Consider the following 71,051-nt stretch of genomic DNA (forward strand, 5'->3'; position numbering starts at 1 on the left):
TATAGTGGATGATATATCCTGCATGCTGAAGGTTCCTCGCAGATCCCTGCATGTGGTAAGTGTGTGTGTGTGTGTGTGTGTGTGTGTGTGTGTGTGCGTGTATGAGAGACTGTGTGTTGTGTGATTGCATGGTGGAAAACACACTAATGCTTTCTTATTATTAAATAAAGTCCCACACATGAAATCTGTTTAGTGGACTATTTTAAGCATTTTCTTCAGAAATAACGGTTTCAACAGAAGTTGCATTAAAGTTGAATCCAAACTTGTCAGAAGCGATACTGAAGCATGAATTCATTTATGTTTGTGCTTTTATTTTTTTCGTCCCCAGTTGGCCACGTCCAAGGGATTAATCTCAGGTGATCTGCGTTATTTGGAGGAGGACGGCACGAGGATCGACTGCCGCTCCAGCTCTGCTGTGAGTTACTTTCAACTAACTTACTGAAGCAGCCTTCATGTTACGACACCCAGAAACAATGCATCAACTTATGACTTCAGGATATTTGTTTCCTCGGAGCTCTACGGGGGGGGGCCTTGTGTTTTCAGACCAAACCAACGAAACAAGGCTTATGACAGAAAAGACATCTTTTACTAGTTATGGCTCTATTTCATTTTAGGCTGTTGCAGTTTCATCCAACATTCGTGGGATTAGAAGTATCCTTTGTTACTAGATACCTCTGAGAATGTGAATGTGTTTATATCGGACGCTACGTGTTTTTAATCCTTAATCACGTACAGATATCGTATCATCTGCTAAATTTGTCATGATAGTCGAGAAGGACGCAACGTTTCAGAGACTACTGGACGACGACTTCTGCACTAAGCTGTCTCCTTGCATCATAATCACAGTGTGTTTTAACTTTTTTAATACTAAGAATTCCTCAACAACATAAAAACGGGCAGAGTTAGTGTTGTGTGTTTGTTTGTGGCTCAGGGTAAAGGCGTGCCAGATGTGAACAGCAGGTTGATGGTGAGAAAGCTCTGGGATGCGCTGCACGTCCCAATCTTCGCCCTGGTGGACGCCGACCCTCACGGTACTCATCATCCAGTTTTACCTCTCTCTCACACACACACACACACTCCACATATTTCCGTACATTTAACAGCACTGCTTGACTCGTCTTTTCATCTCCCCACACACACACACACACACCCACGCAGTTAGGTTGCATGTCCCGCTAAGCCGGCAGATGTTAGCACCTGTCCCGCTACGTCATGGTGCCTTAGCCTGACTGTTATTTCCGTTGGCGTGATCTCCGTTCCTGGCAGGATGGCTCCGTTTCCATCCGTCTCCATACCTCTGACACTCTTCCCATCGCATGGCGAGACACATATGTAATGGTTTTACTTTGTTCTCAGCTCTGGTACACATCTCGGAGGATAATTGCTCTGGTATGTCAGTGATTGCAGCGTGTCTGTCTCTCCCTCTTGATTTTTTTCCCAGGGATTGAGATCATGTGCATCTACAAGTACGGATCACTTGTGAGTCGTGCCATGCAACTTATTCCTGTACTGTATATTATCCGACGTGGCCTGTTCAGTGTCTCTCTGTTAGCAATATGTAATTATGCCCCTCTTTAAAGTAAGAAAACGGACCAATCATCCATTTGAGAATATTTAAACTGACGTTGAACAAAGTGAAAATGTTTGAGTGATTGTGTGTCTGTGTTTGTTGATCTCTGTGATGTTTTTGTGTAATCACCCTTGTGTCTCATTAACTTCATTGTGAACACGTGTTTAACCACATTATTGGGTACGGTGCTGATTAGTGTGTTTATTTGAGGAATTGTGTATGAGCATTGTGTGTGTGTGTGTGTGACTGGGCGTGTGTGTTTGTGTGTGTGTTTTTCCACAGGCCATGTCGTTTGAGGCCCACAGTCTGACCGTCCCCAGCGTTATGTGGCTAGGCCTCCTCCCCTCTGACCTCCAGAGGTTTGGACTCAACATTCGCTACTTCCTACTTCCTCCTCCTGCCTCTAATTGGGATTATATTCTGGGGACATTTTGATTGTTTGTTTTGGTTTCTGTTGCTGTCGCCCTCACTTTTTTTTTTTGCTTCTAGGAACTGCATCTGAGAGCATATTGAGTTTTAAGTATACATCCGCTTGAACAAATTTAGCCTTTTTCACATACATTTAATTGTAGTGTGTACTTTTTTCCCCCTCTTAACGTATACATAAACTCCTCAATGGGAGCCTGTTGTGTGTGTGTGTGTGTGTGTGTGTGTGTGTGTGTGTGTGTGTGTGTGTGTGTGTGTGTGTACTATAAGGACAGCATCCATCGATAGAACTTCCCGCTGGCTGCTGCTGTGATTTGTCTTTTAAGGAGATGAGTTTTGTGTGATCCACAGGTTGCGGGTTCCTGAGGAAGCCCTGATCCCCCTCACCAGGACGGATGAAAGCAAACTCAGCAGCCTCCTGAAGAGGCCGTACTTACCCAGCCAACCGGACTGGCAGAGAGAGGTGAGAGATGGCAAAGTGCTTTCAGGTAGAGAGAAGGAAATAAAAAATGTATGAGCTAAATGAGCGTGATATATGAAATGCATCACTTCAAGGAAGCTGGTCGTAAGGCTGATAATGTTTGGAGTGTTTTCCTATAAGGACATTATTTGAGTGTTAATGAATAAGTTATGTTTGTCTATGTTTTTTTAATTCATGTGAATTACACTGCTCGAAATAAAACTAAAGGGAACACTGCCCTCACGCTCCACTCACCTATGGGACGTTGTGCATCAGTGGATCCGAGGCGCTGATCCAGGTCTGGGAGGAGATCCCCCCCCCCAGGACGCCATCCGCCGACTCACCAGGAGTAGCCCAGTTCAAACAGGCACCTGTGGGGGGCAAACACACGACTGAGTCACTTTATGAGTTGCTGGGATGGAATTAAAATTGGATCAGTCTGTGATTTCTATTGTTTTTACTTGCAGTTTTCAATCAAGCCATCAATGGGTCGATTTTTTTCCCCTTTAACTGTTATGTAATTTTATTCTCAACAAATTTCTTCAGTAAAGATTTGCTTTGTTTATCGAGATTTGGTGCGATTTAAGCATCCCCTTTATTCTGATCAGTGTAGTTAAATGGCTGTAATGGGTCGTACCAATATCTCACCGGCCTCCTACACTCCTATCAGCCCTCACAGTCTGAAGCATCTGGTTCCTTTTTCAGAAAGTACAGTTGTAACATCTTTGCTCATGTGACACTTGGCACAGGAATGTGTGCGAGGACGTTTTGGCTTCCACACCTGATGATTTCTGCTCGTTTGAACGGCTCCTTTACAACCGGTTTGTTGTCGTTGCAGATGGAGCTGATGCAGCAGAGTAAGGTCAAGGCCGAAATACAGTCGCTCGCAGCTATAGCGCCGGATTTCCTCACCGGCATCTACCTGCCCAGTAAGCTGCAGTACGGGGGCTGGGTGTGAACACGATGCTGCCACCTAGTGGAGCGACAGGTGAACTGCTAAAAGCTGGTTGCAAAACTAGTATGACCTGGTCAGATGGAATTTAAATGTGAAGTTTGCTTATGTATTAGTTAGTAAATGAGTTTCAGGAATGTCTCATCCTATCATTAAAATCCTGTGATCCCATCAACAATTCAGAGCTTTTGGTCTTTTTTTAAATTCTTGTTGGCCTCGTTTATTTCCAAGATGTTTTCGGCCCTGCTGCTTGTAAAGCCACCAAACACATTGCGAGGATCGGTTTCATTCATGGACTCAATTATTCTGCAGTTTGTTTCAGCCTCGTGTGTGTGATTTTACAGCTGCTGTGGATGCAGACGAGAATGATTTAGTTTTGGATTTATTAATTTTTTCACACAACATAAAAATCTTATGCAGCTGTTGGTGATTAAATGAGAGGAAAGAGTGATATTGTGAGATTTTATAATAATGGGGCAAATTGTGAGACAAAAAAACAAAATGTTTTTGTAAACAGAAGGGTCCTCCTGTGTTGAACGAAGCAGTTTTTTAACCATTCCAGGTGTTTAATCAGTGTAGCTGGATTTTAAAGGCAGCTTTATTTTATATTGTGCTTCCTCTTTATGCACTTATTTATTCACTAGAACTTGTATTCACTAGTACTTGCAAGTGTAGATCTACATGGTTAACATTGGTGCTGACGAAAATATTTCAGAAACTTGTTTGCAAGATCAAAAACTGTTAAGAATTTGGAGAAATACTAGATTTTAAAAAACTGCAGATTACCAGTGTGGAAAGAAATTTCCAGATGACTTTCATCTAAACACTGAATATGTACTTTACACTGAATGTAATACAAGAATTAACACGATGTACAATCACTTGAATTTCACCTAAATAACATCGAGGTCCAGCAAACATAAATGTATGAAAAGGAAACTCACGGTTGTTTCTGCTGCAGGTCAAACGTCAAACAGTCACACCTGAGCTCCAGCTGCTCTGATCAAACCAGGCCACGCCCACTTCCGGCTCATCATCAGAAAGCCCCGCCTCCAGACACCTGCCCTTCACAAGTTATATTATTATATTATTGATGCATATAAGCAGCACTTTAATTAGTTAGTTCAACTGCTTCGTGCATGTTTAGGTACTTTAATCTATAGCAACACATTGAGTAAATGTACCCAGTTATTAAACTACCCTTCCCAGCATGCCGCAGTGTGCACGTGTTCACTGTTGCCATGTAAACAGCATATTTAGGGCTAAAACAAACAAACAAACACAGTTTGCATGTGTTCTGTCAGGAATAGACGATCTTTGGCTGCATTACGTGACCGCTGGTGGGCGTGGCTTCGTGCTTGTGCAACATACTCACCGCTACGTCATCGCATATGATCATCTGTCCAGCCGGAGTTTCCTCAACGTGGAAGAAGACTCACCTTTGGGGGAAAACAGGAGGAACACAAGAGGCAACGTTTGAATAATCAAGGATAAAGCAGGTGGGTTATAATATTATTATTATTATTATTATTATATCTTTATGAGAGGGGGGTTTACAAGCCATGGTCCAGGCTCAGGACCAGATTCTGGCATCATTGACTTGATAAGCTTTTATTGATCAAAATAAACCTCAATCTTTTACATTGAATGTATTTCTGCAGGTATTTGTCATTTAAAGGCCTCTAAAGATGTAATTAAAAAATAACTATGCTGTGTTAATATTTATATCTCCTTAAATAGCAGCTAGATTACATAGCACATGTGGGGGGGGGGGGGGGGGGGGGTCATTCTCTCAGTGTTCATACATGGTTTCATCTGAGCAGCCAGATGGCTCTTCTTGTCCCTCTGGTCCTTGAGAGGCCTTCCCTTCCCCACTTGTCAAGGACAGCTGACTGCAGAGAATGAAGGGAAAAAAAGACAAGAAAATAGTCCTCGGAGCTTTAAATGTAACATTCCTTCCCAGCCTCACTGGTCAGACACATCGGTGTGTCTTCAAGTCATGTTTCGCAAGACCTTTTTCATCTGTTACGTCAAGGTGGACTGGGATGTGCTCAGGTAACAAAACAATGGGAACAAAGATCCGCTTTGGTAGAAAATATTCTGAAATGTAACCTGAATAGAACTGTATTTTTCAATGCTTTTAATCCAACGGCTCTTGATATCCGTCTTTTTTTAAATTGTTTAATAGTGTTCAGGGTTACATTCTGATATTTGATATGGAATAAACTGTCCTTGAAAACTAAATTTTTTTTAATGCTTCTGCTCTTTTAGGTCGAGAGTTTCTCACATGGACGCCGTGATCCGCCGCTGCCCTTTCCTCGCCGGCGTGCCCGGCGTCGTTCTACAGCTGGCTGCGAGGTCGTCGCTGGTGAGCTACGCCCGACGGTGCCCCGTGATGACAGGCCTGGCCTCCCGACCTCTGACCTCGTCAGCCTCCGCGTCCAAAGGCACTCCGACGAACGACAGTCAGTCAATTAAAGGTCAATTTAATGCAAACAAGACTGTATGTTTTATCTTCAGATTAATGGATTTATTCTTCTTTAGATCATGAAGTGGAGTTGCCCCGAGGTCACGTCACGCCCCCTGCTGGCCGGGCATTCGGCTCCAGGTGCCCCTTCCTGGCTGCAGAGATGGTGCAGGAGGACACCGGTGTGGTGAGAGCGGCCGGTGTGGAGCTGCAGGAGGACGTCCAGGAAATACACTCGGCACGCACAGGTGAGCAAAGCGCCCGGCCTCACCTGTAATCTGGTTCTACACGGGAAGGAAGTCAGAGAGGAGGAGTAAAAGAAAAGAAACATAAATCAGATTCAGAAATCCAATACATGGAGGAGCAGACAGAAGCCCGACTTTACATCATATGTCATAAATAAAAAATAGAAAAATGGATGCTTTAATACATTAACAGGACAATTCTATAAGTTACCTACAATATTCCATAGATTCTTTTGTTGGATCAATAATCACACTCTATATTGGTCAAATATTGTTTTCTTGTACCTTTTTTTAAATTGTAAAATGCTACGGCTTAGTTTGATCTCCTAATTTAAACCATTTAAACCACAAACACAACCTTTTTAATGTAGTTTTAACATCAATGTACCTCTAATGCCTGGTAACCTGGTAAATGGTTATTTTCTTTAACTCTGCGTTCATTTCTTTGAGTTAATGTACTATTAACGCAAAATTTAAATAAAAGATGGAACTATCAATACACCGTAACTGACAGCAGGTTAAACAGTTAATTATTAATATCTCTACTGCAATGGTACTGGAATGGTATTATTAAGTAGCAGTACTCTGTATCGGCAAGTACTGATATTTAAATATTTGTACTCAGTCTGATAAAAAGTGGTATCATTAATCTTATTAGCTACCTTGTGATTAATCTGATTAAACATTTTACTCTAAACATAAATTAGTTTCAAAAAATGTCCAAAATCTTCAATAAATGTGAATTTTAAAACACTGATATGGAGATCATTAATAGTAGGTTTTCTTTAACAGGGAAAAAAGATGCAGATTCATCAGTTGTGGGTCTAATCGAGGCCGAGACACCAAAACAACCGTTTAAACCTCCCAAAGTGTCCCACCTTCTAAAGGACCATCTCCCCGAGGGTAAGACAATCTACTTAATGAATCCTCATCGTTAGATATCGTTTCTCATCCTCTACTTTTCCCTCCGCCAGTCGTCACCTTCCAGTACGACGAGTATTTGGAGAAGATGATCGCGAGTAAGAGGGCGGATCACACGTACCGGGTGTTTAAGACGGTGAACCGGTGCGCCGCCTCCTTCCCGATGGCGGACGACTACTCCGAGTCTCTCCGGGCGAAGAGGGGCGTGTCCGTGTGGTGCAGCAACGACTACCTCGGCATGAGCCGCCATCCCAGAGTCATCCATGCCATCACGTGAGTCTCGACCCCACGACCCCGATCAATCACACGGTTTCTACCGCCAAGTCATTTCTCTCACTTGATTAGATTTATTTTTGTTACTTATTTATTTAATTCATCTTTTCTTTAGCAGAGTGTACTTTATTTCTGTACTTGCAACCGGACTGTGTCTTAGTTTGGAACATTTAATATGTTTTATGTAATTAGCTTCTATTTTTTATTTTTTATTTAATGCGGAGACAATGTTAAAAAATACTTGTATTTTATTATTAAGTTATATTACTTGAAATCCTAACATACCGATAGCTATGAATATATGAAATGCTCCGACATAAAACATTTTTTTTAAATCATCTGGGATTGTAAAAACCCCGTCCAATCAGAAAAGTCGGGCCTGAGAATATAATCGGACGGCCTGCCCGTCTGTCAATACTTACTTCCTGGCTTTGAACAGAGGTCTGAACGAAGGGGGCGGGACTTTGTCAGTTCGGTGATGCGTTCAAAGACCTACTTGACCTTTAAGATAATAAACTTTTATTTGTATTTTTCCTTCCAGAGAGACTTTACGGAAGCACGGCGCCGGCGCCGGAGGCACAAGGAATATTTCTGGCACGAGTAAATTCCACGTGGAGCTGGAGGAGGAGCTAGCCGACCTGCACGACAAGGACGCCGCGCTGCTGTTCACTTCCTGCTTCGTAGCCAACGACTCCACGTTGTTTACTCTGGCAAAAATACTCCCAGGTACAAGGAAGTATCAAAGATTGGACATGTTCTTTACCTATTCATTGTAGAGAATGCAACATGTTGTATTTTTCCCCCTCTAGGTTGTGAAATCTACTCTGACGCAGGGAACCACGCCTCGATGATCCAGGGCATCAGGAACAGCGGCGTTAGGAAGTCTGTCTTCCGTCACAACGACGTCAGCCACCTGAGAGAGCTGCTGGAGAGGTCGGAGCCCTCCACTCCAAAGATCGTCGCCTTCGAGACGGTGCATTCAATGGACGGTAAGAGGCCGTGCATGAGAGCGCCATTTGTGCTTTAATGGGAGAAGATTTTAATTGCTGGGAAATGTGGACAAAAGCGCAAAAAAATTGAGTAATATTTCTAAAAATTAAGAATAAATCACATGTTTACAAAGCATGCATCACATCCCTACCTTTGATATGAAAAGAAACGATTAAATATCTTAATCAGATTAATTAGGTGGTAGCTGTGGATTAATCACCATTTATATACCTGAAAAAAAATCTATTTCTCTAGTATATTGTTGTGGGAACAGAAATATAAATGACAAAGTGTATATCAGGGGACCAACACATTTATTTATTGGCAACAGGTTCCAGTTAAAGAAAAGTTAAGTCTGGTTCTCTGACCGAGGTCACGTTAAAGTGGTCAGGAAAGACACCAGGATATCATTTTTACCCACAAATCATAGCAGGTTTTCCGGGGGAAGCCCGGAGGAAATACATTTTTTTTTAAAAGGTAAAGAAAGACGACATATTGGGACTGATATATTATTTTTTTTGCGGCCGAACTGAAGGTTGGATCGACTCAAATCTCAACCATGTTTTCCCACAAACACAGGGACAAAAATAATGCGTTAATTCCACAAATCAATCGTTTGATTGATCGCTTTAAAGCATTAATTGTAATCTGATTTGTATCTGTGCCTTCTGCAGGCGCCGTGTGCCCGCTAGAGGAGATGTGCGACGTTGCCCACCAGTTCGGTGCCATCACCTTTGTGGACGAAGTCCACGCCGTGGGCCTGTACGGGCCCCGAGGTGGGGGGATCGGGGACCGAGACCGAGTCCTGCACAAGATGGACATCATCTCTGGAACCCTTGGTAAGTATTCGACCCCCACCCATCACACGACCCCCATCACCAGCTACTTACCTGCCTCTCTGACTGGGGTTTCCCAGGCAAGGCGTTTGGCTGCGTGGGCGGCTACATCGCCAGCACCGCCGCCCTGGTGGACACGGTGCGCTCCTACGCCGCGGGCTTCATCTTCACCACCTCCCTGCCCCCCATGCTGCTGGCGGGGGCGAAGGAGTCCGTCCGGGTCCTGAAAGGCGAGGAAGGCCGGGCGCTCCGCAGGAAACACCAGAGGAGCGTCAAGCTGCTGCGTCAGATGCTGATGGACTCGGGGCTTCCGGTGGTCCACTGCCCGAGCCACATCATTCCAGTCCGGGTACGGAAACCAATCATCCATTAATCACCCATCAATCACCCATCAAGCATCCATCAATCACACATCAATCATCCATTAATCACCCATCAATCACCCATCAATCACCCATCAATCACCCATCAATCACCCATCAATCATCCACCAATCACCCACCAATCACCCATCAATCACCCATCAATCACCCATCAATCATCCATCAATCACCCATCAATCACCCATCAATCATCCATCAATCATCCATCAATCACCCATCAATCACCCATCAATCATCCATCAATCACCCATCAATCACCCATCAAACATCCATCAATCACCTATCAATCACCCATCAATCACCCATCAATCACCTATCAATCACCCATCACTCATCCATCAATCACCCATCAATCACCCATCAATCACCCATCAATCATCCATCAATCAGTCTAATTTCTGACACTTTGAGGCGTGATCTGACATGTGACCTATCTGGCAGGTGGCAAACGCAGAGAAGAACACGGAGATCTGTGACATCATGATGTCTCGCTACAACGTCTACGTCCAGGCCATCAACTACCCAACGGTGGCGAAAGGGGAGGAGCTTCTCCGCATCGCACCCACGCCGCACCACACCCCCCAGATGATGCTCTACTTTGTTGGTACGATCCACTATGGAATTATGAAGCCTGTCTCATGAATTCAAAAGCGTTTTTGTGCCGGGTTTAGCAGTTTTAACGATATAAATAAAAATTGCCTTATGAATGTAAAATGTAAAAAACATTACTACACTCGTCTGCTCCGCCTCCACAGACCAGCTGGTGAAGACGTGGAAGGAGGTCGGCATGGAGCTGAGGCCGCACTCGTCAGCGGAGTGCAATTTCTGCCGGCAGCCTCTTCACTTTGAGCTGATGAGCGAGAGGGAGAAGTCCTACTTCACAGGCCTCAGTCACATGATATCGACCGTAGCTTGAAATCATGTAAAACAAATAAATCTTACGCTATTTATTGTATTTACATGAAATATATCACTGTGTATAAATAAATGTGTGGGTAAAGTATTCATTTACATCAAAAAGTCAAGCATTCAAACGCTTCCATAATTTGAGGTAAACTTTACAACTAAGTTTAACGACCGAAAGAAATCCTGATTTATGGTTTATTTGATTCAAAATGGATCAAAATGTAATAAATGATCATCTTGCTGGATAGAAGAAGACTTGAAACTAGAGTTGAGACTCTAATAAATGAGATAATGAAGCAAGACATCCATGCAATTGGTCCCTTTTGCAACCAGAGGCGTCGCCCCCTGGTGGCCAGGAGCGATAATACAAGTTTAAGGCACTTCAGCTTTAACTTTACTTCTCAGAACCAGAGGTTGCCACCTTATGAAAAGTCAGATCAGTGAGTATGTATATGTGTATATATATATATATATATATATATATATATATATATATATGTATATGTATATATATATGTATATATATATAAATATATATATAATATATATATATCTATTTTGCACACCTGGATTTGGGGATTTTCTACCATTCTTCTCTGCTGATCCTCTCGAGCTCCGTCAGGTTGGATGGGGACATTTTCTCTCCGGAGGTGTTGGATCGGGTTTAAGTCAGGGATCCTGCTGGCTCACTCGAGGACTTTCAGCGTCCCTCCTGCGTTGTCATGGCTGCGTGCCTCGGGTCATTCTCCTGGAAGTCCTGTGCCTCGACACAATCCCGTCTCTGAGCTCTGCAGGCTCCTTCCACCTCACGGCTTGGCATACCTGACACAGACAGGTGTGTGTTTGCCTTTCCAAATCCAATCAGTTGAATTTACCACAGCTGGACTTCAACCAAGGTGGAGAATCCTCTAAAAGATGATCAAGAGAAACGGGAGGCACCTGAGCCACATTTCAAGTGTCATAGCAAAGGCTCTGAGTACTGACGTCCTTTTATAAAACACATTTGTCATTACGGTGTTTTAACTGATGAGGCGGGAAACGGAATTTAAACAATTAAATCACAAGGCTGCAACATAAAGTGGAAGAAGGGCTATAGCTCTCATATTAGTTATCGCGTAAATAATAATACATTTTATTTAAGGGCGCCTTTCTGAACACTCAAGGTCACCTTACAGTTTAAAACAGGCAAAATAAAAATATTAAACGTTATAAAATGTGCCATTGCTTCCTTTTCAAATGTCAAATGTCAGATTTAAAGGGATGGAGAAGCGTGTGTGTTCAGTGTAGACCGGTGTAGGATACATAGAATTTACTCTCACTACAAAAGTAAATAGTTATGATTGTAATATTGTTCATAAACAACGTGGGAGGTATGTTATATAAACGCCACAATAACTATTTGTATAATATTTTCATTGGTTAAGCAAAAAAAGGCAGATCATAGTAGTGGTTTATGTATCATCAGCTTTGGTCATCCATTCATGAAAATGCACATCGTGGCATTCCTGGTTTTCACCACAGGGGGGCGTGCTGCGTCCCTGTTCGCTGCTGTGACGCCTCCTTCCTCTGCAGATGACTCATAGCTTCGGTGCTCACCACTAGATGGTATCAACAGAGAACAGGATATTGTGTTTCTGTGTAGATCATCTCGGTGGTGATGAAAACGCAGTTCAGCATGTATGATTTATCTGCCATCAATGGATCAATGGATGCTCACTTGTTTCCTTCTTCCTCCAAACAAGATGGAATCAATGTTTTTATTGACATTTTATCTCCTGTGGCCTCTATGCTCATCATTTTTAATACAATTAGTTAAATAATCATTTTTGAAAAAGCTTCTTACACCCACTTCTTGTTTGAACTGGCTTTTGTCTAGTGTTTTTAAAATCTTTATATATATATATATATATATATATATATATATATATATATATATATATATATATATATATATAATTTCCAGCGGTATTCATTTCTTTACTTGCTTGTTTGGGTCTTTTTTTTAACAATTTTATCACATGCAGCACTTTGTGACTTTGTCTGTAAAAAGGTGCTATATTATATTATAATATATACTATATTATTAATATATTATTATCTGCACATGACGGTGTGAAAAACCTGGGATCCTGTAAATCATAGAGCAGATAAAAACCCAAAGTGTTCCTCGTCTCTCCGAGTGAGTGAGCGGCTACGATCACGTTTTATTTGGAGCGTGTTACGTAACCCAAAGTGTTTTGGTGGAAGTGGAGCAGTCAGGTGACGAATCCATCCTCCAGTAGACGTGCTGTGTTGATGTAGTTGATCTCAAGAAGTATTCAGTTAATCTTAGAAAATAATGCCACGAAGGTGTCGTTGACAGGGAAACACTCCTCGCTGTATTGTTTGACCTCGTTGGGGTTTCCTCTCATCCATCACTGTCGTTCCAGCAGACGCTCAGTTCCTTATTGCAGAGAAAAGTCGGAGAGCAGGTCCGGTGCCTCCTCCAGACTTCATGGGTGAGAGTTCAACTGGAACAGCAATCATGTCGGGTATGAGGAACCACGAGCTGTGTGTGTGTGTGTGTGTGTGTGTGTGTGTGTGTGTGTTGGTTTTCAGGCCCCTATGGTTTCTGGATGTTAGAGGCCGGTGCTGAAATGGTTGTGTGGTGATGATATGGTGCCTGTAATTGTGTTTGATCAGATCACGGTTGAGGGGATGTGTGTGTGTGTGTGTGTGTGTGTGTGTGTGTGTGTGTGTGAGTAGGTTTTTAGCTCCATTCCTCATAATCCCGATGCCCTGCACATCTGTGTCTCCCTCCCCAGCGCTCACGTGTGCAGACAGATGAGCTGCACGGTTGGATTCCCACCGCATCGGTACTCGAAGGAAAGACAGCAACATGCAAATGTGGATATATCTATATCTATATCTATATCTATATATACACATTATATCTATCTATCTATCTATATATATCTATATATATCTATCTATATATATATATATAGATAGATATGTAACGTGGGAAATAAAGAAAAAGGCTTCCTCGTAACGTGAGAATTGAGGAAGTGAGACATTTTTAAAAGGGTGTGACGAATCTCAAAATGAGTATTAACAGGATGAACGATGACAACATACTCACATGTTCCAGAGACGTTCGTCACCAAGTCAAAGTCGTCCATGGATTCAGCAGAATGTGTTGCTGCGGGCTGAATGGACAATAAATTCACATTTCAGTGTAATTATCGCCATAGATGTTGTAATATGGGAAGCCTGAGGAGCCTGCCTACCTACCTGCCTACCAACCTACCCATCTACCTATCTTACTACCCACCTATCTATCTACTTACCTACCCATCTACCCATCTAACTACCTACCTACCTATCTACTTACCTACCCATCTACCTATCTAACTACCTACCTACCTATCTACTTACCTACCCATCTACCTATCTAACTACCTACCTACCTACCTACCCATCTACCTATCTAACTACCTACCTATCTATCTTCCTACCTACCCATCTACCTATCTAACTACCTACCTATCTACTTACCTACCCATCTACCCATCTAACTACCTACCTACCTATCTACTTACCTACCCATCTACATATCTAACTACCTACCTACCTACCTACCTACCCATCTACCTATCTAACTACCTACCTATCTATCTTCCTACCTACCCATCTACCTATCTAACTACCTACCTATCTACTTACCTACCCATCTAACTACCTACCTACCTATCTACTTACCTACCCATCTACCTATCTAACTACCTACCTACCTACCTACCCATCTACCTATCTAACTACCTACCTATCTATCTTCCTACCTACCCATCTACCTATCTAACTACCTACCTATCTACTTACCTACCCATCTACCCATCTAACTACCTACCTACCTATCTACTTACCTACCCATCTACCTATCTAACTACCTACCTACCTACCTACCCATCTACCTATCTAACTACCTACCTATCTACTTACCTACCCATCTACCTATCTAACTACCTACCTATCTATCTACTTACCTACCCATCTACCTATCTAACTACCTACCTACCCATCTACCTATCTAACTACCTATCTATCTATCTATCTATCTATCTATCTATCTATCTATCTATCTATCTACCTATCTATCTATCTATCTATCTATCTATCTATCTATCTATCTATCTATCTACCTACCTACCTACCTACCTACCTACCTACCTACCTATCTATCTGTTTCTATGTTTCTAAAGGGTGCCACAAAGGTCAGGTGTTTAATATTAAGTGAGATTATGTGTAATAAGAATACAATATATCTGTGTTGACATTGTTAGGAAAATGATAAATTAATAAAAGTGTCACAATGTCATTACAAGGTCATTTTGTAGCCTTGAACAGAACCAAGTTAGTCCAAATGGAGATAAAAAATAAATAAATAACAATGATATTTAGCGACTGTTTGTGATAACAGCACCCTTAAAAGTGAGTATACACGTGTTATAACACTTTGATAAACATAGTAGTGATGTAATTGCGATTGTCCAAACGTTTGTCTACGATACAAACTTTGTGATATCTCTGCTATGACTTTAAATCATAAGGAAGTAAACTCCTCCCTCTCGAGTTGCTCGACTGTCAACTTGAAAAAAGGAAAGAAACTCCCGTGCATTGGAATGGCACGACGAGAACGCGCGTGGACGCGGTAGTAAAGTTTGAAGTTGCTGAAAGAGAGGTCGGCATCTACGTGTAGAATGGGGTCTCCGGTGTCAGACCCGGACCAGACCAGACTCACGGACCGATGGAAATAGAGAAGAGGAAAAAAAAAAAAAAAAAAAAAGGGGAAATCTCTTCTCTCAAGCAGAAGCGCCATGAACTGGCGGAGCGACATTTAAACGCTTCTTCTTCTTCTTCTTCTTCTTTATGGAATGTAGTTTTTATCGTCGCGCGCGCTGGTTTGTGGAACCATGTAGAACGTTCGCGTGTGGCGCGTGCTAAGTATTCGACATGTCTGATGTTGTGACGCCGAGCAAGAGCGTGGAATGGCTGCAGCTCGCGCTCGAGTCCGGCGGCGAAGTCGGCGGCGGCGGCGGCGGCGCGTCGCTGCTGCTGCTCGACTGCCGCTCGCACGAGTTCTACGAGTCGTCCCACGTCGAGACCGCCATAAACCTGGCGATACCGGGTCTGATGCTGCGCCGGTTCAAGAAGGGCAACATACCGATCCGCACCATCATCCCCAACCACGAGGACAAGGAGAAGTTCGTGCGGCGCTGCAAGACGGACACGGTGCTGCTGTACGACGAGAGCACCGGCGCGGACTGGCAGGACGACGGCGGCGCCCCGGCGTCCGTGCTCGGGCTGCTCCTCCAGAAGCTGTGGGAGGACGGCTGTAAGGCGTATTATCTGGAAGGTAAAGTGTTGTTTTTACCTGTGGAAGAAACGCCCCCCTAAAAAACACACGTTAAAGTTAAGTATAGCTAACGTATTACGTCACTATCGTTTTTAAACTTTATAACCAGTTTAAATGATAACACGTAAAGAAGACGTTTTAGTTTCCTCTCCATTTTACTAAGCTTTTTAAACAGAGACAGTGACGTTCACTGTCGTTACTAACACGTCCTCACGTTACAGAGGCGTTTACGTTACTACCGTGTTTTTTTTTCTAGGCTGTTAGGGGAAAAAGTTTTGTGTCACTGAGATTCTCAATTAAAATTCCAAAATGGCTGCGCCATGTTTTGCTCTAGCAGGAGCAGGCATGCATTTCATGAATGGCTTTTTTTTTTTTTAAGGCTCTTAGGGCTTTCCCTCTATACACAACTCTTTTTTATTTTTTATTTTTTATGTTTAAATTGTTTTTATTTAACAACAACAAAGAGCAAACATATATAATGTATACATAAAATACAATACAATAAAAAACTAATATAAATAATACATAAACACATACTACACATATATGTTGTTTCTTTACCTATTGTGTTACTGTGTTGTCACTGTGTGTAATGCTGCTGCTACACTTTAATTTCCCAGCTTGGGATCAATAATGTATATCTATCTATTTCCCTTTTGAATATGAAGAATATTAAAAAGTGAACATAAAAAAAGACTTTGCTAACTTGTGTGTTTTGTCCAGGTGGATTCGTGAAGTTCCACACCGAGTACCCGGAGCACTGCGAGACCCTCCTGGACAGCTCCTGCCCCAGCTCCTCCCCTCCGCTGTCCGTCCTCGGCCTCGGAAACCTCCGCATAAGCTCCGACGGCTCCGACGACGGCGGCGGCGAGTCGGACCGGGAGCCCAGCAGCGCCACGGAGTCCGAGGAGAGCCCCGTCCCGGGAAACCAGCCCGCCTTCCCCGTCCAGATCCTGCCCTACCTGTACCTGGGCTGTGCCAAAGACTCCACCAACCTGGACGTGCTGGGCCAGTACAACATCAAGTACATCCTGAACGTCACGCCCAATCTCCCCAACATGTTTGAGCACGACGGCCACTTCAGGTACAAACAGATCCCCATTTCGGACCACTGGAGCCAGAACCTGTCCCAGTTCTTCCCAGAGGCCATATCGTTTATAGGTGAGTAGGTCGGTCCGACGTTAAGAAACCCTCTCACACTTTCCAGAAAATAACATTTTGTTTGTGTGCGTAAATGATTTTAAGTGTTTCTTTTTCGTCACGGTGTAATAAGTCAATGTGGGCTGGGCGCCTTTTTGGTATGTGACACTTAAACCGTATCATTAATTGGGTAATTGTGATTTAATTATGTTTTATAACAAAGTAACAATCAGTATGTCGTTGTCAATAATTGTTTGGTAAACTGGACTTGTGGGAGTTTTTGTTTTAACGCCGCCAGACACAATAAACGTTTCCCTCCTAACCACATATAGTCAGTCATCACCTGTCTGATACACAACACATCAATCATAAAACTTAACGTATATATATTCCTGTTCTTTCCTTTTTGGTGGCGTTACATTTATGTTGCAATTTCACTTTCAATTCGAAACCTGAAAGCAAAACTTTTTGTTTTTGTTGTATCATTACCAAAGTTTCCAAATAGTTTTTAAGCAGAATGAGGAAGGAAATCTTTCTCTCTGTGGTTGTGTTTGAATGCAGATGAGCTGTGGCGGCGTTATTTTATCATTCCTAACACAAACATACCTTATTCCGTCTCTCCAGACGAGGCTCGGTCGAAGCAGTGCGGCATCCTGGTCCACTGCCTGGCCGGCATCAGCCGCTCGGTCACCGTCACCGTGGCGTACCTGATGCAGAGGCTCAACCTGTCGCTCAACGACGCCTACGACTTCGTCAAGAGGAAGAAGTCCAACATTTCCCCCAACTTCAACTTCATGGGTCAGCTCCTGGACTTTGAGAGGACGCTGGGGCTGCAGAGTCCCTGCGATAACCGCTCCACCAGCGAGGAGCAGCTCTTCTTCACCACGCCGACCAATCACAACGTCTTCCAGCTGGACACGCTGGAGTCCACATGAGCGGGGGATCGGGGGAGGAAGTGGAGGTTTTTCTCCCGAGGCCGTCGGATGCCTAACGAGTCGGTCACAGTATTTCTGCACCAAAAGGAAGTACGTTGATCTGGGAACAGAGAACTACGATCCATTAGATCCATTAGATCCAGCCTGCCTTAATCTCTAACACGAGGACGACCTCGCCGTCCACAAACACACGGCATTAATCGATGGTCACGTACGACCACGATAGCAGGACATTTCATAACTTTTTTATTAAATCTAGGATTTGTTATTCACCAGCTGTAAAGCGGATGTTAATGTATTTTTTTTATTTGTATCAGTTTTCTATTGCCTTGATGGTCTAAAAAAAAAAGGAGTTGGCCAATCAGAATGTTTTCTGGGGACCAAACCCGAGAGGTTTTAATGGTACTCATAATAACTGAAGGGGGGAAATAAGCTACTTCAATGAATCCGGCCTTGAAATGTTGTCCAGTTTGCAGCTCTTATTCTCTTGTGCTTTCACTAAGAATCCCTTCACTAATGTCTGGGAAACACCACGGTGTTGAATCAGTTCTTTAAATACAAAATCAACCTTTTTGTGTTCAAATATCAAAGTTAAAACACAGTATTTTCCAGAAACGCCCCCTCCGTACATTCTATTGCTTTTAACTGCATTAATTGCATTGTATTTTGTTCGACCAAGGACCTTTATTTTGTAAACCTGTAGGTCACATTTCCTGTTGTTGTTGTTGAGGCCTTGAGGGAACCTTAACGTGTAAGTTTCTACCAATTTGAGGTATAATGTATAAGACCATTGAAAGGAACCAACATGTAAAGGAATGGTTCACCTTATTTTTTTACTCCTTCGGTCTGCAGCTACTCCTAAACCAGTGAGTTTCTACGTGTGAGAATGAAAGGAAATGACAAAAAAATGTGTTCTTACCTCACAGAGAGACATTTTTCAGGGATTTTTTTATATACAAGTCATCTGTATCCCCCCCCCCCCTTTAAAGTGCATCCGAGGGCTGTTTTAGTTCAGCGTGTTTGTAAAGATGTACATATAAAAATGTGGTTGTTATTGGGGGGGAAGGGATTCTTAAAATCATGAAGGATGCGAACGTGACCCTATTTTTGACCCTTTTGTAAAGTATATGTAAAGCTAAATGTCCCAAGACATTCTGTACAACTTTATACAACAAATATATTGTATATTTTTACTTGAATTTGCTCCGTTTGAAGTTATTTTGGAGATGTGGTCGAGGTGTGGTCAGATGTCCGTTCTGATTTCCTGCCTCCTCGCTGACACAAAGACAACGTGACAGATCTTTCACGACCACAGCGCCGACACGCCTCGGCCCGCCAGTCACTCAAAACGCCGCTAACAGGAAGAGGGCGCGGCGATATACTTCCAGCAGCCGCGACTCGGGGAGTCATCACATTAATAACAGCGTTACGCAAGCCTGTGATTAATAGTGTCACTGTAAAGAGTTCACCAGGTATATGATAGGAAGTAATGAGTGTTTATCTGTATTAATGTGATGGAATATAGTGAGACATAATATAGTATAATATGAAGTTAGTACAAATACTTTGTTACTATATTCAAGCAGAATTTCCAGGTATCTTTAAAACAAATATCTGTACTTTCTACTCACAGTTTTCAAAACGCGCTCCTTAAGTTTTAATGCATTTGAGGGGAATTATATTTTATTAATATGACGCAAAATTCAGTTAGCCTGTATTAATGTCCTTCATAGAGATACTTTTACTTCATTCTTTGAGTACATTCTGAACACAAGTATCTACTTAATACTTTTGGTACCTCAATTTGTGACATTATAATATAGTTTAGTATATGAGATCAAATCTGTAGTAATATGGTATAACAGTGTAGAAGGACAATATAACCGTATGGTATAAGTACAGCAATATGAGTGTAACTGTAAGATATGACTATAATATGTAGCAACAGAATTGAATGTATTTTTCATAACCAAGCAAAACAACACTGAGGTTTTGTTGCCAGTGGCAGGAGTCAGTTATTATTCATAACTTATGTTTGCCTTATCACCCAGTGATTAAACTGCACAACGTTCCTTTTCAGTTACTGGAAGAAATAGGTGTTTCCCCTCCATGTGTCAGATTTAAGCTTTATGGGTTCTGGAGCTGTTTTCTACCTCGCCGGGGAGATTTATTCATATGTTCTTCAGCAGACGACGGAAAGATGATGCAGTGAATTCCCTCTCCGGAGAAACGATATCATATGAACGACAGCCAAAGCCTCTCCGAGTCAGGGAATAAAAAAATAAATGTTCTGTAGCTGTTCACGGTCCAACAACTGTCACTCTTAAACATGGCGGCTCTAAAACTTCCACAGCAGTGACATGAAGAGACTTGCAACACCTTCGCAGGCTGGGATAATAAAAAGCTTGTTGATTGATGGGGTTTTTTCCAGCATGACTGAACCCGGCAGGGCCGCATACCTGCAGGGCAGAAAAAAGAGGCCTGTGATTAGGTCTGCATGGGAAGACACCCACGCTAAGGCCGAGGCGGCGGGTGTACAGCTGCACGCCAGCCTGGGGGGAGGGGGGGGGGGGGGGGGTAGATGGAATGAGAACCATCAATCAAACAGGGCTAATCAGTAACTGGCACAGTGGATCCGCATTGATGGTTCTAGAGTAACCAGGAGTGATTTATACACCATAACACTGAGTTTCCACACAGATCATGTGTGGGATTCCCTCACAGCTGCTTTTTTGGCTCCAACTGAGTCTCACCTGAGACCTTTTTTTTTGTATATTACGGTAATTATAAACCATTTTGTGTCCTGCTGCTAACTTCAAAGCAACATGTGCGGTCTCAAAAAAAAAAAAAAATCTGTAGGAATCTCACGCCTGTGGAAATTATTGTAATTAAAATGTCCACGTAGAGCAAACAAAAAAAATGATTTTTTTTTTAGGTTGTTGTTTTCACAATATGTTTTCTGTGACGGGAGTTTATTTCTGTCCTGTTGTGATCACACATGAAGGGGAAGGCTGATGCTTACTCAGCATCGCCGGGGAAGCAGATGTGCATGAGACTGTGTATTTATACGTGTGTGTGTGTGTGTGTGTGTGTGTGTGTGTGTGTGTGTGTGTGCTGGTTCACACCTGCTGTCCTCATGAGAACATAGTTAGCATAACTGCATGACTGACGATCATTTCATTTCATTTCTGCTTCTGCTTCTGAAACGACTGGAATAGTTAATTTATTCACCTCAGTAGAACAAATGAGTGGTTTTTTTTAGCATTTCTGTATAATAATACTGACTTTTATGTGTTTGGCCCCCGTGTGGTTAAAAAAAAAGCCACTCTCATCTAAATGAATGGCTGAAATGCCGCCTTTACTGCAGGGATTATTATTTATTTTTTATTTTTTTCACTGTTTGTTTACAGCAGATGTTCGGGGCCAAAAGGAAGAATAATCCTAATCTCTGACATCATGTTGCTGAAGAGGAGATGACATCATGGATGCTGGGGGGGGGGGGGGGGTTACATAATTAAAGGGATACTTCCCCGGTGGAAACATGAATCTGTATTGAACGTGGGTCATATAAGTAGTCGAAATGAAAAATAAATTTAGAATTTGGTGCCTTCTTGACCGAGAAAAAAGGTAAGACGGTGACTTTTTTTGCCGTGTGTGGGTGGAAAACAACAACTCCCACAATGCACTGGTCTGTAACAGGTCTGTAGTCTCAGTGGGTCCCACCACTGGTCTGTAACAGCTCTGTTTATACAGATTAAACCTGTTATCTGTCTATAAACAGGCCTCACAATCCTGACTACAACTCTTGAGAGAAATAAATCTTTCACCGACGGGGAAAGGAACAAAAAACAAAGTGTGAGTTCTGGCGAAGGAGGATTCTGGGTCATGTGTGGAGCCGCGAGTCCACGTGGACCACCGGTGGCGGAGCGAGGCAGCCATCTGTCGACACCAGAAGTCGCCTGGTTTTCGTGGGCCAACTTCACCATCCGGCGACGTACAGTAGCCGAGGAGGAGGAGGATGTGTGGTTTGATCTTGTGGTGAAACATAAAGGGAACATTCCTCAAGCAAAGGTCGTCGGTTTGTCACGTGTTCTTGTTTGGGAACTTTGGATGGGGGGGGGCATGCTGGGAACCGTCTGGTATTCTGTTCACACGAGGCCATATGTTTGCTTACGGTACAGAAATTTGCAGAAAAAAAAGATTGTGTCTGTGCTTCGACCAACATGAGCCACCAAGGTAATGATGTCATAGTGACATCACAGGGATTTCCAGTCTGTCACTTTAAAATCAACATTTGAGATCGTTTTGTCCAGCTCAACATCCCATCATGGTGGCTATAATCCATATTATTTAATACTAATTATTGAAAGGGCGTCCCACAGGGAATCATCTCGGAGTTTCGGATAATTTGCTTTAATGCACAACTTTTTATTTAGTTATTTGACTTGATTTAACCAGGAAGTCCCATTGAGATGAAACATCTCTCAGGAGCAGCCATACAAAATAAACTATACAACACATGATATTCAAATGAACAATACTTTTCATTTGATTTATATGGAGTATTTGGACATTGAAGCTTTGCTACTTTATCTCGTTTTACAATCTAAATACTTCTGTCTCTCACGCACACACACACACACACACACACACACACACACACACACACACACGCACACACGCACACACACGATACAAGTTGTTTGCAAAGTGGTAAAAATAGATAAACCCTCCAGTGGTACATTAAAAAACCCCAAACAATCGGCGTTATTCATTTGAATGAATGAATAAAGTTATTGTGGAATTGGAGGGTTTCTGCGTCTCGTCGTCTGTTGGGCCTTTATGGACCCAGAAACAGGACTCTAGTGTTCTCGGGAACCAGAAGTGGGAAGCAGCGTCACCGTACAATATTCCGTCTGTTTCCAGTTTGATTATTTTGCAGTCCTTCCCCTCTCTCTCTCTCTCTCTGTCTGTCTGTCTGTCTCTCTCTCTCGTTCCACTTCCTCATTGTGTGTTTACGTCGACAAAAGCAACCTACCATGTTGCTCGGCACACAAAAAGGCAATGCTCTAATTTCTAAAATCTGCTTTTTTCTGCATTTATTTAGTATAAAATGATGAAATCCATGGTTTCTTTTTTGTTGTTGTTGCTCATTTATATAGCAGTGTAAAATTATTATATTTATATATTTTTGTTGTTACTCTATATATATATATATATATATATATATATATATATATATATATATATAAATAATAAATAAATAAAAATGTTATACTGATATATATATATATATATATATATATATATATATATATATATATATATATATATATATATCAGTATAACATGTTATTTATATATTTTTGTTATTGCTCATAGATATATCAGTATAACATTATGTTATTTATATATATATGTGTTGTTGCTCATAGATATAGCCGTATAAAATCCAGATTTTTACCCCTTTAACAAAAGAGGAATCATAACATGAATTAAAAAAAGATAATAATGAATCTAGGTAGTTTTTTGGGAAGCACGTTGTCATATATTTCAAACCGCGGTGAATCAGAAACTTCCCCGAGATTAAGGTTTGTCATATTTAGTACCGGACAACGTGATGTAAGCCAAGCAAGAAAAACAGGAATCCTCTAAACCTTAAAAAAGGCCATGCTGGCTTCAAACGAGGTCTTCCCACGTCGGCCATCTTCTGGGGATTTTTATTTTATTGTTTTTAGTTTTTACATCTATAAATCATACTGAGCTATGGAAACAAAAGGTTATGAAAACAGCACACTGTTGGCGTAGCTTAGTAACCGTTTTAAGGACAATTTCATGGAGGATCATGACTCTTATGTGATCTAATGATGGTGATTCATGAATCAATAAAGCAGTGTGTGTGTGTGTGTGTTTACTACATACGGCTCAATATCCGGCTGACTTACTCATAGCCAATGGAATAACCCGTTTTACACACACACACACACACACACACACACACACACACACACACACACACACACACACACAGTATGAATGAAGTCAGTTACATAACACTCATACCTCACTGTTACCTTTGTGAATCGTGTGGCAGGTCAGTGTTACGAGGTCGTGACTGATACACTCAAAGAGGAAACGGGTCTTATGGTGGGCTTACGTGTCCCCGAAATCCACATTACCAAAGGTGGTTAACAACCGCAGTGTGTGTGTGTGTGTGTGTGTGTTAATAACAGCAGGCATGAGTCATCGTTGTTGCGTAACGGCGTGACATCTCCACCCAACTTGCTCCTAGAGCACCACACCCAAGATTCATTCACACACACCGCTCAGCTGCTGCTCGGCCTCCCATTGATTGGGGGGGGGGGGGGGGGGGAGAGGGAGGGAGAGAGGGATGAAGGGAGAGAGGGGGAGGGAGGGAGAGAGAGATGGAGGGAGAGAGAGAGGGAGGGAGAGGGAGGGAGAGACAGAGGGATGGAGAGAGAGAGAGGGAGAGAGGCCTTTGGGGGGCTTCATCCTCCGTCGGCCGCTGACATCACCATGACATCACAACGCTCACACAAGAAGAAGTCGATCTCATCTAATCTCAACCGGATCTAAATTTCACACGCAACAAAAGTGTAGAAGAAGACTTATGATTTAAAAAAGGACGGGTGCTACACATTCATCTTTGGGAATCGAACCTCCGTCATCCTGTCGTGAATCTTAAATACTATAATGGTAATTTTCAAAGATGATTATTGAGGATAAACGTGTTATTCTCTAAATCCTCATGCTCGTGTTTTCATGGAAGTATTATGTTATATTGAAGAGTGTATGATGTGCCATGAAACCTCCTCATCCTCTCCTGTAACCAAAGATCAGATCTGGTGACATCATGTGGCCACGGAGACTAACTGCACCTGTGTACATCCAACCAACAGTTGGTACGGTTCGTGTCATTAAAAACTGGGCTCCGACCACCCAGGTGTCTCCGTGCACCGACACGTGTCACAATTAAAGCCGTTTCAACAATAGAACCAGCGTCCTTTGTAGTGAAATAGAACTCTGGATATGGACAATGGCATCTGATTGTCAACTGGTGCGTCGGTGGATCCAGATCCCCTAACATGGGCACTAACATGATTAGACAGAAATAGCTCCTGTCTCAATAGACTGTAACTGAACACGTACGGATGGTTGGCATGCCGCAGACAAGAGCTACTAGAGAATACAAATTACACAGATAAACGTCGACGTTTCAGAGGGTTTCTTGTTTTGATGTTATTTGTCGTTATTTGTGTTAAAAAGAAGGGAAGAGAGGCGAGCAGGTGATCGGCCTGTAAAATGAAGGAAAAATCAGGAGTATCATTGCTAACTAGGTTGTTGTTTGCTTCTTGATAACAGTTGCTGAAAAGCAGCAACTTAAGGAAAGTCACCAAGATCATAAAAATACATACTTTTGTATGTATATTTAGGTATCACTCTAGATGTTTTTTAGTGTGAGATGCCTATTTTTTCATAGTTATCAGCCATAAAGCTGTCTGACACCTAAAAATGATTAAAAAAACACATTTAACAGTAATTTCTTTTCCCCGGTTACTCAAAATAATCCAACCGTCGTGAGCAGTTTCACGTAGGAACCATTTAGTTCTGATTTTTGTATTTTTTGGTGCTTTGACCACAAGCTTAGCTTCATATTATATTGAGAGAAGGCAGATATCTCCAAAACAAGACAACTCATAACAAAAGCACTACACTGGAAAAAGTGAAATTGTGTAACATCCCCTTTAAAAGTCAAGTTATGAGAACGTTGGAGATTACGCAACAAACAAAAATGAAAAAACCGACAAAGTGACTGCCCTGACAAACGCATCTCGTTTATTAGGCCTACATGAGCGCACATTCCAAACTGACGTTTCGTATAGAAATATGCAGGATTTCCTTCCAGCGGGGCGTTGGGAGGGGAGATAATAATTAAAAAAAATAAATTAAAAAAAGTCCTGAGGGAACATACAGAAATGTACACAAATGTGCACATCGGAAGCATGTTAGCGCTCCGACAGTATGATTAGTCAAGCAGAGCCTGGTGTAAAAAAAAAAACACAAAAAAACATTATAACTCATGAATCTGTTGGGATTTGTGCAAACCGGCCGCGGCAACTTCAGAGATTAAAGATTTAGTCTGAACACAAAAAGTTTGCAATTTTTTTTTCCCGAAGCGGCCAAACTGGTACAATATGTGGCCCATAGAAAATAAGTAATTTGGATACATTTACACAGATTCTGTATACGTGGGCAACCCAAAAAAAGTAGTTACAAACTGTATTTACAACGATGCAAGAGTTGGTAGAAAAACACACCAACATTCAGCTTCGGTGTTGGACTGAATCTTGCAAAGTCGTTTCCGATGTTTTCTATCGGCGGCGGCGTCCGAATCCGCAGATTGACCGTGGAGTCGCAGAGAGATATAAAAAAATAACACTCTGGCTCTTCTCTCCTTCAGGGTTTACTCCACTCCCTTCATGAACTCCAAGAACTCTGCAGAATTAAGGAAGACACAGTTAGCTAATTGCTTCGGAGCCCAAAATAAAAAAGCCTTTTATGGTGTATTTTTGGTGGATGAGTGATGGATCTGAGTCTCAGGAGCGTAACCTCTTCTAATCGCTTTAAAAGACTTTTCAAACTCCTCACCGTCGTAGTCGATTTTGCCGTCGTTGTTCTTGTCCCCGTCTTTCATCAGCTCCTCGATGTCGTCCTCGGTGATCGCCTCTCCTGTGGACTCCAGCATCATCTTCAGCTCGTCCAGGTCGATGTAACCGTCCGCGTTCCTGCGAAATCAAAAAGGAGTACAATATATCCGGTGGTCCGTCCCGGTGAATTTCCAGAACGGGAATGTCGTAGAGACTCGATAGCGGTGCCGTTGGAAAGGTCGTAACAGAAAATGGGTAGAGGTCAACCAGGTTGGAGGTGCTCCGACCTTCCGTTTGGCCGCTAAACTGGATAACTCAACATGAAGGTGCTAGCAAATCGGACGTTGGCCCCGCCCCCATGTTTTCGGGTATAAGCTTTACGTTTCTGTTGGACAGCTCATGCCTGCAAACATGTACTTGATCCGACCTTTTGTTCAGCCGCTACGGCGAAAAAACGATCAGTGAGACCGATCCTTTCTGTTTGTGGTTAACTTTGTTCGTAAAGGTGCTAGCAGACTCGGAAGTTGGCTCCGCCCCCACGTTTTCAGGTATGATCTTTCCGTTGGAAAACTTGACCGAAAAACACACTCAAGTCGGGATTCAAGTCGCTCCAACCTTTCGATAGCGCATGTCTCTGTTCGTAAAGGTGCTAGCGACCTTTCGATAACGCATATCTTTGTTCGTAAAGGTGCTAGCAAACTCGATTGCGCATATCTTTGTTCGTAAAGGTGCTAGCAAACTCGGAAGTTGGCTCCGCCCCCACATTTTCAGGTATGAGCTTTCCAACAGAACGCTGGCCCCTGAAAACACGTACTCAAGTCGAGTGTTGCTGATCCTCTTTTGCGAATAACTTTGTTCCCACATGTTGTCCCTCTTTGTTTACCTTTATATTTAACTCCTCCGGGCTTCACCTGGAAACCCCGTGTTTAACGTCACAACGCTATGATTTCTGGGTAAACGAACGTCCTCTCATATTTAACACAAATCCCCTCAGTATGTGACCGTATGAAGATAATGTTAAATATGTAGTGTAAGTATTGACTGTTATTGTTATATTGTATATATATATGTGCGTGTGTGTGTGTATAAATATACACATAACAAAAAACAAATCCTAAGTTAAGCTTCCCAGATGGCAGTAGAGGTTTGTTTGTGTGTGACATGTGCCTGGTCATATCTTGTATTTAAGTATTTGGCATCATTGTGAGAGAGAGAGAGAGAGAGAGAGAGAGAGAGAGAGAGAGAGAGAGAGAGAGACAGAGAGAGAGAGAGAGAGAGAGAGAGAGAGAGAGAGAGAACTCTTTGATGCAGACGAGGTGTCTGGCTTACATGGAGTGGGTGTTTGAAATATTCGCTGCTGTCAGAAAGGATTATGAAGTGAACTCCGTGCTGTACTCTGCAGAGACTCTTGGCATTTTGTCAGAACACATAATTGCACACGGTGAACATATTTCTGCTGGAATCCCTGAAGGATTGTATTAATAGTCTGCGGTGATTTTTTTTGTCAACTCAGTGCTTTTAGTTGACACATTCTCTTTGATGGTGCAGGTGAACGGCTGACTTGGTTCTTAACGGGACAAACAGGGTTTTCTTTTTCTGGAAACGTTAAAAACTCACTTGTCGAACATGCGAAACAGCTCGGCCAGCTCCTCCTCCGACTTCCCTTTGCTGTCGTCCTTCATGCACCTCACCATCATCACCAGGAACTCGTCAAAGTCCACCGTGCCGCTCCCTGGAAGCACAGAGGAGTTTCATCACACCCAAATCTATCAACTTATATCATCGTTTATTAATAGAAACAGAAATCAAAACAGGCAAAATCTTAATTTGCTGTATAAAACCATATTTACAAATATAGGCAAACAGATGGGCTTTTAAATATCTATATATGGCTTTAGTAACACTATTGGACAATATGACAATATGACAGCTTTATCGAGCAAATCTCATAGAAAATTCAAGATGACTTGTTCATCTCCTGATGCTCGTTTCCCTTTAACTCATCCCGGTACATGTGACCCCCCGACCATCAATTTGACATTAAGTTCAAATGATTGTGCAATGATGGAGCTGCCAGCTGCCGCCACCCAAACCGTTTTGAGTTTATGGAGCGTTTAAGTTGATTTACCGTCTTCGTCCACCTCGTCGATCATCTCCTGCAGCTCCTCGGGGGTGGGGTTCTGGCCGAGCATCCTCATCACCTTCCCTAGCTCCTTGGTGCTGATGCAGCCGTCCTCCGCATCCTGTACGAAGATGTCGAAGGCGGCCTTGAACTCTGCAGAAAAAAACGTCACCAACGAATCTGATGTGAACCTTTTCAACATATAAATGTGTAGATGAAATTATAATCTGGATTCGGAAAAGACAAAAAAAAGACGACTTTTTGATGATTCTAATTCTAAATTAAAAGAAACTTAAAGACACTTTACATATAAATAAATATAATAACAGTAAAAGCCGTTCTGAACAGGTGAGTTTTACACGTTTATGTGTAAAGTCGTAAAGATTTTTGTAATTTACGCACCATTCTTCTGTTCGTCTGTCAGCTGCTCAACCTGCAAGAAGTAAAAAGTTTATATCGTAAACAGGTGACCTGATTCTACTGTATGTAGATTAATGTCTGTTATTATTACATCATTATGCATTTTGTACAAATGTTTTAAAAAAGCTACTCGACGTGTTTCACTCGTGGAAATCCATTAAGATAACAAAAAAAGGTGAATATTTTGCTTCCATACACACATACTGGGTCAAAACACAGAACCTGTGTGTGTGTGTGTGTGTGTGTGTGTGTGTGTGTGTGTGTGTGTGTGTCATATGTGAGAGCCCGAAAGAGAAGGAGTTTAAAAATAAACAAGACGGGATCAGGAACCTCAGATAAAGGACACAATACACAGTGCTTTAAATTAGCATAGCTGTGGATCTGGCCCAACAATGGAACAGTAATCCTGGAAAAGCTGCCACGAATGAGAGAGGGAGACAGCTGCTTATGTAAGAGTTATCGTCTGTCGTCCACTAGAAATTAAACACAAACACACGACACACATATACACACTCCTCTGGTTACGATATATTCAAAAACGTCTAAACAAACGCGTGTAATGTACATTCCTGTGTGTTTTTTAATGGTCTCAGCTGAACCGCTCACTGGGGACGCTGAGTGGACGGGACAGCCGGCGGACCATGCCGGGCCGAGGTGGACGGACAGCCACAGCCTCACAGCTTTCGGGCTCACAGATAATGCTGGAATTCAGTCATGGGGGGGTGGAGGAGGGGGTGGAGGTGGGGGGAGGAGGGGGGTTTATCTAAACCTGAAGCCAGCCTCTGGCACCAGAGGACCCACGGACGCAGAAGCATCTGAGCAACCCGGCCAAAATTAGCCATGTGAAGTGGGGACTGTTCCATTTCAAGTCGCGAAAAAACGTAGATGCAGGATCCAGGGACCCGTCACCTGTCAGTGACCTCACCCCCACCACCTCCACCGCCACCACCACCCCCACCCTTATCAGAACCTGATAGAGCTGGAGTAGGAAGAACACCTCGAGACGTATATGGTGTCAAGGCTGCTCTGATGTCAGCTGGTGATGGAGGCGATGCCCTCCACCTCCACCCGTTCATCAGATAAACAAAAAGTGATGGAGGCAGTTTTCTAATACACTTTACTAGAATATATACTATAAACAAATACATAAACGCCAGAACATTCCTGAGAAAGTACATTACAGATCGCTGAGCATCACAAACTTATAATAATAATTGTTATGGTTTGTGATCCAAAACAACATCGCTCTCGTATTTACTTTACGAGCATCCAACACTTTCATCCGTGTGTGTGTGTGTGTGTGTGTGTGTGCGTGTGTGTGTGTGTGGACGTACCGCTGCCTTGTAGATGTCGTTCATGTTGGAGGCTCGTCCGCTGCCTGTCCCGACGGCGTCCCGGCACAGAGGAAGGAGGTACTGTCCAGCTCAGGGCAGGACACTGGCCTCAGCCCGGGAGGGTTTTATAGCCCCAGATCTCCCCCCCCCCCCCCCCCCCCCCATACTGGCACTGGTCTGGTCTGGTCCCTCCCCGGTACAGGACCTGCCCCCCCTCTCCCCGGTCTGTGCCTTCGGCGTGTGTCCACGTTTGTGTATGTGTGTCATTTGGCCAATCTGTCACAATCACCGGGCTCAGATAAAAATGCGGCCGCTCTTAGGGGGGCATGCTTTGGAATGGAATGAGGGGGGGGCACGGTGAAGCCTAATCTCCAGGGAGGGGGCTATAGAGACACTCAACATTCCTCTAGACCTGGACCAGAGACGCAGAGGGCTCAGGAGGTCGTGTGTGTGTGTGTGTAGGGAGGGGGGGGGAGGTGGAGGAGGTAAGAGGGTGGAGGCCAGGATGGGGATAGATGCAGACTACAGCCAGCAGGCCATGAAGGGAGGAGGAGGAGGAGGTAGAGGAAAGAGGTCGAGGAGAGAGGAGGAGAGGAGGGGAGGAGGGGAGAAAAGGGGGAGAGATGAGGAGGAGAGAGGAGTGGAAGAAGAGGATGAGGAGAGAGAGGAGTTGAGAGGAGGAGGAGGAGGAGGAGGAGAGAGGAAGGTGTTACTGGGGTTCAGAACGTCCCAGACCTGATCAATCAACCAATCAGGTATGCCTGAGAGCCTCCTTGCTGGCTGGAGACACGTAACCATGGTAACCAGTTCGAGCCTCACGTGACCAAATGAACATTTTTTTAATCGTAAAATTAAAAAATTCAACTTTACACCTTAAGTGACGCATTATTGACAACACAGAGCGGTCTCCGCTATGAACGTTGCATTGTGGGATATTTACTTCGCCGTGGAGTCCATGGTTTGCATACTCTAATATTTTCGTATAATATAGTATGCAAATTATTAGTTTCATAATGAGACAAAAATCTTACATGCTGTTTGAGTGCACTGACTAGCATGTTAGCATAGCATCCAATCCCAGCTCTGAAAACACCTAAATGGAATGCAGCCATTGTTGGATGTTATTAGTTGTAGTAAGTCACCTTTTCAGCAGCTCACAGGTGATTCTCATGTTATCTGTCAGGAAAGAGACAAAAAAAGAGGATCAATTAAAGGATACACTCATTTTCTTCTTTTTCCTTTGCTTTTTTTTTTGTTCCTGCAGAGGTTTACCCCCCCCCCCCCCAAACAAGGCAGAAATCTCAGAAAAAAAGCTATGATATCTATAATATAATGAAATCATGCACGTTAGATTTAAAGCCTGTGAAGAAGACAACTCGGGACACTTCCCTCTCTAAATGGTTCATGTGGATTTGAAGTCTTCGCCTTCATGTGCAACACAGATTCCGTCAGCAGAGGGCGCTGTTCACTGCGTATCGACTTAAATTAAATTGTTGCGCAAGCCTGCCTCCGGATATCCAATTTATCAACAGTGGGGTAGGTGAGAAATCTGGGTCAAACAAACCAAACACTTGCAGACACATTTAAATTGAATTGTACACAGTGCAAGACTTTACAGCCTTTTTTAAAATGTTCTTTTGAAACAAGGCCAATCTCAATCACTTGACTGTGTGATTCACACGCACACACACACACACACACACACACACACACACACACACACACACACACACACACACACACACACACACACACAGAGCATGCTGTGGCAGGCATTCTAAGTGACGAGTGATCATGCTGGTTTATAATGGGATGCTAATGGGAACTGGCACGGCTTACAAGCATCCTGCAGCCGCAGAGCTGAGCTCACCGAACAACATGCAACATACATGGAAACACACAGATCTCCTGTCAGAGACCACATCACATCAGTGCACGTCAGTCACAAGGTGGAGGTGGGAGATGGAAAGGGTGGAGGAGAGGAGGGGGGGGGGGGGGTTATGAGACTAAATAGAATTGTTTTTCTCTCTCATTTGTTCAAATAATAAAAAAAACTGCATTGCACATTGCTGCAGGAATTCAGAGCTGAATCGTCATCGATGGCAGCGGCTCCATCTTCATCAGCTGGAACAAGAAGCATACTGATGAGTCCACATGGTCAGACAGATTCAGGGGGGGGGGGGGGGGGGTAGTCTGGTGGTGGGGGGGCAAGAGCAGCTCTGCAGGGGGGGAACTAGATTCTAATGTAAAGCTTCCATGAGCGTGCACGTGCTGTACTACACCACACACACACACACACACACACACACACACACACACACACACACACACACACACACACACACACACACACACACACACACACACAGCGGCTGCTTTTATCGGAGCTCTCCACCAATTTCCTCTTACAGAGGGAGGCTGACGAAAGAGCCAGCCATCTCTCCTCCAACACGGCGGCAATCAGACGGCGTATCTCAAATCCACAATTCACCGCACACCGCTTTTTGAGGGGTTGCCATAGAAACTCTGCTGGGTAGAAGCGGGCAGAAAATGAGGAGGAGATGAGCGGGGCTATTTCCCCCCTCCACCTCCCTCCCTGCCACCACATTTTGTCCTCAGTGACTGTATTATTCCCCCCCCCCCCCCCCCCCCCCGGATTCTTTGCCTCTTTAATACGCATACATGCTCACATTAAAATTGCTTACATATATGGAGGTGGGTCACAATTAGGGTGAACAATGGCTGTTTGTGCTCCAGAAGTCCACACGATAACATTTCTACTGCCATACTTCCAGTTCTTTCATCCTTGCATCCGAGCAGGTTACGTGAGAAGGTTTTCAGGTTGCATAAAAGCATGCATGATGTGCCTGTGAATCAATAATAATAATAATAGTAAGTCATCTGAACGGATTGTTATTTTAACTGAAATCTTTTCCTGCAAAAAAAACATTATAGATTCAAATTGTGCAATATGTCAAACTGCCCCGGAGGCTCAGCGTCTCCATGCCGGCAGTTCTGAATCAGCTGGATTTCATTTGTGAGGATCCACTACTATACACAGCATACATCATGTCAAATGAAACACTCGTGTGATATAATGATTGGGTTGACGTTGCAGCTACGCTTGGAGCATACAGGCTCCGTCCTTCCTCCTCCTCCCCTCCTCCTCCTCCTCACCTCTGTGATTGCCGAGGGGGAGGCGAGCTCTTTCTTCCCCTCAGTTCTTTCCTCTCTTTCTCGGCCTCCTTTCATTGATGACCAACCTGTCAGCGGCTCCTGTTTGGAAGGCTGTGAATGCTCTGCATGACACGAATGATGGGGGTTTTTTTTCCACAGTGAAAAGCATCTCAAGCTCTTTATCATTGAAAAACCATCTTCTCCATCACTGACGTCTAACCCAAATTGAGTGGATTTATCTCCAGAGACGAGGGGGAGAAGGGTCCAAGTCTTTTACTTTGCTTCACTGCGTTCGGGCGGTCTCTCTCTCTCTCTCTTTCTGAAACTCTTTGAGACGCAGTGTTCCTTACATCAGAGCTCTAACGAGCCAGTGGCCACATTAGCGCCGGCACCAATCGAGCCGCGCACTAACTCCCTGCCAGGGGGCAGCGTTTTCCAGTCCACTGGACCACCAAGTCGCCTACCACCCTTTCTACCCGAACCCACCCACCCCCCAACCCCCCCAACCCTCTATAATAGTGTACAAGCCAGAATAAGATCTCCTCTAAGATACATGGCAGAAGAAGTTCCCTTCCAGCAAAGAGAGAAAATGTGTTTCTTCTTTGTGGCAGCAAAAAGGAGCGTTCCTGAAATTTATCATCCGGGAAGCTTTGTGGAGGAAAAAAAGAGTGGATGTGAAATAGGAAGTTTTCCCTTATTCTAACGTGGCTCTGTAACTAATAGTAAAGTCATTAATCACTGTTGTTAAATAATCGATACACACTCCAGAGGTCTAAGAAAGTCTCCCTGCATTCATACAATCAGCTCAAAAACAAATCCAACATCGTTAAATCACCTTGACTTGCTTATTAATATTAAGTTTTCATATGCTTTATATGTATGTGAATGGTGTTGATTAATTTTCTAATCCAGCACTATCCTCCAAAATCCCAAATACGCTTTTTTTTTTCAATATTAGAATGAATTTATTTAAATAATCCAACTGGTTCTCATTGACCTCAAATCTCAAATATAAGTAGCATCACTATGTAGGATAACGTTCTGTACATTTCTGTCTGTAAATGACGGACAAAATGTGTATATATTTGTTGAATATTCTACAAAACGCATATTAATATATTATTTTGTGTAAAAACTAGACTTTATAGTGGGTTTTGTCACCTGCATCAAATGTACGAGCCTGATCCTATAAAAGAAGGAGTTAACTTTTCTACAGGACCCTTTTATCAATATTGAGTTTTTATAAAATATGTTATGGTTTTAAGAAAATATAAACATTTGATGAGGAAAACATTGAATGATTTTGAATAAATAGACCTGTTGGGTCTGAGAATCCAAGTTAAACAGGTTTGGAGCAATTCCAATCATCGATGCAGTAACTTCCTTCTAAATGTGGCCTACAAGAGTCAACATGATCCCTGATTCTCTGCCTTCTCCTCTTCCCTTCAAACAGCAGCGCTCTGAAACGGGATCAGCAGGCCCCTCCGGGTTCCTGACTACGCTTTTGACATCCCAAAGTAAAAGGAACAAGCGGTAGAACTTCAGCTTTACTACGTTTGAAAACTTTGCTCCGTTGAGAGAAATCGGGTCACAACTCCAACTTCTAGATCGCTGAAGTACAACATTCCTGCACGGAGATTCTGGAGAATAGTGATCAAAATAATAGTAGCATTTCAATACATTATATATACACAAATGTGAAAGCACACACACACACACACACACACACACACACACACACAGACACACACACTCCTGCACCTCCCTGCGACTCGGTTTGGTGGGAATGTACGATGTGTCTTATACAACGACTTCCTGCTTAAATATCTGCTTGTTTTTGAGTTTGGATGGATTTAAAACCATACAGCTCAAGGTTTAGACAATTGTTGATTGTATTAATTTTAACTCATTTATTTCAATCTGCACTTATTTACTTTGTTAAAGACAGACTTCTGCATGAATCTGAAAGTCCTCAAGTTGTTTCCAGATGTAAAAATGAAGGAAACCTCAGAAACTGTTCTTCTAGCACCATCTATACTACCTAACACCACCATGACGGAGGGACTACTTTTCCTTCTTTGCCACCAGATGATCGGCGTTTCCACTGGGAGCGTGTTAGCCTTAAAGCCTCCCTGAACCTCCAGTAGAGCCTCACAGAGCTGCTAGCATCAACGTGGACTCTTGTTCTCACAAGCAGACGACGTGGTTTCTGGTATTTGCTGTTGTGACCAAGATCAACATGTTTTGCAATGGCTCTGCAGCTGGGAACCGTCTGAGCCCTGAACAGACTGTCGGCATTAAAGCTGCACCAGGCGAGCTTCACAATACAAACAATACACACATTACACACAACGCACCAACGTAACAAGGCTACGGACTCGGCTTCTGCATCTCTTGGCGGCCCAATGTTTGAAAGAAATGCAGCAAATTGGGGCATTGATGCAGAGTCAGTCGGTAGAGTTGGTGGCCTCAGGTTTGAATCCGACCGGTGACCCTTTCTGCATCCCCTCTCTCTACTCTAACCCTGTCTCTCACTCGAAAAGGCAAAAAGAAACACACAAATGTCCCTACACTAGATAAAACATGGCAACTAGGGCAACCTTCCAGTGGAGAAAACGAGTTGCGGCACCATATAGGCTGCCCTAAATGCTAGAAAACTTTCTACATGCCCCAACACATACAACCCTTTTGTTTTCCACCATGAAATGGGAACATCCCAATCAAATAATTACTTTGGCTATTTGCTCAGAAAAGGCCATTTTCTTTGCTGAGAAATGAAGTCGATATAAAGCTGCTCTGCTTATTGGTCCCTTTAATACCATTACACAACTACTTCAGCCTCGGTAGCAAGTCTACGATGTGAATGTCTTCCACATTAAAGTGATGAAGAGCAGTGGACTCCAGCAGAACTGATACGTGTCTAATTTTATCATGGCATGCAATGCTCGTTTGATCTCACGAGTGAAACGGCAAGAAAAAAAAACCCTCTGAAGGGTCTTTGGACAATTGCATTTTGTTCCTCTGTGAGAAGTATAGTTTTATTTGTTATACAATTCCTGGAACTGTCTGGGGACGAATGCCCTCCAGAGGCTCATTCACAAGATAAATTGGCCTGAAATTCATCGGTCCTGCAGACAGACAATCTGTGTCTCCCTTTGTATGTCTCACTCTCTCTCTCTCCTGCAAACACACTCACACGAACTGTCATAAACACGTACATCCCATAATGCCCTCGTGTTCTTCCATGTTATTCGGGGTTGTAGTACACTCGGGCCAAAAGAGGAGAAAAAAAAAACACCTTTGCATCTGTCTGCATAGCTGAAGTGGAGCCTCGGGGCCCCGCTGGGCTCCAGTGAAGTGTGCTGTGATTTGACAAGGCCAGTGACAGGAGGCACTGTAAATATCTGGCTGTCATGTGACTCACTCGTTGGCCTCGAGGAACCAAACGAAAGGTCAGTGTTTCCCGATGCCATTGCCGACAACTAAATGAAGTGACTTCATCTCTTGCTCATGCGTTCGCCCCGTCTTTAGGAGATGGATACGTTGGAGGTGCTGCAATAATCATTCACGTTATACAAGCTCCTCCGTCGTCTCTGGATGAGGATATATGTACCAACACCATCAGGCGATGTGGCACGCGATCGCGACCTCTGGGTTCGTCTTCATGCATGACATGTGACAGCGACAGCGGCGTATTAACACATCTCTGCAGCTTCTATGTTCTTTATCCCAACGCAGTGCAAAAGGTTAGAATGCATCATTCAGTCACATAAAAGAAAGATACTGGAATTAAAAAAAAGGTCAGTATTTTTGGTGCAACTGCAGCTCTAGTGTGAACTAGCGTGCCTCGGGGTGCTAATGCATTTGCACTAATGTGCAAACTTTTCTGCTCTAATTGGAGACAGAAATGTAATGCGCAAGGAGATTAAAAAATAATTAAGTAAGTAGCTGTTTACACGTTAAGAAGCAGAGAACAGAAGGAAAATTAGACTACAGTAATCTGTTGGAAGGAAAGACGGTTCTAAGGCAGAGAGAAAATAGATGCTGACAAACATCCAAGAACCCTGAAACTCTGTGATGCCCCCGGTGGAAACCCCCCCGGTGGATTAGCTGCCCCATGTGTCTAAACACACCTCACACTGATTAGTTGGGCAACTTTAAATCTATTTTCCAGTCGGCCACTGGTGTATGCCCATGCTGAATCCGATGCGCTCTACATAAAATGGTTTGTACGGTGCCATGGGAGGACATGAGAGATCATGGAGGAAATAGAACTAGCAATCCGCTGCAGACCACAATCACTGGTTTGGGTCCCCTGTTGGAGGCTGAGGGGTCAGAAACCTCAAAGAGTTCGGGATTTCTAATCAAAGCTTAGAGCACTTGATGTTGAATTGACAAATAAACAGCATCTCAACAACACAATATGCACTTTATGACAAAAAGAACATTCGAAAGTTGTCTTTTTATGTCAACAATTCATTCTTAAGGAAATCTATTGTTTTTCAAAATCTGTGGTGAATTATTTGAATCAGTAAACTGTCTGGATCTAGAAAGTCAGCTGTCTCCCATAAGCTCCTGGTTATTGCACCAATGAAGGGATATATCTGATGACATAATATTACTTTAATATGAAATCCAAACATGGAGAATTTAAATAATCATACATGAAGATTGAGTTCCCTGAAAAAGCACCATCCAAATAATGCTAGTATTCCTCACAAGCATAATTCTACCTGTTAGTTTTGTTCAGATTTTACTCAGCTTCCAAACGCACCGAACCCCATTTTGGAAAACATATTTCAACATTGCCTGCCTGTGTAATGAGTCCACCAGATTCTCCATTTTACTTATAATGTAATTCGAGCTCATGGATGGATTACTGAACCGGCCTACCGGACACGGGGCTCATGGCCCAAGGGACCAGGCAGCCCCCCTGAGGCAAAGCCTCATAAATTAAGTGACATTGGAAGTGGCATTAACATTGCTCGTTTGGGAAAGTCAAAGAACTCGGTGAAAAGTCGGGATGTGGGATCACCTCACTGTACGCTCGCAGACCGACTGTAAAATCCATTTTCTTACTTATCAGAAGGAGGAAAGTGTCTTTGTATAGTAATACTATATTGACATCTTCTAATGTAAAACGTGGAGTACCTCAGGGAACTGTTCTTGGGCCTCTGCTGTTCTCTCTTTATATTCACTTTATAGTCAAATAGGACTTTCTCACAGCCATTTTGACTCGTTCTAGTATAGGAAAAGCTCAAGTGTGCCTAATATATGCTGTTCTCAGTCGTGGCTTTACCTACAAAGAAATGTACGTATGTAATTCGTACATGTGACGCAAAATCAATTAGTATTTTTCCAAATAATCGTGAACAAGGAAGCATAAAGGGCAACAAGCGCTGCATAGACAGGAGGTTCGGGTCTTTTTCGGAACATTAGCAATTAGCTGCAATAAAAAAGATGAATTTTTATTTTATTATTTTGTTGGACAAATATATAATTTCCAGAGATGTGAGATTTCCAGATGTTATTTTCACCACTGAGACAGAATCAACACATACATGAGAGTTGGTCCTAACACAAACTCATAAATGTTAAAATAGTGTTGCTTGTTGCACAATTGATGTGAATTTGCAAGAACAAATGACTCATGAATCATTAACTAAGGACATCATTAATTTACTCGGTAGTTCACCATTTACTGACGTGTTGCACATATGACAATTCAAACTTGATTATTAACATAAAAGAATGTAAAGTAAATATTTTGTCTATATTTCATCCAACCCTATAAAATATGGGAACAGTATAACCAAATATTTCTGTTGCTATGTAACTATGATGTGTTTTTACTAACATAACCAGGTAGAAGTGTACAAAAATACCCAGGGTCCACGGTACCAGGAGGAACCCAGGGCCTATTGCACCAGGATGAACCAAGAGCCCACTGAACCAGGAGGTACCCAGGACCCACTGCACCTGTAGGAACCAAGGGCCCACTGTACCAGGAGGAACCCAGGGCCCACGGCACCAGGAGGAACCAAGGGCCCACGGCACCAGGAGGAACCAAGGGCCCACTGCACCAGGAGGTACCCAGGGCCCACGGCACAAGGAGGAACCCAGGGCCCACTGTACTGGGAGGAACCCAGGGCCCACTGTACTGGGAGGAACCTAGGGCCCACGACACCAGGAGGAACCAAGAGCCCACTGAACCAGGAGGAACCCAGAACCCACTCCACCAGGAGGAACCAAGGGCCCACTGCACCTGTAGGAACCAAGAGCCCACTGTACCAGGAGGAACCCAGGTTCCACTGTGTCCACTGTACCAGGAGGAACCCAGGGTCCACTGTACCAGGAGGAACCCAGGACCCACTGTATCCACTGTACCAGGAGGAACCTCTTCTCCAACTGTAATTAGCAATTACTGAAGGTCTTCTCCCAGATGTTGAGAGGGTTGAAGAAGTGGTTTGGGATGGATTAAAAGCTGACGTCATAATGGTAAAAATGTAAATTTGCCTCTCCTAGCTTTACGCTAAAGCTCTGAATTGGGAGCTTAGCTGCGGGGGAATTTTGTCCACATGCTCTCACCATTCTAGTCGGTGCTGGAAGGATTGCGTGGACTCACTGATGGGTTGGACGACCAGCTGCCTCAGCTTTGAAGCTGATAAACCTTTTAAAACCATGACAAATATTCTCCTGCAATTTTGCCAGAGGAAAAAAAAAAGGCAAAGAAATGAAATAGGTAGCAGGCGCAGGAATATGAAAATTTGCTCCAGAAGCCTCAAAAACTCCCCGACATCCAGCCGAAGTTGGTCCTCTTGCAGAGCTTTAAGCTTTATGCTACAGCGGTCGTCTCCTCCAGATATTTAAAAGCACATTAACCTTAATGGTTCGGCCCACTAATAGCCAATAATGTCACGGCGTGGAGGACGTGTTGGGAAAACGGCGATCACGGCTGCGCGGGACGAGTCGGGCGGTAAGGGTGAGACATCCAGTCAGTTTCCATAGTGACGTGGTTGAATGGAGCGGATTAGCAGGGGCAACGTGGTGAGGAAGGTTTGCAGGCTTCTGTCAAAGCGTGCATTTAAAGAGCTCCGTGTCTCGGCTCCCTCCGAGGTCGGTGATGCCGATGATGGACCCCAAGGCTGTTTTACTGTCTCCTTGTCTGTGGTGGATTCTCAGGTGTACAGCGATCGATGGGCCAGTTGTTCACAGTAAAGCGTGACCGAAAACCTTCATGGTTAATTTAGTTTGGAATTACAAGCAAGACGGATAGCAACCACAACACATAGACTGTCACTACAGGCTTAAAGCCCCCACATGACACCGTATGGATTAGTTTGCCTTTTTAAGTCTGCAGAATGTGAAGCTAAACATGAAATTATCATCAGTTCATACAGTTTTTAAGAATCATCTCCATTCTCACTTAAATAACACTCAGATATAATCAATCAATCTCCACACACACATAAAAAATCCACAATCTGATTATTGTGGGTTCGTCACCCATCTATTAAGTGGTGGTCTCGCCAAGAAGAGAATCATGGGAGCTGAAATGAACTCTGGAGTACAGGAAGAGCAGCAAAACCAGCATTTTTGTTAATTAGCACTGAGGTGGAGACGCATATCTAGTAAATGCACGTAGTCCAGTGTTTAGATCAATTCAAACTTAAACAAATAGATTTTATGCAACATGCCAGTCTATATCTGTAATTTTTCACATTTGAGAGAAAAACTAGCAATTTGAAGTGCTTTAGAAATAGTTTTAAATTCAAAACTAAAGGACAGTGATGATTCATTCTCCATTAAAAAAACTATACAGTAGAGCTATATGTTGACCACAATGGAATTCAATAATGTAAACAGAAGCCTAATGCATGGGCTTGTCTGTTAAAGGGTCATTTGGTCATTAATTCATCAACAGAGAGAAATAGTTAAAGTTATGGTGAGATAGAAGTTCATAAGTTCTAATGAGACGATGAAATTAGCAGCTGACTTCACACTTTGTAAATCTAACAACAGAAACACTCGCTTAGGTTCAGGCAACAAAACCACGAAGTTTAGCATCATGGGTCGACTTCAAATACAGTAAACTAACGTAACAATGTAACATAAGTACGGAAAACGCGTCTCAGACATCATTAACGTAACTACAAAGTAGCTAAACATCCGCCTCAAACGCAGGTCTCCTGCTTGAAAGTCCTGTGTTTGCCTGAAAACCTTTTAAAGTGCTATACAAATACAAGATGTAATAATATAAATGAAGAATTATGACGTAACCTAATTTTCACATTATTGTGATCAATAAAAAGATCAAACGTCATATAAAGAGGTGCAACATTTGTGTTGATTATAAAATATTACACACACCGTTGTGTTCCAACACACACACACGACTTAATCATATTAAATTGTTTTTTTTTTCTCATTTTGAGAATCAATCATAACAGATTATGTCTGTAAATGAGTTTGTCAGTGATGGAGCCGGTACGTCCAATTTGCCAGATAATCTTTATTATATTGATAAAGATTGCCGTTTAAAGCCGTTGTTGCTAGAATACAACCGATGTTGTATTCGAAGGATAATTCATTTCCAAAAGGCCATTTTAAATGTGTGACACGCGTTTGCACGTGTTCTTCCTGCGTGGAGCCTTGATGTGCTCTTTAACCCCTCCCAAGCCGTAATCTGCACCATTAATGGACTTTTTGTAGAAGTTAATTAACCGTTTTCAATGATAGCAGCACAGCAATCCCAGTAGAGGAAAAAAAAAGAAAAAAAAGGGAGGGAGGGAGAGACGGAGAGCGATTATGCTGTTGCCTAGCAACACATGTACAAAAAAAAATTGAAAGCGATTTAGTGCCCACATACTGGTTATCATGGAGGTCATATGTTTACTAAATCCACGGCGTGTGTTGGCTGTCGGGTAACCTGTCCCCCCCGTCCTCCCATGATGCACGGCGGCGTGTCCACGCCAAACATGGTGAAACCTGTATTCGAGAGCACGGATGTCGAACGCCATGGATTCGTGGATTCTCGCTATACGTCAGAATCCCAACAGAGGAGAGAAAAGCAAGTCTTATGCATCCGTGGGATTTAACTTCTTTGCATAGTTGATCCCTTCAGGAAGGTAAAAACCAGAAAACACACACACACACACACACACACACACACACACACACAGGAAGGGGAACAGAGCATGCTCCACAAATTTGGTAGATGATTCACTCGCTTGTTCCCGAAATATCATTGGCCAACCCACCTCACTGATTCCTGCAGCCCACAATACTTCACTACGCATGTAAATGAGATCTGGCAAACGCTGTTTGATATAAATAAAAAAACTGTCCTCTCAGCTTGTTTTGCTTGTTTGTAAATTGTGTGTGAGAGAGAGCGAGTGAAAAAGAAAAGGAGGCATACAAAGAGACAGAGAGAGGCAGGGAGGGAGGAAGAGAGAGGCGAGACAGAGCTGCTGAGGCACTCACTTCACAGCAATTTAGGTCAGAGCTAAACAAATGCTACGCTGGAGAAGAAGCACGGACAAACAAGAGCCTTCAAGTGATTTCAGTGTCTCAGGAAGCTGGAAAAAAAACCACAAACGCCGCCCCGCAACCGTCTCAGGTGTCTCCGTGCCGTTTAGTGTGAGGTGATGTCATCAATCGTCCCCTCAGAGGCCCGAATTACATTTATACAGGAAAAAAACACAATGAGCTGTTATTCAAAAATAATTAAAAAAAAGCAGCATTCAGGGTTAAAGGCTGATGAAAACAAAGAGCAACAATAAAGAGGCTGCGCACGCACACACACACACACAGACACACACACACACACACACACACAGACAGTATAACTCACCTAATAAGACGTGTGTGTTTTAAAATACCCTTTGCGGTCAAAACAAAGGCTTTGTAAATATTAAGTGGATTTTAATGTTTTATCGGTATTTCGCAGATATTTGTTTTCATGCAGTAGATTCATCTCTGATATCATACATGCATTATAATTTAATTTACCTGATCCACATGAGCTGTGTGTGCAAATGGTGACATTATACACACACATACACACACACACACACATATATATTAAAGTCGTCATTCCCAGCTTTGGTTGTCAGCAGACTCCAGATTTATGTTTACAATAAAATAAAATGAAATGGGTACGTACACAATTCCAGCAGAAAAACAAGCCTGCAACAATATGAATAAAATATGTGAATTGCTTATGATTAGCATACTAATGACTAATCATCATGCTAATCAGTTCATTTTTGTGGCCTCAAATGTGGCAGAGTGGTGTTGAGGAAATATGAGTCCATGAAAAATGAACGCTGCAGAGTGGGAAAGGGTAGAAAGCAGTGATATCCAGATAACTTGTTAAAAAAAAAACAAGAAAGAGAGAGAAAGAGAGGGGGGGGGGCATCGGGGGAGAAAATGGAGGTCAGAAAATTCATTACAACCCTTTTTTTAGATTGTTTAAAAAGCATTCACTTATTGAATACCTAATATTTTCATATTTTCAAAATTGTAAATTTACATTTAGGGCATTTACTTTTGTCCAAAGCGACGTCCAAAAATGTGTTACAATATAATATGTTTTTAATACAATAATTACACAATTGTGTCCTGAATAAAATGAGAAGAAAACAACAGGGAATCATCTTCCACGTTTAGCACCAAAACCTCCGCAACATCAGGATGGTTTCACAGCTGATGGACCAGCAAGGGGGGGGGAGGATATATATTTGGAGCCAAATAGGAAATTATAGGAAGGGGGGGGGGAGGCAGTGAGCTGAATCAAAGCAGCGCTGCGGAGGTGAGGAGGTCAGCTGGCTGAGGCTATATGTCACCAGCCTATTGGACGTGCTCCATCAGCAGGTGTATAAATAAACGTGTCATGACCCCCCCGTTGTGTCCGCGGGGACGCCACCCAGATGGGATTTTAAATGCTGCATTTTCATGTGGTATCATTTAGCAGGTTAGTTCACCCCTCATTGGCTCGCCATCTGCTGCCCAAACGCGCTTCCACGCTCCGCGCGCCACAAGTTTTTGCGCCGCGATCGTGCATGCGTGCGCGCGCGCACTTCCACTCTCTGCACCTCAACTCCCTGACAGACATGAGAAGTGCATCCTCCAACATGTTTCTGGGTTTAAAGGCTAGAAAACGTAGCACAGCGTGACAGTGACGCAAACCTGCGCTAAATATCCAAGTTAATAAAACACGTGGGCCTATTTATGGATTCTTACCTGACTGGACGAGCTGCTCCTTAAAGAAGTGCTCTTCTTCTTTCACTTTCCGGATGGTTTCTGTCGGAGGGAAGAAAAAAAGAAAATAAGAAATCCACTGGATCCAATCCTCGCTGATTATTCCCACCAGCCGTTGTTTCTTTTGACTTTATTTCATATCATATTATGAGTTTATAGTCCACGAGTTTATTCTTCCCACCCCTCACGTGTGGAAGACGTCGGGCTTTGGGCTCTAACAGGCGGCAGTTAAGACAACCAGCCACTGTTCCCTCCCTTTATTGACGGACTCCCTTTATCACACTTTGCCAGATTTGCCAGACAGACGCCGCCTGGCCTCACCTCCCCAAATATATACACGCGCGCGCTTGGATAATGGCGCCTGTATCCTATCCTAACCTACCCCCCCCAAACACACACACACACCAAATATGTGTCCAATTTGCACCTCGACCATACATTCCATTACGGGGAGGAGGGGAGATCATTTCATTTTTAAAACACTTCAATGCTAAAAGCCAACAAATGGATCAATATTTATAACTTTGAAATGAGAATTGTCATCATCGTCTGTTTGATGGTAAAACTTGCAGTGAAGGGGGAGAGGAGGGGAGGTGTGTGTGTGTGTGTGTGTGTGTGTGTGTGTGTGTGTGTGTGTGTGTGTGTGTGTGTGTGTGTCTCATACCTCATTATTGGCATTTATTAAAATGGCGAGACAAACAATTTGAAATACATATATTTAAAATAAATATAGGTTACAAGTGCGATGTCAGTGTTGCCTATAGATGAGGAAGAGGAGGGGGAGGAGGAGGAGGAGGAGGGGAGGAGGGGGGCGACTTTGAGATGACATTGAGGCTGTGTAGATGGGAGTTGAGTCTCTGGTTGTTGATGTTAGACAGTCGCACAAGGCGAAGCGGCTGCTGCCCGTGTTGATTCAGCCTCCTCCTCCTCCTCTTCCTCCTCCTCTTCCTCCTCCTCCTCCTGGTCTTCAGCACTGCTCCCCGCTGGACAGCTCCCGCTTGGACATCTCTAACGCTGCATGGTCCCTTTAAGTCTTTTAATGGAAGTAAAATCTATTTGTGTTGCAAGAAATATTGGGAGTTTACAACTTCGCCCACGGGAGGAATCTACGGATACCTCGTTTGGAGGTTTGAGGCAGCGGATCCTCGGCGGCGCGGATCCCACATTCACTGTGAGTAGGAAAAAACTGCTGAATGATTGCGTGTGTTTGTCTGTCGCGTTTCAACAATCATGCAAACACGGTGTTAATGCACGGTTCGGTATTTATTGTATTGTCTTTGGCGTGTGATTAAATTGTGAATGGGACTGTCGACGCGTTGCCATGTAACGACTGCATGAGGAGCTCTGCACCTACACGCCATACAGCCAATTAAACAGCCGAAAGGATTGCCGTTCGCTTAGTCTATTGGACGGCCGCAAAATGTTGGAGACGCGTCCTGTTTGCGCGTTTTAATGACATGTTTGGTGCCTTAATTGATCGGACAGAACGCCGCGGCTGTTTGTGCAAACCCGACGCGTAAAGCTTTTACGCATTGGACATTCCTTTGTCTCCACGACGCGTATTCTGTGTGAGACCTCTGTGGACCCCCGCTGCTTGCGGATGCTGGACGTGGAGGACTGTCTTTTTGTGTGTGGGGGGGTTGGGGGGGGCTTTGCACTCTGCATGTGGTAATTGGTGGACTCTCACTTCGTTATGCTTTAATTATCATAGGCTACGTGCTTTTGCCACGGTGCGTCTTGCGCTTGAAGTGCATGTTTTGGATGCTGCAATTTGTCTTAAAGTTGTTGTTTTTTCATCGTCAGCCATTAAAGCTTATTGCAGTTATTTTTAGGCTGATTTATTGGCAGACTTTGTTTGGCCTATCGTGTGTGCTGATCTGGTTTCGGCTGCTGTTTATTTTTACGCGCAATCTGTCGTGTTTTAGTTATGGGATCATGTCCAGCATGGGTTTTTTTTTATTGCTGTTGGTTTTCTTGCTATGAATGAAAATCTTGTCAGACAGCCAGAATGTCCACGAGATGCTTTAGTGTGCGTTTTTAAATGTGTTTTCATTTAATTGACGTTGTTTTAATTGCACCAGCTGGAAATGAAAGGAGTGCAAATAAAATGTGTGCTGCATGACAAGTAACCTCATTTTTTTTAAGAACCTCTTCAAAATAAAAAAATCGACCAAATGCTCTATTCACGCTTCCAGGTTAACGGCGTCTGACCGTGAGCCGTGTGCGCGCACAGGCTTCGATCGTCTCCACAACATTTGGTCCAAAGGTTAGGAGAAAAAAACAACCGCGAAGCTGCTGTCTACGTGGACCGGTGCTGAAGCCTCCCGTCCGACTGCCAGGACCTTTGCCAAACCCAGAGACATGGCGACGAACGGCACCAAGGCGGACGGACAAGTCACGGAGCTGAACGAGGTGGCCGCCAACGACAAGCCCAAGTCGCTGGACGTGAAAGGCGAGAAGAAGGATTTGCCCGACAGGGAAACGTGGGGAGGGAAATTTGATTTCCTCCTGTCGTGTGTGGGTTATGCAATTGGACTCGGGAACGTATGGAGGTTTCCCTATCTGTGTGGGAAAAACGGCGGAGGTAAACACTCTTTAGCAGCTCATTTAAGCAAAAATGCACCGTGTGGATTGCATGAAAATATATATTTCTTACTGTTTTTTTTTTCTTCTAATGCATAACTTGATGTTTACTTTGTCCATCCAGGAGCCTTCTTGATTCCCTATTTTTTGACTCTCATATTCGCTGGGATGCCCTTGTTTCTACTGGAAACCTCCCTCGGCCAATACACCTCCATTGGAGGGCTTGGTGTGTGGAAACTAGCCCCCATGTTCAAAGGTACCTCTTCACTTCTGTTGTGCAATTGTGTCTTGATGCAAGGCCCGTCCAAAACAATATTTACTTTAGGGCCACATAACACACATAAATCCAATAGTCGTAGGACACTGCCTAATTCATTTCTGTGTGATTAGGTGTGGGCCTTGCAGCAGCTGTCCTGTCCTTCTGGCTTAACATTTACTACATTGTAATCATCTCTTGGGCCATTTACTACCTGTACAACTCCTTCACCACTGTAAGTATCACACCATGCTCCTCAGAAACCAGCAAGGTTCTTATTAGGGATTCTAAATCCGTAAATGTGCAAAGGAGGGAAAAAAACACCCTAATTTGTTGTTTTGCAGGACCTTCCGTGGAGCTCATGTAACAACGTGTGGAACACAGAGAAATGTTACACCAACCACTCCATCGTAGACACCACCAACCTCACCAGCTCCGTGGTGGAGTTTTGGGAGTAAGATATTGACTGTTGCCTCCGGCTCTCACAAACAGCAGAGCTTTAAAGAATCCCCCTGCATGCAGCCCGCCGAGAACCCATAAAAGACGAGCTCCCTCTGTGGCCGCATGCTTATTTCCTTCCCGTCTCACTGTTAACAGACGCAACATGCACGAGATGACCGACGGCTTGGAGAAACCAGGCCAGATCCGAGTGCCGCTGGCGATAACGCTGGCCATCGCCTGGGTCCTCGTGTACTTCTGTATCTGGAAAGGGGTTAGCTGGACCGGGAAGGTAAGGCCAGATCTTTAGGGGGTATCCAAGATTTCTCTATACCAGGATAGTGACATGGATGCAATATTAAACAGTCTAATATCACCTCATCAATCATTCAGACCGCTGTCGACATTGTCCAGATTGATTTGCAAATAACGAGACATCAAACACTCTCATGTTCACTAATCCTGCTCTGCCTCACGGTGGCTCCTCTAATTCCAATCCTCCTGACTCGTCGACACAGAGTGTGGATCCTCGATAGGAGGAGCTGCAAACAGCCAATACGCTACAATCTGTGGGTCCTCCTGCTCCTCTTTACTCCGAGCCGTTTCCCCCCCTCCTCCCTCTTGGTGCCACATTTAAAAAAAAAAAGAAAAAAAAGTCTTGTGCATCACGTGACCGCGGCAAATAAAATTGGTTTTGGTCACAAAACACTCCCCCCACCCCCCTGCACACACACTTTGCTCACATATTGCTTGCATGGTGTCGTAAACAATCGCCATTCGAAGCGAAGCTGATGGATGTTTTTGGTCTTTTTATCTGGAGGCCGAAGAAAATAAATCTAGCAAATCCTTAAAAAACCCTCATGAATATGTCTGAATTCGACGTCACACGGTGTCACCCCCTGACCCTGCTGCCTCACCCCCTGACCCTGCTGTCTCACCCCCTGACCCTGCTGTCTCACCCCCCCGGTATAGGTGGTTTACTTCTCGGCTACGTATCCCTACTTCATGCTGTTCATCCTCTTCATCCGTGGCGTGACTCTACCCGGAGCTATCGACGGGATCAGGTTCTACATCACCCCGGACTTTCAGAAACTCAAAGAATCGGAGGTAACGCCACGCCGCCGTGTGATTGGTTCCCGTGTGTACCCGCCCTACCCCTTAAAAAACGCTTGTGTTCCCTCCGTCAGGTGTGGCTGGACGCCGCTACCCAGATCTTCTTCTCCTACGGATTAGGATTGGGGTCACTCATAGCTCTGGGCAGCTACAACCCGTTCAAAAACAATGTTTACAGGTAAGACTGGTAATGTACGAGAAAGAGCCACTGGATTTGATACAGCTGAATATAGCTGCAATTAAATTCCCATTTTACCCCTCTATTAACGACCTTATTCAAGGATACTTGGTAGGAGCCCTCAAAGGGGTTTATTAATGCGAGTTGCTGGCATGAATATAATAACAATCTAAGGGGAAGGCTGTTTCTTGTTGTTGGTGTGCATGCTAGAAGAAGAAGAAGAAAAAAAAAAACAATTGCAAAAGCCTGAGTGTTTTCTCCAGCAGCCCCTTGCTTCTGGGTCACAAAAACAATCCGTTACATAAAAGTTAGTTGTGTTCATGTTGTGCGCATGTTTCAAAATGGATCCTTCTTTTCTACGCAGATATTTATGAGCAATATATTTTATTATTTTTATGTCTTATACAAAGAAATGATAGTATGATTATTAGGATTTAGCGATGCAGCTGTCTTGGGTCTCCTCCTATGTGGATTGTTATGCCGGAATAAAAAACAGTCATCTTAAATCTTTGACAACGGGGCCTATTTTACGCTCCCTCTCCCCAGAGACTCCATCATCGTGTGCTGCATCAACTCGTGTACCAGCATGTTTGCCGGCTTTGTCATCTTCTCTATAGTCGGCTTCATGGCTAATGTGACAAAGAGACCCATCGCCGATGTCGCAGCTTCAGGTAAACACGCTGCATATTCACCTCTTCTCTAAAAGGTTCTGCCTCTGAAAAGTGCGCTGTCACTGCTAAACACACTTCCATATGAATGTGTGTGTTTGCAGTCATAAGAGACGACAACATCAACAACAACAAAGCTGATGCAATGTGATCTGTCTGTTTCCTATCCAGGCCCAGGCTTGGCCTTCCTGGCCTACCCGGAGGCCGTCACCCAGTTGCCCGTCTCTCCTCTCTGGGCGATCCTGTTCTTCTCCATGCTGCTCATGCTGGGCATCGACAGCCAGGTGAGATTATCTGCTCATGGGGCTGACCTAAATATTTTAAATATAGGTGCATATCACATGCAGCTCGCCCCCCCCGTCTCTCTGCATGATAAGCATGCAATTTTTGCCCCTCGCGGACAGATACGGTCTGAGCTTTGACATCGGCTGTCAAGTCTTTTTAATGCAGCTTTACCACCTCCGTTGTGCCCTGCAGGTTTCCCCCGTCTCTGTGTTTCTTTGCTTTTTCTGTTTGAGATTTGGGTTCAAATAAGGCCACAGAAGCACTAATGTAAACGCAGCTATGCACTTTGATATGAAAGATAAATTATGACACTAGCCTTAAAGCTTGAGTAGGTCTTTCTATTCAGGAACAGTTATATAAGTTGAAATCCTTGTAACATGCCAGTAGCAATGAATACATTTCATTCTCTGACATAACATTAAAAAAAATGTAATTTGTGGCCGTGGCAGGACTGTAAAAACCCCGTCCAATCAAAAATGTCGGCCAATGCTTACTTCCTGATTGTAATCCGTTGTGGGGGGAACGGCTTTGAACAGTCTGAACGAAGGGGGCGGGACTTATTCGGTCTGGGGATGCGTTCAAAGTCAAAGTCTCTGTGGTTTTTCCAAATGATCTACTCTATCTTCAATTGCTCATCAGGGCTATTTCCAAAATGGCCTCCGAAAACAGTGTGCTCCATCATTTAGTGTCTTCTTTCTCATGGTTAGGGACAATTCAACCAACATTGAACCTGAATAATACAAAATATTCATAGACCTTTACATGCCATGTTTAGAATAAGTCCCGTGCATATAACAAAAACAAGAGTTCACTTACCCATAATGCCGTTTTTCGTTTCTGCTTCCTCTCAGTTCTGCACCGTCGAAGGCTTCATCACCGCTCTGGTGGACGAGTTTCCCAGAGCTCTCAGGGGGAGGCGGGAGATCTTCATCGCGTGCGTCTGCCTGGTGTCCTATGTGATTGGACTGTCAAACATCACGCAGGTACGGCGCTGGCCTATTAGACGGGCACGAGGTCGAAACTAAACGAGTTGAAAGATGTCATTAAAAGATAAAACTATTAAATCCGACGGCATCTACTCAACGTAGAGGCAATTTAAAAGTTGGACTTATTCTCTGGATGCCATTAAATACAGTATAGAAGAGTATGTGTTATAAGTTCTGTTTTTTTCTGCAACCAGGGTGGAATCTATGTGTTCAAACTGTTCGACTACTACTCCGCCAGCGGGATGTGTCTGCTGTTCCTCGTCTTCTTTGAATGCATCTCCATATCCTGGTTCTACGGTGCGTATCGTCCATGTTTCACACGTTTTTTCACAAACGCAAAGGTTAGAATATGTTACACACCTGTTATACGCACGCATCATCTTCAAACGCCACTCAGCCTCAAGGTCGCGTGTTCCACCTCGCCGACGCGTGACGGAGCGGCGGGCAAATTGAAATAAATTGGATGTGAATGTGACGATCACGGCTTCATTTGTCGTCGCAGGTGTGAACAAGTTCTACGACAACATCGAGGAGATGATCGGCTACAAGCCGTGCATCTGGTGGAAGCTGTGCTGGGTGGTGTTCACCCCTCTCATCGTCGGCGTGAGTCCTCCCGATCTAATACGAGCGTACATGTAAAGTCGTGGGGGAAAAATTAAATAAGTCGATATTGGGCGCCTGCGGGTCGGCGGTGTCAGGATGCATAAAGCGTCTCGTGTCTCCCGCAGGGCGTGTTCCTGTTCAGCGCCATACAAATGGTTCCTCTGAAAATGGGCGAGTACGTGTTCCCGGGCTGGGGTCAGGGAGTGGGCTGGCTCATGGCGCTGTCCTCCATGGTGCTCATACCCGGCTACATGATCTACATGTATCTGGGACTCAAGGGCACGTACAAAGAGGTGAGGAGCAGATTGTCCACACGCTAGCAGATCTTTCCAACGGTCTTCTGTTTTACGTAATCATGTCGTTTCTTCTCGCAGCGACTTCGGATAATGCTGAAGCCTCCCACGGTGGTGAGGCGGCCTCAGGAGAACGGACCCGAGCAACAGGCGGAAACCAACGCCGCTAACCTATCCAGCCCCACCAACCCGGCGAGCCCCGTCAACCCAGCTCCGGCGAACCCCGCCAGCCCCACCAACCCAGCTCCCGCCAACGCAACCAGCCCCGTGACCCCGGCTAACCCAGCTCCTCCTCCAGCTAACCCGCCCGCCGCCGCCGCCCCCGCCGCCGCCACCAGCCCGGTGAACCCGGCAACTAGTCCCACCATCACCATCACCACCACCACCACCACCACCGCAGCCAGTCCGGCTAACCCCACGACAACCGTTAGCCCGACCAGCCCTCCACCCAACCCACCCAACCCAACGAGCCCGACGGAGCCCGTGATCCCCCCGAACCCGACGAGCCCGACCCCCAACCTGACCAACGCCGAGGCCAACGTGTAGACAAACGACAAAATCCCTCATGGAGCATGTAGACAAAAGAGAACATTACAAAAAGGACTTCCAAGATTTTAATTGATTCCACCTACCTCCGGGGGCAATATGTGATCAAAAAAACAAGATTTTCATTTTTCTGCATTTGTAAAAAAAAAAAGCTCGAGCCAATGATGTCTTATTGTTGGTTTGCATTCTCAAAAAACAATATCAGAGACTGTTAGTGTTCACAAATACAAGCATAAATCTGAATTGAGAAACATGTTAAAACATGCTGTGTAATACTGTGAGAAAAGAAAAGAAAAAAAACCCCATAGAGATATAGATTAGAGATTTGTTGAATATCTTCATGATTCAAGTAAATACCGTGTGACTATAGTAGATGAAGTAGTGAACAAAAATTGACAAGAGTGCGAGGGATCGGCGTCAATTTTTTTACTGTGGATGAAACCTCACACAGTCGTCTCTTTTCCAAAAAACGCGTTGCACTCTGGGAGGTAAATGGCAGGGGGCCACGGCGGTCACGGGGGTCAAGGGGAGCTCTGAGGAAGCACAATGCCAATAAGAAGTTCATGTTTAGGAGCTCGGTGTGTGTGTGAGAGAGAGACTGTTATTTTATCCTTCCCTTTTTTTTCAAGTATATTACAAAAAAAAGAGAGCGAGAAAACTTTTATGTGATCAAAAAACATTTTTAGAATTATTTTTAGGATGTTTTATACTTATACGTGTTGTGACGACAGAGGACCAAAATCAATAAGGCAGACAAAAGCAAAAACTATGCCACGTTAGCGTTCGGTTTCGGGGCGAAAAAGCACAGGGTACGAAGAAGTACGAGGAAGAGGATAAAAAATACAAAGCACCTGGGGTTAGAAAAGTGATTTACAAACATCGACTATCCCTTAATGCTGACAGTCAATCCTGTTTACGTTTTGCATGCTTTTCCTCAGGAACATCAGTGGGAAAAAAATCGGAAATGTCTCCTGACAAAACAAAACAAAAAAAAAAGAAAGAAGAGAGACGGCCTTAAGCCAATACACCAATTTCAACGAAGCCATAGTCTGTTTTTACACGACTGGGCAGAAGTACGAAATAAAAAACAAAAACCTGGACCAACTCTGTGTTCGAGTACAGTCATTTTTTTTTCTTTACGTGTGACGATCAATCGTAGTTTGATCGGTATGTATTCAGCAATACATATGTAGATGTGGAAGTGTGGGGGCTAAGCAAGTGGTCCGTTTCTCGTTTTTGTTTACGTTGTCTTTGGTTTACACGTGAAAAAGCACAAAGCTTTAATTCCCCCCCCCCCCCTCCAGACTCTTGCCATGGCGTGTTAGGACAATGCTAGTTTGCTTCTATGGCAGCTACTGTGAAAAAAGGCATATGGTCGAGCAGAACATGTTTACTCTGAAAAAGCAAAACAACTGAGCGAAAAATGTGAAAAAATGGCTACGGTTCATGTCCTGTGAAATTTTTTTGTATAAAGTAAAAAAAAAAAACTCTAACCGCAGTTTTCTCTGGAACTTTTGTCGTAAAAACTGTACCGTGTAAAACATGTAACTTGTGAATGTCTGTAACACATTGGAAGTTATTGTCTAAATGTTGAAAAAATGGAGTTGCTGTTTTCTGCAATAATATTTTGATCACAGAAGCTAAAGCACATATCTTACAGAAATATACGATGAAGTGACGATGACAATGAAGATGCTGAACGATTATATTAAAAAAATAGAAACTATGTCTAGTAAAAAAAAAATATTGTTTTGTATATTTTTAACTGTCTCACTGCCTAATGTAAAACATAATATAAACATGATATGTATCTAAATGGTGTCACATGATTAAAGCACGATTGTTATGTTATACAAAGAGAAAAAAGACTGAAAAAATAAAGAATTATAGAAAATATAAATACAATACATGGCTGGCATATGTCCCTTATAGCAATTATCGGGAAATTAGGTCACGCTATTCTCTGAAAAGGATGTTTGCTCTCTCCGACATGAACCCTGTTAAGTTATAGAAATACAGGAGACCAATAAAATTAATGTAAAATGGGTTAAATGTAAAAATTAAGAGATTTATTTGTTGTTTAGTCACATCGAGGTCACGTGGGACGTGAAAAAAACCTTGTTTTTGGGTGAAGATGAAGCCGAGCTTTCCTCTTACTGGTGAGAAAGCGACTAAACATTACACTGAGAGACGGAACGAGACGGAGGGAAGCACGTCTGAATTTTTCTCTTGGTTTTGTCGAGTGTCAGAAAACACGAGCCGATAGAGAAGCAAAGAAAAACAACAGAACAGCTCCGAGCCCCGAGGGCCTGGCGTGCCCACCCGCCCCATCTCCCCCGACCTCTTATGGCTCTGAGTGTGTGTGTGTGTGTGTGTGTGTGTGTGTGTGTGAGTGTGTGTGTGTGTGTGTGTGTATGTGTGTGTGTGTGAGTGTGTGTCTGTGTGTGTGTGTGTGCACCCCCCCTCCTCCTGCAGTCGCTGCTTCCATTAGCTTCCAGTGTGATAAAAGAGACGACACCAGCTGACACCACCAGAATGACTCGCCGTGGATAAAAGAATGAGATGTCCTCTCTGGTAGCTCGTGGCAAACTGTGTGTGTGTGTGTGTGTGTAGATGTGTGTGTGTGTGTGTGTGTAGATGTGTGTGTGTGTGTGTGTGTGTGTGTGGAGATAGACAGAGAGAGAGAGAGAGAGGTTAGGGACAGAGAGCTGTGTGTTTGGCTGGAATGGAGGTTTGAAAATGCCCCCTGATGGCGGCTCAAATAAACCGGCCCCCTGATGGATGGCTTTACTAGCCTCCTTTTTATTCCCAGTTGTGTAATTTAGCATCATTACCTATGAAAACCAGTCACCGGAGCAGAGACACCCACCGACCTGATGTCTTACATCCACCGGAGCCATAGATCATCATTTTTTTGGGGGGGAGGACAGGAAGGAGGAAGCTCCTGATTAGTCGGGAGCGATCGAGCGGAACACAATTAGTCTTATAGTGGCAGCAATTTACAGCAGTGATGGATTGAACTTCTTTAAAGTCCCGTGTGAGGCGAAAAAATACATGTGTTCTGAGTTTGTCACACCACACACAAAAATATGATATCAACTACGCTCTGAAATGCTGGGGGGCGTGTCCTCTGACGGCTCTGAAACCACAACCAATGGTTGGGGGGGTGAGGGTTGATTGTACAGTTATACCTCCGGTGTAGCAACATGCTAACATGAATGGGATAAAAATAAAATATGCTGACGATTGGCTCTGATGAGTCATCAAGCCACAATTTCAGGCCCTGCCAAAAAAAAAAATCCTGAACACAGAAAATAGTCTCACAATTGGAGTTCACAGTCTTTCCAGCTATTATTGTTGTAGCATGTATAACTCGTTTAATAATAATAATAACTGAACATCTTATCAACACTTTGTGTTACGTGTCAATAGACATGCATTTTTTCTTCTGAACTTTCCTGTATTCTCTGATGGACGATACTTGCCGACATCCATGGGATTTAGCGAGCTGATTAGCAATTTGAGCTACATCAGCACTTCAGTCCCCCAATCACCGATGCCTCCATAGTATTAAGATACTTATTAAAAAAATGAAAGCTGCAACAAGACATTGTAACTTCATAATATCTGGTTTGGGTCACACATTTTGAGAGCTGCGTCTTGAGAGAGGCTAAGCCACGCCCCTTTTTGGTGGATCACCAAGGGACTCTATTTTGGAAAATAAAACATTGGTAAGATGGAAATGTCTGATGTATTGCGACATGAATCACATGTATGACTTTTGTCAAATTTAAAAGATAATTTAACAACAAATGTTGCGTTTTCATACTGGCTGCGAAAACACGGAATCAGAACGACTACGCACCCGAAAATCCACCACGGTGATCACGCGTTTCGTACCGTGATGCACTCACACCAACAACGGGGTTTCGCTCATTCCATCCACGTTTCCGGATGATAAAATAAAGTGTTGCTTGGTAAACACGTCAGTTAAGAATAACATTACAATTGTTGCGTTAAGTAGCTAGCTAGCAAGCCGGGGTAACAACCGTAACAACGGTGTTCAAACCACAAAATCAACTTTCTTGACTTGCAAAATTATCTTTATGTGTAAATAATTCAAAATCAGGAAGGGGGCGTGCCTCAGCCTCTCTATAGGATCCCTTTAGGGTCACTGAATCCGACGGTCACGAAGTTCAGTGTAACACCGGTTTCCTAAAATGACCCTTTGCAGTCCATGAAGATGGCAACCAAATTGATGTTTTATCTTTCCGTTCATTTTTTCCCCTTAATGAGCAAATAAATGGAACATTTTCATTTCCTGTCTCATAATGTTGATGATAAGAAGCCGTTGATTCTGTTGATTAAGAGGTATATTAATGAACTGGACCGCTCGGATTGACACTGTACATTAATGTGCATGTATTGATAGAGATAGCATTAATTAATGTGACACCATTATTATTTTTTCCTTCTCCCCATGCAGAGTCTCTCTGGGCTTATCAGCTCCAGTTTTTGTGTTCAGATCTGAGCGAGAGGGACATTGTTTGGTGTTTAGCATTTCTTGGCACTCTCTGTCGCGAGCCTATTTTTAAAGTTAAAAAGTGCTCGCAGTGTGGCCGCGAGAGAGGACGCCGAAGAAGCAAACTGGTGATCCATGATGCTTTTATGAAAGGATGACAGAACGCTACAGCTTATAAAAAATAAAAAAAACGCTTGCAAATGATTAATCCTCGTATCCTAGTTTGAGCAAACAAAAAAAAGATGAAAAGGCTGATAATTACGTTCATACTTTGTTTTTAACCCAAAGGATTTTTTTTTAATAATCGTTAACGCCCTATTGGGTTGATGTTGTTGTGGGTCAGCGATCCGGCGTTATTTTTGATGTGGATTTTGCGTGATCGCTCGTGACATGTTTCCTCTGCTGCATTTGGTTTCGGCCCCAGACTTTCTAGTCTGAGGTATACGCGCTCACCCGGAGAATTCAAAGCAAATACATTAATGAATAACTAATCTTTGCAGATGCATGAATCTACATATCAATGTAATCAGAGGATGTTGTGTGCGTGGCTATTTCCAGCAGAAGGGGCTGAGAGGATGTCAAGCATGCAAAGCCTCTCTGCGTATATGCTAATTGGGCTCCATTTCCCCCCCAATCTGAATATGAACCTTGCACACAAAAAAAATTAACTTGTTTGCCAGTTCAGTTTTTTTTTTAAAAAGGTATCTTTTTGCACACATGCTGCTTACATATTAAGCATATATTTGTGCTGTGCAGAACGGGGGTGCACTCTGGGACATTGTGGATTCCCGATGATTTCTCACTGGTTTGATGGCGTGCTCTTGTGACACAGCAAAAAAAAATATTGCGGTTATTTCAGGCAGCGGAGCTCGGAGGCAAGCGGAGCACACGACTACTGTACGGATGCAAATGTCAGATTCAGAAAGCCTGTTGACAATCATCAGGGTTTATCACACTCACTATATATATATATGGACATGATAGAGAACCTTTGCAAAAATGACTGCCCTACCCCCCACCTTGCCTCTCTTTGCAGCTCATACATCTACGATATCATACAGAGAAACCTGCACCTGTCTGTCTTATCTGGTGTAAAATATTCTTATGTTTGAATTTATCTTCTTGTATTTCTGCACAAGCAGCAGCAGCACAGTTTCCCTGTATAACCCAAGAAGGGGATGGACATTTTAAATCAAGGAAAATCAAGGGGGAAAAAAAACATACACACACACAAAAGAGTGAATTCTATAAGTCAGAATTTTCAGCTAATCAGGAGTGTGTCCCCCGCTACTTTCAGTTGGCCGTAACGCTTCTCGTCTTTTTGTCACAGCTTATAACGTCTCCCCAATGTGCCAGAGGCTTATGGGGGAGTCATTGTAGATTACTGCCTGGGTCAAACGCTGAATGCAAATCAGGCCGAGGAACAGGCGAAGTGAAACGCTGGGAAAAAACACAACCAGGGTGCAGGAAATATCTGAGAGTAGTTTTTGCATATTCTGTTGCAGATATTTAAATGTAGTGGAATACAGGGTGTTTTCTAATATTCAAAGAGTATTTTAAGAGCCCTGGCTAATTTACAGGACTGAATAGTTTCCCCATGATCCTCTGCCTGGATGTCACGCACAGTGGACGCTCTGGATGATCTTGTGCCCTGATGTGAAGCTGTAGTGGGAGGAAGGGCTCGCTCTCCACTGAAGCTCCTCTAATGGCTTTTCCTCCTGGATTCCCCCCCTGCCCCAAAGGGGCTTCAGGCCCTGCGCTCTCCACCCTGGGCCTCTCTGATAATAGCTGACAAATGAAAAAACTCTGCCGACATCAAATGGAGTTATTTGTTTCCTCCTCCCCGCCGCTTTTACACAGATATGACAACAGGAGGGAAAACGTACTCCGTGTTGCACTGAATGTCATTATTCTGCAGCTAATCTCCGGGAATTTAACCCACTGTTGACGCGTGATGTCACACCCTCGGTGCGTTTAAAGGACGTGTGCAAGTTACGCTACGCATGGTTTTATCTGTAGCTTTAAATATGTCCAAAAATCCACCTTAACATGAATACAACCTATATTAAACAAATATAAATCTTCCTGTTTGTTGAATGTTATGTTGGGAATTTGAAACAATTATTATTTTAATGGCTTAGCATTGGATACATCCATCATTACAAAGTACTGTTATACATGGAACTTTAGGCTGCACACATTATTATTGGCTGGTTTAATAAGGAACCTTTTACGTAATGTAATAGGGGGTCCCTCCACTGGGTCTCCTCGGGGGTCCTCAAGCCGAAAACGTGAACCTGAAGACCTCTTCATGTGTTCAAATGTCCCTATTATAGGTGTAAAGGCGAAACTGGTCCTGCTTTAGTAAAGAGATGCATCCTAAAGAAGTTCTGTCAGATTCTACCAGCACACTTTAGTACAGCCGAGCAACTGAAAGTGAGGTGGCATGAAAGTTCATGACCCTCAAAGCCACTGTCAGTTTATTTAAAATAAAAGACACCCCCCTCCTCCCCTTTAATTGGATATGTTGTCTGCAACCATCACGGTTTCATCGCCTGTGTGTGTTTTTTTAGCGTGGAAACAGATGCTGACTTGATTGGTTTTGGCACTTTGTTACATGCAAATGTGACCAAGTGACCTCCACACGTGCCTCGCATGCATTACCCTCCACCGTCGCATGACATTTTCACTCATGCAGTTATGCCCTTGACTGCACGTTATGACTGCGCAGGAATAAGACACAGATATTCAAGCCGACCCACGTGCATAAATAAATACCCCCCCACCTCAAATACGAACCGAAAACCGAGATGAACACGGGAGCGTACGCCGCGGCGCTCTGGGAGACATGTTTGAAGGCCCGTTAAGATGTAGTTTACTCTTTCTGACACGTAGAGAACTCTTATAGAAGCACTGTCGTATGCAAACAAGCTCATTCATTCCCTGTCTGTCTCACTCTCTTCCTTTACCACACACACACACACACACACACACACACACACACACACACACACACACACACACACACACACACACACACGATGATTAAGAGGTCTGAGGGCCTTCAGGGCAGGCTTGGACTCGGGGCTGCAGTGAATCACAGCTATGATGTGGTACATGCTTTCTATTCTTATCTGTCAGAGAGGTTTTGGGAACTGTGCTCACTGATGAGTGAGCCAGACCAGGCAGAGCCACAGCGGCCTGGCCGGTCTGCCCTTCCTCCTCTTCCTTCCTTCCTTCCTCCTCCTCTTCTTCCTCGGACCCCTCAGGTCTGCCGGACCTGAACAGTGACAGGTAAGGCGCCGCCGCCGGGCCGAGACACGGCAGGAGTCAACGAGGTCGAGGAGGAGCCGAGGCGTATATCGAGGTGGCGTAAACTCATGAACGCACCACGAAGAGACTTCCATCCGGCAGCACGTCAGACGCATAATACATATAAAACATGTTGGGATATATATTAAATGACGGCATTACACTCGAGTTCTCAGCTCAGATACGATCCAAGGTTGCTTAAATGACAGATCAGTTCCATTTCTCTTAGGAAGTTCATCCAGTCTTAATGAGAGAACTAATCTTTACCCAGTAGACAAATCATTAAATGTACCTGTATGCAAATTCCACTGCCACTCAAGGTTGGAGACCCTATTTTGTGAAAAGAGTTCCTCATAGCTTTATATCGTCTTCTCCGAACCTTATTGTCACCAGAAGTTCCACTTTGCTTCATGACAAGCTGTTAAAAACTTCTTTACGAAATGTATTTGTGATATTTGTGTACATCGAGGTAAACTGAACATAGATAACTGAAACTTTTAGCTACAGCAATGTGTCGAGATACAAGGAGACGTCGTTAAAAAGAGCTTTTCACTGAAAGTTGATCAATTTAAATGAGCTGCCGTGTCGTACAAAAGGTTTTATTTGTTTGTTTGTATGTTCTACAGACCTCCTCTCTCTAGTGTGTTATTTACTGTAGTTCAGGCAGTGATATACTAACTGTCAAAGATGACAAACAGAGTTATAGCTCTATAAATGCACCTGTGAGCAGCGCGCTACCTGGAAGCACACAAACACCCCCTCCTGTTTCATTTCCAATCTGAGGTGTTTTTGTTCTATATTAAGCAAACAACACTTTTGAAATTGTTACTTTTTAATCACACATTAGGAATAATAGTGTAAACACAATACCACAGACATCTACCATGTAACAGTGAAAGAGGTGATGAACAGGTTTTACACCGTGACACACTCAGAGACGTGAGCTTTGGATCTATCAGAGGTCCGGGCGATAGACGAGGGGAGGCAGGAGCAAACGGAGTGAAGTTCCTGATCTGTCAAACGCTTCCCCTGGCGAGGGGGGGGGGCTCTAATGTGGCGTGTGACACGTCACACCCGATCACTCCGCCTCGCCAGATGACCAGCCGCTTACGTGTGCCACGTGCACCGCTGGATCCCGAACCAGACACTGTCAGGTGTGATAACGGTTTGAGCGCCAAAACCCGCTCTGAAGCCTTGCCCCCCCCCCTCCAACAATTCATTTGATGCTGCGGCCAGCACAAAGCTCACGGTCCGCTGTGCACCACTGTGTGCCCTAAAGATGCTTTTATGCCTGGTTCACCTGCATGCCCCCCAACCCCCCCCCCCCCCACCCTTCCACCCCCTCACCAGGCTGAGGGCCAGAGATAACCCCCCACCGCTCTGCTCCCTCACACCAGCGAACCACCCTCCATCACTGGGGGGGTTGACAGAGATAGGACAGCTGCTGATCCCAGCTCTCTGGAGGGAATCGAACACTTGTACGTCAGTCATTCAGTTACTAGGGGTGGGTAAAAATATCGATACGGCAATATATCACGATACTTTACCGCCTAATACAATACGGATTTAAAAAAAAAAAATGTTTATATGCGTTGTGAATGCAGTACTTTATCCTTTTTCATTTTATTTTCAATATTTATTTTATTCCAGTGAATTTCATGGGAATTAATAAAATGGAGAGGCTGTTTTCGTGATATCTTGATACGTATCGTGACCAAAGTATCGTGATACGCCTCGTGAGGTTCTTGCCAATACTCACCCCTATCAGTTACACATACAAATACATATTAACCTCGTATATCAAGTACAACAAGCTTTCAGAGGATCCATCCTCTCAAAAGGCTCAGCTTCTTCTTTTCTTTTGCTTTTCTTTATCTCGTCATTTGTGCCCTTTGGTTCCAAAAAATGTGCAGCCTTATTTGCCATTGGAGGTAAATGTCCCCTCCCCACACACACACACACACACACTCATTATTACAATCCTCACCACGCCGGGACGGGCTCGGCCTCGCTGACAGCGTTTGATGCTCTCTTGCTCTATTTTCTGTGTCACCATTTCTTTCCACTTGATGGAGAAAGCATTTTATCATTATTATTTTGGACTTTTTTCTCTTGTTCTCTATTTCATCAAGGCTACCTGGTGGCACATTTAGTCGCCTTACGTTACGTAGAATCTGAATATCCACTTTAACGATTTCACCCAAATTGCATCATTTTTAAAAAGGATGTTTTTCTTTTTTTTCCTATTGTAAAAGAGGCCAGCCCCTGTGGATAAAGTGTCAAAGCTGTTAAATTATATTTTTCTGCCATACAACTCAGTTTCTTAAAATCAATCTTCGTCTGTCGCCTTATTGTATTTTTTTTTTTTATGAATTCCCTGCTGAATAAATCAAATATTACCTGAATACCTGAAGCATCTGTGTGACGTCTCGCCTAAGTAGTCTTACCTTTGAGAAACCTCGTATTATTCCCCCATTTGCCCCGAAAATAATAATTGAATCTACTGTACAAAGTCTGATAAAAAACAATGAGATGGTGGAAAGAAATCAGCAAGGAGCACATTTTTTTCTGTGCTGGATTGTTCTCTTTGATCTGGAGTGCAGTGAAAGGAGGGCATTATGTAACGTCTTCAGCACACACATGGCCGACTGTGTGACTGCCAAACACACTGGGAGGGGGGGTTGGTAGTGGGAGGGGAGGGGGGGCATGGAAGACAGTAGTAGATGGACTTGTAAAGGAAAAGCATGGGCGCTCTGATGATATTGGTGTTGGGTCACTTTCCTTATTAAGGCCGCTCAGTGAAGCAGCTGTAACGTCGGCCGCTAACAAGCCTCATTAGGAGACACGAGAATGCCCCTTAGTGATGGTTCAACATGTATCTGCTGCTCGGCGCCCCTAAAAACCCACCGTCTCAATACACATGCTTTTAGAGAGGAATCTGAATCATTACACGGGGTCCTGATCTCGTAGGGGGGGAACATGGTGTGTAGCTACCAAGAAATATTACCCCCCATCGTTTGTTCGCCCTAATTGGAAGCAATTCATTATCTTGGAGGAACAACAACATGGCGTGGTATTGGAGAAACAGATGGCCGACTTTTTAAATCAATCATTTATAGGAATCAATCTATAAGAGGTCTTAACGTTTTCAGGCCAAGGACCCCCAAGGCCTTTCGAGAAGGACCCCCTTTCACATATCATATAATGTTCCTTATTAAACCGGCCAATAATAATGTGTAGTGCAGCCTGTAGTACCATGTATAGCTACTTTGTAATGATGGATGGATACAATGCTAAGCTATTAAAAAAATTGTTGACAGATTCATTTTTTTTTTCTATTTTGGCATTTCTACATCACAATTTTTCAACGTAATATTAAACAAACGGGAAGATTTATATTTGCTTAATATAGGTTGTATTCATGTTAAGGTGAATTTTTTACATTTTTGGAAGAAAAGAAGTTTGGGATGAAATCATTTCAGGGACCCCCCTGTTGAAGATCTCTGATCTATACTTTATCAAATGTGAGTGTCGTGCACCATACGGGCGGGAGGGTCATACGGGCGGGAGGGCCATACGGGCGGGAGGGGCCATACGGGCGGGCCCCAAATGTACTCAACTTAAAAAAAAAACGTGGTCAAAGATGGGAGTTGAGACAGCATGCAACATGGAAGACATGCAAAAGGAGAAATGTATTAATAGGACGCTGCCAAATCAATGTAACACGCAATGCCACGCGGGCCGGCCTCATCAAGAAGGAGCTGTCGCAGCTGACGGAAGGAGGAAGCCGAGAATAAGGCAAGGAGCGATTGGCGGAGCGTGTTGGTGGCGGTGGCGGCGGCCGAACGCTGACGTTGAGGCGTTCTGACAGGGTCTGTTTCTGTTCGTCGCTCGAGACTGTGATCCAGAGTGACCGTGTTGTCTTCCCTCCCCTCCACAAAGGTTACGCCATTGCCAGCAGTCCACATGACACAATGCATGAGCCGCCATGGCGGGAGCCCGAGACACGGCGGCGACCCTTTACGCTCCATCCATACCACACTCTGGAGTCACGTAGGGGTAAAAAAATCAGTGTTAGGATCTCGATATTTCCCCCAACTCGACCTATAGCGAGGCTCCGGCTGCGTTTTTAAGAGATGACGTGCCCGGTAATCGGGCGTGTTGGGCTGTCAGCTCAGGGTGCATGATCTTGCCAGCATGACTCAAGTCTGCCCGTGAGCTGCTTCCTGTGCCTGTGCATCTACTCCAGTCGCTTGTATGATCTATTTTAGATTCTTTTTTTTTTGCCCAAGGATGTGTGTGTGCATCCTTACAGCCACGGAGAGCCACAGATATAAGAAAAAAGGAGGCGAAGATGGAGGAGGGGAATAGATAATGTTCAAATAATCTACAGGCAATCATGCAAATTCCCCAGACGTTGTGCACTCGGGGGTTGCTGGAGATCGCGTTCAATTCACGCACAACAAATTTGGAACTGTGCCAACGAAAGAATGAGATCTTTATCAGCCGTTTGTACGGGCGAACATGTGAGCCGACATGCGTGACACGCTGCCAGGGCCACCGTTAGGTAGTGAAATCATGCGTTTTCTCCAATTGGATCCACACCGATGTTCCCATTGGTCCACAGCAGGAGGCAGCGAGGGCCGAGAGACCAGCGCTAGACCATCGCAGAGCACAGATGTCATGCTCCTTGTGGCCTTCACACGCACTGAAGGGGGCCAAGTCGAATTTGGCGTGACCCTGATGTGTCATCTTGATTTAGACACCGGTTTCATGTCAGAGGGCTTCACATTCGTGCATGGACCCGCCATTTTTCTTCTTTTCTTTTTTTTGCACAAGCAAGAAAACTCCTCTCTCCATAATCCCACAAGAGCTAGGCTTCCTTTTGGAAAGGCACGGTGCAGCAGAAGCAGGGGCATTGTGGTTGGTGAATGGCTGGGTCTAATCTCGTGGAGGCAGTGGGCTATTGGAGGGGCTTTTGAGCAGATTTGAGCCTGAGGGTTGAAGAGCAGCAGCAGCAACAACAAACAACAACAAAAGAAAAGAAAGAAAGGGGAAAAGATCTCTCTTTTCTAGTTTAAATATTTGCGTTATGAATGGTGCAAATTCAAATCAGCCAAAGTGGTGGTTTACTCATTTACAGTTTTGTTCAGCCTTCCATTTGTACACTTTGGGTGTAATAATCTGACAAAAATGTTTCCACCCATAAATACATCTCCAATGAAATAAAAACAAGATTGTTTAAGGTAAGATTGTGGTATCTATTGACATGGCAGCAGGAAAGAGACGTCCTACTCATTTACATAAAGTACATTTACAACACTAACAAAAACACTGAATAAATGCTGCATCCATATCAATCTTCCCAGAACGATGACGCTCTCGTCTTGTTTGATCTCCAGGGACAAGGAGAATATAGAGGCGGCCTTATAGTGGATTAACATCGCCATCTGCTGGTCGGGAAAGAGAAGTCAGCTAATCCCTGACCCTCACTCACAATCTGTGGTCGAACAAGAATTTTAAATCATATCTCATTTCTCTTTTACGGCGTAATAAAGTGGAGGCTTAATGCTTTCTGGGTCAATGCTTAAGTTCAAATCAAACGATTCTCATCGCTGACAATCTCCCTGTTTTTCCCCCCTTTAAAAGGATTTTTTCCCCAGCAGTAATTATGCACTCCTTGTGTAACCATGACGCCGAATCAACCAAACATCTAGGGCCAACCCAGTCCAAAGAGACTGTAATGTCTGTCGGAATACATCAGCTGCTTGTTGAGAACACGATGAGTCAGTTGTACCATTTCCTACACAGACATTAAACAGAAAGATGTTTAAAAAACAGCTGTTGTGAGGCTTTCATGAAACGTAAACGTGTGAATCACAGGAACCAAACGACCTGGGACAAGGGAGGGGGGTTCACTAATGGTGATATTGCAAATATTCCAGTATTCAACTCCGGAGAGCAGCAGTTTCTACAATGTTTCCAGCTTTTTTTACGGATATCAAACTGGAAAAAACAAACAGAATTGTAACGATAAATGCTGGTGACATGACACTGAAAACACAACAAGGCTCACGTATAGTTTCATCACACTAAACATCCAAGGTCTACTATAAACCAGACATTTGTCCAATGCTGGTCCCTCGGAGCCAAATAGGTCTGGCTAATACGCCGATAAACCACTTCACTTTCTAGCACTTGTCCGATGAAATCAGAGAGTGAGCTACGACTCCTGATTGCTTGGTTCCGGAAAAAAGAAAAGGAGTGCTCTAATCAGTGCAACCGCCTCATTATTGACTCAAGTGTCTGCAAACACTGAAGGCGCAACAAAGACATCAGATGTTTATGATTTACCGACTTGAGAGATAAGCGAAATTAAAACGGCAACACACTGCTATCCATCATCGTCATCGTCTGCAAAACACTTGGATGAACCTGGACGCCCCAGTGCTATTACAATTATCACCTTCCAAACATGACTTTGTAGCTAAGCTTCAACTAAAACCAAGGATAATCAGGATAGCTGAGAAGAATATATATATACACATTTTACTGCAAGCTACAGACATGCAGATAATCGAATATAGATTATGTCGTTTGTTGTTGTTGTCACGTTATTAGGTGAAAAAAATGATGCAACAAGAAATATGCAAAGGCAGACATTTGTATGTTTATTTGGAAGAAATTAAGTACAAAAACAGTGGCATTTTCTTCCAGAGAAATAAGGACAGAAGTGTTACTCTTTTGTTTTTCTTCTATGTGGATGACACCTGAAGCAGGACCATTGAGTCATTGAGATACAGGTAGTCTAAATATAGCAATTAAATAACAATGGACTAATACCCCAAACATATTACTGACAAATCTCCTTGTGTCAAACAAGCAGATTCCATCATAATCCCTCAAATCCACTATCGTACACACAGAAAAGCTAAAGAAACTCTTAAACGGTTGAGTACAGACGTCTTTGACGCTGCACCGAGAAAGTCTTTGATCAAAAGACTGTTGTGTTCCTGCACTTATTCGTCATCTGGTAATTGTGGGAAAATAACCAACTTTTAGAAAGATTAAAAAAAAAGCATGGTTAGAAGATAATGAGCACCCACGCTACATATGAGTACACTACTCTGAGTAGAAACAAAATATCTATAATCATTCCGCGCGGCGCAATGATAGTCTTATATGAGTAAAATATAAACACAGGATTATTGTATGTAACAATTTTTAAAACAGGAGAATATTAATACAAAATGTATGTTTCAATAGACAGTTAATTGACATACAAAAAAAAAAAGAACTGAATTTACAATACCATATCTTAAATCAGTGTTGACAAACAGGTTAGGAATTTTAAGAGGGGTGAGAAATTAATTCAAACAAAACTCAACTGCAAAAAAAGAAGAAAAAAAAACCACCTTTGTAACCCACTTACACCGTTTCTCCTTAATGAAAAGAAGCTTTTGGCAACTCGATCAACCCGATTTAAAACGTATAGCGATAAGCGTAAGCTGATGCCGTCTCGTGAATTAAGGATGTTAAAGATGTTAAAGGGAAATATCTGCTGCTTTGTTATTGAAGCAGTGACGTCGTTTGTTTGTTTCTCAGAAATTGAGATTGTTTTGTCACCGTGGTTTGCAAAAAGTCAACATGAAACCATCGACATGTTCCGAATAAATAAAGCCACTGCTAACAGACTGCTAACCGAAGGGCAGATTTAGCTGTATTCAGTCATGTAGAAAGCTATAACATCCAGGTCCACAGAATAATAACGATATAGCCTTTTTTAAACTGCATTCAGACAACCTTGCCAGAGGCTGTGATTTGTAGATGGTCGTTAAGATAATACACCTACATATAGTAATGATAAACCAGATACAAAAAATATATTGAGTACGACTGTACCAGCAGTGAGTATTTTCTAAAATGTTACAGGTAAAAAATAAATTCTGAGTAAATATATAGTATAGAATAAAGGTTTGTAATAGAAACCAGCTATTTGAAACATGCTTTCTAGTTAGACACGTCTACTATGATTGATATTAGTTTACTAAGTAATCAGCCACAGTCAGCACATGGACAGGAAAACTAAAATAAAGTCAGCTAACAGTGAATACGTTCAGCTCAGTATCGGAAAGGAAAAATAATTAATTAGTCTAGTGTCTTGACACGAGACGCATTCATGAACAAGTTAGTTCCAACTGAAACAGGTAACCTGCTACCTAAACGGTCAGAAACAAGAGAGAGCAATCGGGATCTGGCTGTCTTTTTCAAGTAAAAAGATTTTTTTTTTTATTATTATAAAAAGCTGGGATTTTAGAAAGAAAAAAACAATAGAAACCAGATCTATGGCTTAAATGTTGATGGAAAAGGCAAATTTCTTTGGCTATCAAGACATGTAAAGACAGAAGATGAGCCCCTTAATATATTGTAAATCTCATTATCAATGCAAGATAATAAAAATCTCTGATTGTACAGTTTTCACAACTAACCCGACTACGCAATAATTATTTTCTCTTCTTCAATAAAGAGAGACGTTGCTAATTTTGTGAAAATCTGAGCTGAGTGTTTCCAATAACAAGGTTGGACCTCGAGGGACCAGCTTCATGTGACCACCTTCTACGTACGTTGTTCTCGGGCTAAGGGAAGAGTACGCTTTTGCTATCGTCAAAACGCAAAAACACTATACAAGTAAGTGATTGTAATCGTTTACTCCCCTCCGCTTCACGGATCTGCCTCTGGGGTTTGATGACCCCCATCCTTAGCCTTGATTTGGAGCCAGGTGTCTCCCAGCGCCTTGGCAAAGTGATCGTCCACCGATCCCGTGATGGACACCGAGTTGGACACGGGCTCCGCTTCTTTGTAGTTCTTTCCGAGGCTGCGACGGAAGTGCTCCTCGATCACAGGATCGCATTCTGTGTTAGCTAATAGAGTGGAGGAAGAAAAAACATGGTTATTACCAAAGCACACGCTGTAAGATCAGACTACTTGATTGCGTGGTGTAATGACGGAGGCTTACCGTCGGTTTTCATCTGATCGGAAGGCGGGCCGGGTGAACAGCCGTTCATGTGGCAGTGCGAGAGGTTACAATTGCGGTTGCTCGCAGGGGCACAGGTAATAACGGAGGGACGATTCTATAGGTGGGAGAAATGCATTCGATCACATGTAGGTGTTGACTCATCTCTTATGGATTTCCTCCAGGCCGACTTGACATGTAAATAAACATAAAAAACACTCTCCACTGCTTAAAATATTGTCCAATATTTGTACAGAAATGTGTAATACATAACTAAACAGACTCATCTGTTTCACCTTAAAAGAGAACTGAATACAGAATACAGAGATGAATGTCTTCAATCGATTTACGGCAATAATCGATTGACGTTCATCGGTTTGGTGAAAGTCAAGGAACCCAAAGAGTAGAGGCCATCTTTCCACCTCTGCACAATCAGTTGTCCATAATTAAAATGATTTTGATATCGTTTTCTGTGCAAGTATTTTTGATTACACTAAATTGTTTATTTTTAAGGAATTAAATAACACTTCATCTGAACTGGGCTTTCATTTTAAAAAAGGGAAAACATTTCATCTTTACTGTCACTGTAATCCTGTTACACTCGAATATTTCCAGTAGTTATGCTTGTACTAAAATGCAACTTATAAACAACATCAGTGTTTAAAAAAAATAAAACTTGAAATGTGGACTGCAGATATTGCAATAACAAGAACAGGGGTACATGCAACAGACAAATCTAATACCTTATACAATGAGAATAATCCACTATCAAAACTATTTTTGCAGCCTTCAGGTTTGTTTACACCTTACAAGTGTTACCGCAGCTGCAGTGGATGCGTTTCTATGCTACAATCACATCTGCAAACATGCTGAAGCCTTCCACACATTTGCAAACAAGATGGTGACCTCATGGCAGCAGGAAATGTTTGATTAAATAAAAAGGAAAAAAGTGAAGAATGCGTGCAACCGCTTAACAAAAGCAGGACCAAGGAAGGTAAACACAAGAGATGAGAAGCATCACGCTACAGTCGCTGCAGTAATGTATTTTGAGCAGCAAGCAGACGTTCACACCAGTTATTTTGGACGGCAGCTTCACATGCGGATACGGCAAGCAGGAATAGCGTTTTAATTGAACCGAATGATTAAAAATAAACTCTATTTCTCTATCGCACTCTTTTATTGTCAGCACCTCATTTAAAGTTTAGTGCTTTGGTTCTCATCCCCGTGAACATCAGATGTGTGTGCTGGAGGTCGACGTACCTGTTGACGCTCTGCAGTCCCACCCATGACAGACCTCTCTCTCGGCCCGACCGCCATGTCGTGGCCGCTTGTGGTCAGAGCCAGAGGCTGGTCCACAGCATAGCTAGAAATG

General features: G+C 43.4%; 5 protein-coding genes across 5 annotated transcripts in view; 3 read left to right on the top strand and 2 right to left on the bottom strand.

The window, feature by feature from the left end:
- Positions 1-10,624, top strand: part of LOC311017805 (5-aminolevulinate synthase, non-specific, mitochondrial-like) — a 13,198-nt gene extending 2,574 nt beyond the window's left edge. Inside the window, exons 5-24 of the mRNA XM_084016382.1 lie at positions 1-55; positions 329-415; positions 615-651; positions 736-845; positions 932-1,031; positions 1,442-1,479; positions 1,853-1,929; positions 2,348-2,459; positions 3,295-3,408; positions 5,372-5,463; positions 5,680-5,873; positions 5,953-6,123; positions 6,913-7,023; positions 7,095-7,314; positions 7,856-8,040; positions 8,124-8,303; positions 8,979-9,143; positions 9,221-9,489; positions 9,965-10,127; positions 10,279-10,624. The exon at positions 1-55 is cut by the window's left edge and continues 54 nt beyond it. Coding sequence (XP_083872508.1) covers positions 1-55; positions 329-415; positions 615-651; positions 736-845; positions 932-1,031; positions 1,442-1,479; positions 1,853-1,929; positions 2,348-2,459; positions 3,295-3,408; positions 5,372-5,463; positions 5,680-5,873; positions 5,953-6,123; positions 6,913-7,023; positions 7,095-7,314; positions 7,856-8,040; positions 8,124-8,303; positions 8,979-9,143; positions 9,221-9,489; positions 9,965-10,127; positions 10,279-10,439 — 2,641 coding nt within the window. The 3' untranslated portion in view covers positions 10,440-10,624. The remainder of the gene's footprint in view (positions 56-328; positions 416-614; positions 652-735; positions 846-931; positions 1,032-1,441; positions 1,480-1,852; positions 1,930-2,347; positions 2,460-3,294; positions 3,409-5,371; positions 5,464-5,679; positions 5,874-5,952; positions 6,124-6,912; positions 7,024-7,094; positions 7,315-7,855; positions 8,041-8,123; positions 8,304-8,978; positions 9,144-9,220; positions 9,490-9,964; positions 10,128-10,278) is intronic.
- Positions 10,625-15,089: 4,465 nt separating this feature from the next.
- Positions 15,090-19,098, top strand: LOC311017742 (dual specificity protein phosphatase 7-like). The gene is made up of 3 exons (XM_084016315.1): positions 15,090-15,824; positions 16,548-16,985; positions 17,589-19,098. The coding sequence occupies exons 1-3, from the start codon at positions 15,422-15,424 to the stop codon at positions 17,897-17,899; spliced, it is 1,152 nt and encodes a 383-aa protein (XP_083872441.1). The 5' UTR covers positions 15,090-15,421; the 3' UTR covers positions 17,900-19,098.
- A 6,659-nt stretch (positions 19,099-25,757) lies between these two features.
- Positions 25,758-30,578, bottom strand: tnnc1a (troponin C type 1a (slow)). Its single transcript, XM_084016552.1, has 6 exons — positions 30,445-30,578; positions 29,093-29,123; positions 28,697-28,843; positions 28,186-28,300; positions 26,570-26,706; positions 25,758-26,416 (listed from the first exon to the last, which is right to left on the bottom strand). Exons 1-6 carry the CDS (start codon positions 30,466-30,468, stop codon positions 26,385-26,387), a joined length of 486 nt encoding a protein of 161 aa, XP_083872678.1. The 5' UTR covers positions 30,469-30,578; the 3' UTR covers positions 25,758-26,384.
- Positions 30,579-45,681: 15,103 nt separating this feature from the next.
- On the top strand, positions 45,682-54,050 carry LOC311016643 (sodium- and chloride-dependent GABA transporter 1-like). Its single transcript, XM_084014484.1, has 15 exons — positions 45,682-46,054; positions 47,079-47,467; positions 47,591-47,722; positions 47,857-47,957; positions 48,067-48,176; positions 48,320-48,452; positions 49,133-49,267; positions 49,348-49,451; positions 49,998-50,122; positions 50,291-50,403; positions 51,256-51,387; positions 51,585-51,687; positions 51,893-51,993; positions 52,119-52,286; positions 52,368-54,050. The coding sequence occupies exons 2-15, from the start codon at positions 47,245-47,247 to the stop codon at positions 52,830-52,832; spliced, it is 2,145 nt and encodes a 714-aa protein (XP_083870610.1). The 5' UTR covers positions 45,682-46,054; positions 47,079-47,244; the 3' UTR covers positions 52,833-54,050.
- Positions 54,051-67,936: 13,886 nt separating this feature from the next.
- The window catches only part of LOC311017468 (transcription cofactor vestigial-like protein 4), a 5,608-nt gene continuing 2,493 nt past the window's right edge, over positions 67,937-71,051 (bottom strand). The window contains exons 4-6 of the mRNA XM_084015841.1: positions 70,940-71,051; positions 69,683-69,797; positions 67,937-69,587 (exon numbers count right to left, since the gene is read on the bottom strand). The exon at positions 70,940-71,051 is cut by the window's right edge and continues 114 nt beyond it. Coding sequence (XP_083871967.1) covers positions 69,388-69,587; positions 69,683-69,797; positions 70,940-71,051 — 427 coding nt within the window. The 3' untranslated portion in view covers positions 67,937-69,387. The remainder of the gene's footprint in view (positions 69,588-69,682; positions 69,798-70,939) is intronic.

The sequence above is a fragment of the Eutrigla gurnardus genome (assembly GCF_963514095.1).
Source record: "Eutrigla gurnardus genome assembly, chromosome: 8".
Taxonomy (NCBI): Eukaryota; Metazoa; Chordata; class Actinopteri; order Perciformes; family Triglidae; genus Eutrigla; species Eutrigla gurnardus.

What these genes read in the sequence shown, in the direction of transcription:
- LOC311017742 (XM_084016315.1), top strand. Translation starts at nt 15,422, where the DNA reads ATGTCTGATGTTGTGACGCCGAGCAAGAGCGTGGAATGGCTGCAGCTC. An exon ending in TAAGGCGTATTATCTGGAAG is followed by an intron (nt 15,825 to 16,547) that starts GTAAAGTGTTGT and finishes TGTTTTGTCCAG; the next exon opens with GTGGATTCGTGAAGTTCCAC. An exon ending in AGAGGCCATATCGTTTATAG is followed by an intron (nt 16,986 to 17,588) that starts GTGAGTAGGTCG and finishes CCGTCTCTCCAG; the next exon opens with ACGAGGCTCGGTCGAAGCAG.
- tnnc1a (XM_084016552.1), bottom strand. Translation starts at nt 30,468, where the DNA reads ATGAACGACATCTACAAGGCAGCG. An exon ending in CTGTTTCGCATGTTCGACAA is followed by an intron (nt 26,707 to 28,185) that starts GTGAGTTTTTAA and finishes TTGATTTCGCAG; the next exon opens with GAACGCGGACGGTTACATCG. An exon ending in CGGCAAAATCGACTACGACG is followed by an intron (nt 26,417 to 26,569) that starts GTGAGGAGTTTG and finishes TTAATTCTGCAG; the next exon opens with AGTTCTTGGAGTTCATGAAG.
- LOC311016643 (XM_084014484.1), top strand. Translation starts at nt 47,245, where the DNA reads ATGGCGACGAACGGCACCAAGGCGGACGGACAAGTCACGGAGCTGAAC. An exon ending in CGCCGATGTCGCAGCTTCAG is followed by an intron (nt 50,123 to 50,290) that starts GTAAACACGCTG and finishes TTTCCTATCCAG; the next exon opens with GCCCAGGCTTGGCCTTCCTG. An exon ending in TCACCCCTCTCATCGTCGGC is followed by an intron (nt 51,994 to 52,118) that starts GTGAGTCCTCCC and finishes TGTCTCCCGCAG; the next exon opens with GGCGTGTTCCTGTTCAGCGC.